General features: G+C 33.8%; 7 protein-coding genes and 1 pseudogene across 20 annotated transcripts in view; 6 read left to right on the forward strand and 2 right to left on the reverse strand.

Moving 5' to 3' along the window:
* The window catches only part of LOC102612272 (uncharacterized), a 4,371-nt gene extending 1,655 nt beyond the window's left edge, over positions 1 to 2,716 (forward strand). For 2 of the 5 annotated variants that reach the window (XR_008053540.1, XR_008053542.1), the window contains exons 5-6: positions 294 to 380; positions 500 to 655. The gene's annotated coding sequence lies outside the window, so the exon portion shown is untranslated. Of the gene's footprint in view, positions 1 to 293; positions 384 to 471; positions 656 to 923 lie in introns of those variants that run through there. The other 3 variants (XM_025098870.2, XM_025098871.2, XR_008053541.1) reach the window with 2 other exon arrangements.
* A 6,301-nt stretch (positions 2,717 to 9,017) lies between these two features.
* LOC102611977 (probable leucine-rich repeat receptor-like serine/threonine-protein kinase At3g14840) lies at positions 9,018 to 21,916 on the forward strand. 2 transcript variants are annotated; one of them, XM_052435653.1, is made up of 24 exons: positions 9,018 to 9,296; positions 9,675 to 9,849; positions 16,389 to 16,460; positions 16,573 to 16,641; positions 16,910 to 16,981; positions 17,077 to 17,148; positions 17,237 to 17,308; positions 17,407 to 17,478; positions 17,576 to 17,647; positions 17,754 to 17,825; positions 17,904 to 17,975; positions 18,070 to 18,138; positions 18,291 to 18,359; positions 18,442 to 18,504; positions 18,595 to 18,630; positions 18,786 to 18,829; positions 19,113 to 19,492; positions 19,641 to 19,839; positions 19,957 to 20,109; positions 20,237 to 20,355; positions 20,481 to 20,691; positions 20,775 to 21,012; positions 21,099 to 21,249; positions 21,358 to 21,521. In XM_052435653.1, exons 1-24 carry the CDS (start codon positions 9,206 to 9,208, stop codon positions 21,370 to 21,372), a joined length of 2,658 nt encoding a protein of 885 aa, XP_052291613.1. In that variant the 5' UTR covers positions 9,018 to 9,205; the 3' UTR covers positions 21,373 to 21,521. The 2 variants fall into 2 exon arrangements, with proteins under 2 accessions (XP_052291613.1, XP_052291612.1); XM_052435652.1 differs by having other exon boundaries at positions 9,023 to 9,296; positions 21,342 to 21,916.
* Positions 21,917 to 26,391: 4,475 nt separating this feature from the next.
* LOC102611483 (RNA-dependent RNA polymerase 1-like) lies at positions 26,392 to 28,260 on the forward strand. Of its 3 annotated transcripts, none has more exons than XM_052439017.1 (3): positions 26,392 to 26,734; positions 26,826 to 27,321; positions 27,540 to 28,260. In XM_052439017.1, exons 2-3 carry the CDS (start codon positions 26,845 to 26,847, stop codon positions 28,152 to 28,154), a joined length of 1,092 nt encoding a protein of 363 aa, XP_052294977.1. In that variant the 5' UTR covers positions 26,392 to 26,734; positions 26,826 to 26,844; the 3' UTR covers positions 28,155 to 28,260. The 3 variants fall into 3 exon arrangements, with proteins under 3 accessions (XP_052294977.1, XP_052294976.1, XP_052294978.1); XM_052439018.1 differs by having other exon boundaries at positions 26,394 to 27,321; positions 27,540 to 27,924; positions 28,032 to 28,260; XM_052439016.1 differs by having other exon boundaries at positions 26,393 to 27,321.
* A 4,337-nt stretch (positions 28,261 to 32,597) lies between these two features.
* On the forward strand, positions 32,598 to 34,253 carry LOC127898658 (RNA-dependent RNA polymerase 1-like). Of its 3 annotated transcripts, none has more exons than XM_052439019.1 (3): positions 32,598 to 32,724; positions 32,903 to 33,440; positions 33,657 to 34,253. In XM_052439019.1, the coding sequence occupies exons 2-3, from the start codon at positions 32,922 to 32,924 to the stop codon at positions 34,041 to 34,043; spliced, it is 906 nt and encodes a 301-aa protein (XP_052294979.1). In that variant the 5' UTR covers positions 32,598 to 32,724; positions 32,903 to 32,921; the 3' UTR covers positions 34,044 to 34,253. The 3 variants fall into 3 exon arrangements, with proteins under 3 accessions (XP_052294979.1, XP_052294980.1, XP_052294981.1); XM_052439020.1 differs by having other exon boundaries at positions 32,601 to 32,724; positions 32,853 to 33,440; XM_052439021.1 differs by having other exon boundaries at positions 32,647 to 32,724; positions 32,886 to 33,440.
* Positions 34,254 to 40,411: 6,158 nt separating this feature from the next.
* Positions 40,412 to 42,865, forward strand: LOC127901514 (RNA-dependent RNA polymerase 1-like). 5 transcript variants are annotated; one of them, XM_052439023.1, is made up of 4 exons: positions 40,413 to 40,886; positions 41,011 to 41,463; positions 41,551 to 42,069; positions 42,270 to 42,865. In XM_052439023.1, the coding sequence occupies exons 3-4, from the start codon at positions 41,570 to 41,572 to the stop codon at positions 42,442 to 42,444; spliced, it is 675 nt and encodes a 224-aa protein (XP_052294983.1). In that variant the 5' UTR covers positions 40,413 to 40,886; positions 41,011 to 41,463; positions 41,551 to 41,569; the 3' UTR covers positions 42,445 to 42,865. The 5 variants fall into 5 exon arrangements, with proteins under 5 accessions (XP_052294985.1, XP_052294983.1, XP_052294982.1 ...); XM_052439025.1 differs by lacking the exon at positions 41,011 to 41,463 and having other exon boundaries at positions 40,412 to 40,886; XM_052439022.1 differs by having other exon boundaries at positions 41,011 to 42,069.
* On the forward strand, positions 42,728 to 51,375 carry LOC102610981 (RNA-dependent RNA polymerase 1-like; annotated as a pseudogene).
* Positions 51,376 to 56,545: 5,170 nt separating this feature from the next.
* On the reverse strand, positions 56,546 to 60,143 carry LOC102610380 (cytochrome P450 CYP72A219-like). The gene is made up of 5 exons (XM_006494951.4): positions 59,839 to 60,143; positions 58,482 to 58,699; positions 58,140 to 58,387; positions 57,336 to 57,723; positions 56,546 to 57,125 (listed from the first exon to the last, which is right to left on the reverse strand). The coding sequence occupies exons 1-5, from the start codon at positions 60,113 to 60,115 to the stop codon at positions 56,700 to 56,702; spliced, it is 1,557 nt and encodes a 518-aa protein (XP_006495014.2). The 5' UTR covers positions 60,116 to 60,143; the 3' UTR covers positions 56,546 to 56,699.
* A 6,763-nt stretch (positions 60,144 to 66,906) lies between these two features.
* LOC102610061 (cytochrome P450 CYP72A219-like) lies at positions 66,907 to 70,045 on the reverse strand. Its single transcript, XM_006494950.3, has 5 exons — positions 69,717 to 70,045; positions 68,657 to 68,874; positions 68,310 to 68,554; positions 67,631 to 68,018; positions 66,907 to 67,420 (listed from the first exon to the last, which is right to left on the reverse strand). The coding sequence occupies exons 1-5, from the start codon at positions 69,991 to 69,993 to the stop codon at positions 66,995 to 66,997; spliced, it is 1,554 nt and encodes a 517-aa protein (XP_006495013.2). The 5' UTR covers positions 69,994 to 70,045; the 3' UTR covers positions 66,907 to 66,994.
* Positions 70,046 to 70,590: the final 545 nt, after the last annotated feature.

The raw sequence follows: 70,590 nt of genomic DNA on the forward strand, positions 1-70,590 counted from the left end.
ATTTCTCATTAAAGATCATAACTTTCATTGGGTTGTGCGAACTCATTTTATAGTCACGTAATAACAGCGTCATCTGCCTATCAGGAAAGTCACAGTTATAACTCCCTATAATCACACTTGTAATGTTGATATTTCATGTTGCAAGAGTAAATGTTCAGCAGTGCCAAATCATAGTTTCTAGTAAATTTCAATCCCATAACATAGCAAAATGTAGAAAATCTGAGGTTTAATTTCAAATTCGTGAGAAGGTCTAGTTACCGAAAGGTAATTTTATTATTTTCGTTTTGTTGCAGTTGTTTCCATACATTTGATTCGGTCTTCTTCAAAGTGGAGGAGAGCATTTTCTTGATATAATAATTTATACAGGAATTCTTCAACCAATTGTCAGCTTCTCTTTCTTCTGCTCTTGATATCCATCAGTTGTATACATTCAATTAAAATTGAACTCTTCTTAATGTTTTGGATTTGCAGGAATTGCTTTCATTGAATTTGAAGAATGATTGCAAGTGTGTCAATTACATAAATACTCATTAAATGCCGCCGTGCTTCTTTTGTTCTTTATACATCAACAGGAAATTTTTATTTTTTATTTTATTTTAGCTCTATGTATTTTCTAACAGGAAATTGTCATTGTTATTCATTATAATTTCCCTCACTTTACAAGATTCTTACATTTTATCTGTTTTGGTGAATTTAAATACGATCAATAGAGAAAAGAAAGATCATAAATTTTACCCAACTTCGCATGGATTGAATTGGGCAAGTGCATGAGAGAGTAATAGTATGATGTAATTATTACAAAAATAAAAATTATGAAAAAATAATAATAATAATGATGATGAGGATAAATCCTAGTAATTTGAAAAATGAAACTGATTGGTAGATGTGACGGAAATTCAAACCCTAATATACAAAGTGAACAAACCGCTCTTAGAATGATAATGACTGGGAAGGTCCCAGAGCGAGGAGGGGCAAGATCGACAATTCAGCTCCGACCCACCCGCCTCCTTATAAAAGGCAACAACAAGAAGCTGCAAATAGCCAGTAGGGCTTCTTCCTTCTTCCTCTGATTGCCGCCCGGGTTCCGTTGGCAGGCGTATATCGAAACATCTCGTAATTCCTTTCTTTTCTTTATAATTTTAGCAAAAACTAAGTTGATTCATTTATTCGTTCTTGTTATAAAGAAATGTCTTTTTGCTTTTTTTTTTAATTTTTTGTTTTGTTTATGGCCGATCCAAATGAGTTCTTGCTTCGATTTTGTCTGTGCGAGTACTCAATTTCACCCGGCCTATATTAATTTCATTTGATTTAACGGGGGCAGCTTCAAGATGTTACATGCTTTTTCAATCATGTTTTAATTCAGGGAAACTGCCCTACATTTTATTTATTTATTTATTTATTTTTAAATCTACCAAATTTTAAATTTTTTTTTTCATTCTGGATGTGTTACGAAAAAATCAAGCATTTTGGGGCTCATCTTAGATTTCTTTGAGCCGCGACGACGTACATTCAGGCACATTTATTTATCTTACAATTTCAGCTTTTAGCCTTTCTATTTTACTACACTATTAATGTTACAGCACTTACCATTACAGACATTTGTTAAAAGGCTGAAGCATATTTCCGTTGTGTAAATCCCAGTTGTGTTCATCATTATACTTAAAAGCACTCTCTAAAGTCTAAATGCAGGAATAATGGTAAGCTAATCACAAGCTTAGCTCTATCTGGCCAATAATTAAGGCGAAACTGTTCGCAATTGGGTGCATCGATAATAACCTTGTCTTCGAAAACTACTTGTAGAAATTTCCGCAGATGGTATTTTCACTGAATAATGGATTTTGTGTTAATTAGTGTGAAGAAGCTGTTGAGCCCAATATGTTTAATTCGAATGATTTCTTGATCAATGATCATGGTCTATGGTTCAAAATCTCGTCTCGTGCGCACTAATTTGTTAATTGGGAATACATAACCTTTAAAGAAACCAAACTAAATGGTTCGATTTTCAATTTTTTTCATTTAGCAAGGATTTTTATAGAAGGCATAACAAAATATTTGTAACAAAAATTCATAACTTCATTGAAAGATAAAAATTGTTGTTGTGATTTTTTTCATTAAAAGTGAGTAAGCCCATTGTTATTTCGAATTCTTGACCATCACCGAGTCTTTTGTTAATTAATCTACTAAAATTTTGAATAACTAATTGAAGAAACATTGTCATCCTTTCATAAACTTGAGAACACAAGTTTCCGAATTCCGAAGCCCTTGGAAGCAGTAGCAATTTGTTCAGAAGTGCCTCCTCATCCTCCAAAGCTTGGCCACAGGGCAGCTGCAGCAAAAGTTGGCTCTCTGCTAGTTTAGATATACAACTTAAAACATGGAGACTCTTGAGATGTGGGAAGCAGATGGAGCTTGGAACATTGACTGAAAGCAAATGACCATGCTCATTGATGATGGCTTACAAAGGATCACTGAAAGCAATGAAGGCTCTCAAGGTAATGGAAGGCAAGTATGATCATATAGTTCTGAGAAACTCGATAGGATTTTGCACAGAATTCTTCCAAGCCTAAATTCATGTTGATTACATTTTTTTGGCATGCCATTTTTTAGCTCAGTCTTCCACTTGGGGTGAAGAAGCTGTTGAGCAAAACATGTTTTACCTTAAGAATTCTTCTTCAATGAACACAATATCAAGGGCTTAACAATATTTAAGGCTTAATGGTGCTTTCGAAAACTTGCATTCCACTATATTGTAGTGCGTTAAAACACTGATCTTATTGCTAACTCATGTTTGACTGCAATTTCAAATTGTATTGCACTGCACTAAAAAGATGGTTAATACAACGAAAGGTAGACAAATAAACTCATATTTAGGCTATATTCATATTCTAAATACAATCATTTAACTTTTATTATTTAATAAATTATAATAAATTTATATTCATTAAATATTAATTTATATTTAAATAAAATTTTATTTAAAATAATAATATAAGATACTATAAACTTAAATGTTCAATAAATAAATGATAATACATTATTTTACTTTCATTATTTATATTATATTATATAATTATATAGTATTATATTTTTACAATATTATATTAAATTATACTTTATAGTAATATGATTAAACTATATTATAATAACCAAAATATAGAAATAAACTATAATATAATATAGTAGTATTAACAATATGACATAATATTGCAATATTTTATTATTTCATGATATTATATTATTAAATTATTTTTATATTTTAAAAGTTAATATATAAAAGTGATTATTTAGTGCTTAACTAAAAAGAATTAATGATAAAATCCTAAAATATTAATAATATTAATTTAATTTTAAAATAAATATAAAATAAAATTATTTTATTTTATATAATACAATCCATATTATACTAAAGATAGTATTGCATTACAACTTAATGCAACACATCAAAACCCAGTATACTATAATACAATATAACTAATACTGTGTAAATATTGTATTCCAATATAGTGTGCCAAAGTCCAAATGTACCCTAGGTCTTCTACTAATGCTAAAAGTAGGTATGGCTTTGGGTCGGTTTCATATTTTACTTTCTATTTTCAAAAACAAAAAACTGTGAAGAATGCGTTTGATTGTACGTTTTGTAAAACATATTTTAAAAAAAGAAAACAACTTTCTTTGAGTTATGAGTCCCCTTTCAATAAGAATCCTTTCATTTTGATAATGTGAGTATCAAATAAAAAATAAAATATTCCAATACATTAGAAAACAAAATACTTACCTTCAAAGGCATGGCTGAGTAGTTTTAAAGCAATTTTATTTTATTAGTAACTTAAATTTGAATCTTGGGCAGATAAGCGAGTGAAAATATAAATTTAGACTTTATCCACCCTTTACCTTTTAAGGAAAAAAAATGACAAAACACACTTTGATTTTTTATTACTTATTTAATGAGTTTTCATATGTACTAATTTAATTGATTTATGACTTAATGAACAAATAATTACTTTTTATATTTTTATTAATAAAATTATTATTACATCCCAATCCAAAAATACACTAAAGTACCAAAGACAGCATAGTAGTAAATATAATTTAGTCAAATTCAATTCTAATTTGTTCAATTCAATTCAGTCCAATCTGATGTATTGAATGCACCCTAATTTTATGTTTGGTTGAAAAAAAAAAATGGATAACAGAGAGGAAATAAAGGGGATGGGGGTATTGGACACTCAGTCCAAGCTCTTTAATCTAAACTTTTTAAACCTATATTTTATATTTTATAAGTTATATATGTAAAATTTTAAATTTATTTTAATAAATTTGAACATGAAATATGAACTTTAAATGTTTAAAATTTTAAATATATGTAATAAATATGTCAAATAAATATAATTATTTAAAATAATATATATTTTATAATTTTTTTTAAAATTTGGGTTTCAGGCTAGATTTAATGCTTATCAAGTGATACCTGAAATCGCCCCAACTTCATCCCAAGCCCATTAATATTTGGCCCGCATCACCCAAGTCTAAGCATTTTGACATTTCTAGGGCTAAGTTTATAAATTTGGACTACAATAAAGGGTAAATTTTAGATTAGCCAATTGTGAATTGAAAATCTTCAAATCACTCTTATTTTTTAATTACCCTCTTAAAACTATCATTTTTAATGATTGACCGCTATTGACTTAATAAAGTACAATAATGGCCCACTAATAACAGAATTCATTAACTTAAACTGTTACAAATCTACTATTTGAAGACATGTTTCCTTTATCCCTTTACAATTTCTAAAATATCCCATCACCCATTTGTTTTCTTAAGTCACACATTTAAGTCCACAAGTATAATAAAAATTAAAAAAATTCTCACTACACCACCTTTGTTTTGCTTTATATTTATTCAACTATCATAAAATTCTTACATGTTCTCTACACCACATTTCTTTTTAAATTTGTATCAATTAGTCACTTTTGCACTAACACCGTTAAATAATTTAAATGAAATGATAATTTTACCCCTAAATAAATTAAAAGACCATTTTATCTTATAAAAGGTTTGAAAAATAAAAAAGTTATAATTATACAAATACCCCTAAATTTGATAAAAAAATTAACTCCCAAATAGAGATGCTCAGCTGATTTTAATTAAATTTAGATTTTGTAAATATTAAATAATTATTTTTATTAAAAAATTACAATTTTGCAAAATTTTAAGAAAAATAACTAATTTATTTATTATAGTTTTATAATTTTACAAAATTTTATTAAAATAACTAAATTTATTTATTAAAAAATAAATCCCAAAATTTTAATAATTTAGGGGATTTTTATTAAATCCCAAAGTTTTGGCATTATTTTTATAATTATAAATTTTTAAATAATTTTTTAAAAAGTAAAAATTCTAATTTTGGGATATATTTTTATTAAATTTAAAGGTATTTTTATAATTATGATTTTTTATTTTTTAAAATTTTTATAAAATAAAATGGTGTTTTAATTTATTTAGGGATAAAAATTTTATTTTATTTAAATTATTTAACGGTGTTAGTGTAAAAAATGGTTAGTTGATACAAATTTTAAAAAAAAATGGTGTAGGGAATATGTTAGAATTTTTGTGGTAATTGAATAAATATAAGGCAAAATAAAAGTGGTGTAGTGATAATTTTCTTAAAAATTAATATTAAAATGAAGCCCAAAAAAAAAAAAATTCTCTTCTTCTTCGTTTCTTTTTCATCTTCCTTACTCTTTCTTTGTCTTTTTCTTCATTTTTTAAATCTTTCCTTTCAAGTACGTGACAACTGTACAACCATTATTCAAATTCAATCCTACATTGAATCCAAACTAAAACTTAATTTACAAAGACTAAAATCCAAAACCCAAAAGTCAGAATCTATAAAATCCGAAACCTAGAACAACCAATTAACTCAGCAATCTCAGGCAAAAGCACTATCATAGCACTGCCGAGAGCTTCATCACTGCTCTTCTTCATCGTCAATCAAGAGCCTCACTGCTGTAATTTGACATTTGGAATTACTTAATTGTGAATTATGAATAATGTTGTCTCTTGAATTAACCATATTATTAATAATAGATTGAATTTACTTTGTTGTTGTTTATTATTTTGGATTTGGTGAATAATCAACGAATTTGAAGAATTCTGGATTGTGTATGATGAAGGTGGTTTTTGGTGAGAAATGTTTTACAACTTTCGATTAAGCCTTTGGTAGTATTTTTCTTTTGTTCTTTAATTATATATATATTGTAGCTTTTTCACACACACACATATACAGTAGTTTTCTAGTCCGTGATCTTAAGGTTTGGAAAAATTTTAAAATCGTGAGATTTAATAGCATTATGAAGCAAAACTATTTTAAAGCTTTTCCAAACTTTCATACACTTTAAAAATTTCAAATTAAATTTTTTTTATGCATATGCACATTTGCAAAATGAAAAAAAAAAGAATAATAATAATAATGAAATATGAAAAAGGTAAAATATTAATCTTTTTTCCATTTATGGCTTTCAATTAATTTTTTTAGTTATTTTTTTAACACAAATTTTTTAAATACAAAAAGGTAAGATTTAATCAGTTAAAAATAGTTATATAGGTGCAAAATAAAAATTTTAGAGTATTTAGTTGTGTATCATAAATATTTAAGATATTTATGTGTATTCTGAAATACATAAGAAGATTTGAATTCATGAAGATTAGCCTACATAGAGGTTTGAGATTTTTCTATTAATTGACTGCTAAGAAAATGTAAAAATATTATTTTATTCTTTTAGCCGTTAGAAATAATAAAAAAATAATAATTTTTGATGAGTTATTTGAAATTTTTGAAAGTAAAAATAATAATATAAAGATAGTCAATTCACATTAAAAAAATCTAAAATTTACCCCACAATTAGTTCTAAGATTTTGGGAAAAAAAAGGGAAATAAATATTAGTAATCTATTTTATCTCAATTTATTGTCATAATAACACGTATCCAAGACCAGCAGTGATAACCGATAAGATGACCATAATTAGAGTGTCGGTGGGAAAGTGGGGATACAAAATAATAATAATACAAAATGTCAATGGCTTGCTTAGAAAATTAGATAGATATTTATTCACTGTAGTTAATGCCCAAAAGACAAGTCTTCGCACTGCCTTTTTCTTCCAACCACTTTTACTTTTCCTGTTTTCCCAAAATCGCTTGACGTTGACTGAGGGTATCTCACGTGCTTTGTTCTCTTTTCATATCTTCAGTTGATATGCATCTAATTTATTTATGATTAGTGTTAAAAACTTTCAAACAGATTTTTTTTAATAGTTACGTCCATTTAATATATTCTTAGAGCAAACAAATTTTTTTTATAAATTTTAACGGCAAAGTTTGATTCGACAATAATTTTTTTTTAAAAAAAAATTGTATGATTTAACAAAAGAAAGTCTGTTAATCGCACTTAGATGTAATTTTTTATTTAAAAAATAAAAAATAATTGAGTAGGGACAAAAATATATTTGTAACTAATTTTAGGGATAGAAATGTTATTTTGTAGCTATTATAAGGGTAGAAACATCATTTTATAATTAATTTTAGGGATAAAAATATTATTTTGTAATTAATTTACTGTTCTCATTAAAGTTAACGAAAAAATTAACGGATTGTCACTTACTTCAGTATTTTTAAAAAATATGTCACCTATTAAAAAATAGTCAAATAAATCTCTTTGCCGCATGTGTATATGCATTTAGAAATTATGAGTAAAAAGAAATTAAAGACAAAGACTTCAAGGTTATACCATCTAAATTTTGAGAATTATATATTTTTGGTAAAAGCTATATTAGGTACTATTTTCAGTTGGAAAAAAAATTAGTTCGAGATTTTGAAAATAGTAATCATAAAAAATTTTGAAATGATTTTTTTTTAAAGTCTAATTGTCTAATTGATAGATCAAAGATGAGAAGGTGAATTCATAATGTTATTCCTAAGTCTTGTAATACTTTGTAGATCCCTATAAAAAAATCAAATTTAAATTTTTTCAATAGTACTATGATAGTAACTAAATTTCCTTTTTATTAATGTGAGTAAGGCTCAAACTCTGATTATATTTTTAGTAATTATATATCTTCTTCTATTTCATATGAGCTAAATTCAAACTACTGACCACTTAATTATGTTTGTTCAAGTCAGTGGCGTTGTCAGAAATTTAATATAATAGAGACTAAGTTCAAATAATAATATTCTACAATTAGGAAAGTAGTCAAAAATTTAATCGAGCTAGACACATTTAAAATATAATAATGAAACAATCAAATAATGTAAACACAACTTGACATTAAATAATCTAATAAAATATATTAATAAACTTAATTAATTTTTTTCCTAATTATTAAAAATTCTATCAAATTCCTTCGAATTAAAACTATTGGGCAAATACTAGATGAGAAAAAGCCTAAAATTTTAATGGAAATGGCAGTTGACTAAACAATGAAGAGAGAGAACTGGATGAGAGGATAGAGTGATTGGGACAAGTTAGAAATTTGAGAATTTTTTTTACTACTTTTTACATAAAGCCATAAAACTTCTTCTTCTTGTTTTTCTCGTAAAAGGACATAAAACATTCTTTTAATATGTGTTTTTCTTTTCTTTTTTTATACTTTCAAAATTCAGAAGAGGATTTTTTAGTGTTTCAAATCAATAATGCTGGCACAACGTGGCGCTGCCTTTGGTTCAAGTCATAGTTTATTTCAGCAACTTTGATATTAACTGCTTAATTACTATGGATTTAAGCTATTTCTACTAGTTCCTTCTCCCCGCCCCCCCCACACCATAATCTCCATTAGGATATATGTCTCAAGCTAGCAACCAATTAAAAATAAGAGCGAATTGTATTCCCTAAATAATCAATTATTTATCAGATTAGTTCCATCTCATTGAAACTACTGTTACATTAGATCTAACGGCAACAGCAGAAGAAGATAAAATGGGGAGTACTGTGCAACAGTTGCAACGTAGCTGGGCTCTTTAAACATTCAATAATTACAATAATGATCTGATTCCGGGCCTATTCTCTTGTCGCGGAAGTCTTTGATTATAATGGTCAACTAAGGTCTTCGTAATGAATGATAAATTGTGCAACCGATTCTCCAAAAAGAAGCAGCTATTGCTAACTTCTCAGCAGAAACAAAAAAGAAGGGGGGAAAAAAAATACAGAATATGTTGCTCCATCATCTTCCTTTTCTTTCACTTGCTGCTTTAGCCTTCATAAGTACCGTTGCTTTTGGAGCCACTTTACCATACGATGAAGGTATATGCTAGCTACAGAGTGAGAAAGGATGTTTCTATTATTATTATTATTATGATGTAAGAAGTAGACATAATGAGGCTTCACTCCTTAAAATAGTTCACAAGTGATTCATATACTTATTATTTTGCACGTAAAGAATTTGTAATCAGATGGGTATAGTGGTTATTTTGTGTTTTTTTTGCCTAATCTTTACTTCTTTCATCTTTTCTACCTTTTGCAAAATCAAATCTTTTGGGTTGTTTTCAAAAACTGGAAAAAAATCCACACAAAAGTTTCTTAAAAATGTTGATCATGGTAATTGGAATCTGGAAACAGTTAGTTTTCAAGTCAATCAGTTAAACTTAAGGGTGTTAATTTGTTGCAATTTGGTCCATGCAGTGCAAGCTTTAAAAGACATAGCCAATACGCTAGGGAAGAGGAACTGGAACTTCAGTGCAGATCCATGCAGTGGAAAAGAAGGATGGGCCGATCAAAATCCAGACAAAGGATTTGAAAATGCTGTCACCTGCAATTGCACCTACGCCGGCGGCACCGTTTGCCATGTTGTTAACATGTACATTCATAAACGCCTATCTCTCTCTCTCTCTCTCACACACACACTGAATACTAAACTATATTAAAACTTTTCGCGGGTAGTAATTTTGTTTCTAAAACTATTAAAATTAATTTTTTCCATTAATATCAATGTAAAATTGGATGAAGGTCCATCGCTCACCGAGTCTTTAAAAAAAAAAAGAAAAAGAAAAAAAAATTCGGTAGATTCAGTTTAACAAAATTTTAGTACATATATACATAATTTTTCAAAAGGCGCCGAGCCTGAGGACGTTGGCTGTTTTGTCACCACCTTGTTGCCCCTGTGTCCATGTATCGTTTTCTTTGAAATAAATATGTCAGCAAATAATAAATTGGCACATGTTGGGAGCTTAATTTGGATCTCAAACATTTTGACAAGCTTTTTATTATTTCAATTATTATTTTGTTTTAAAATAAGAATTGTTTTTTTATTAACCCCGACTGTTCTATCACAATCATATCTTCAATAATATCTTCTGTTTTACAAAATTCCATTATTTGTTTGTTTATCTGTTTATTTATTTTTGATTAAAATGGGCTCAATAAAACGAGCTAAGACAGAACCATACGGGGTTTAGCAACCCCAAATATGTCTTGTAAAATAATTGAATAAATACCCACAGGCGGGCTATCAAAAATATGTAACCCATAAGGGACTGAATGAGCCATATTGGCCATGAAATCTGCAGCTGAATTCGCTTCACGAAAGATGTGAGAAAGCGAAACTTGCCAACTCCTGCTTAGAAGATCCCAAACAGCAACAACTAGAGCATAGAAAACATTAGGCACAACCACCTGCTTAGAAATCATCTGTGACACACACAGGCTATCCACTTCCACCAACAGACGTTTTATGCCAGCATCCCACGCCAGTATTAAACCTTGATATAAACCCCATAGCTCAGCCATAACCACCGGACACTCCCCAATATTCATACAAAATCCCGAAATCCAGTGCCCAACCGAATCACGAATAACACCACCAGCCCCTGCATCCCATGAATTTCTAACGGATGCATCCGTATTTAACTTACACCAAGGCCATGGAGGGGGTTGCCAGCCGATGAGCATCTCTTTTCTCCTCGACTGCTGACTCATGGGAGAAATATTTACTTTATGTATTTCATTAGCTCTGGCCATAACATCCATAGTGATTTTTGAGCTGTCCACCAATTTTCCTTCGACTATGAAGTGGTTTCTCCAAAACTACAGTCTCCAAACGGCCACCCCAAATACGCACTCCCACGGAATGTCAGAACCTAAAATTGTCTTGTTCTGTAGATTAGCTACAAGCCATTCCCGTAGATTAGCGTGAAAAAGGCCTGATAATCACCCCCTGCAAAAAGTCACAGCCAAACCTGTTTAATACAAGGGCAATCTCGTAATGCATGTAGAATGTCTTCGACTGGTGTCCCGCACCTACCACAAGCCATTGATACTGGAATATGACATCGAGCCAGCTCGCCATGCGTCTTTAACTTCCCGTGCATAATCTGCTAAAGAAAAAGACGAACAGATTGGGGTCCCTTCCACATCCATGCTAAGCTCCATGTTTCATCTTTAACGGCAAGGTTGTGACGACAGATGGAATCGTAAGCTGATCTGACAGTAAAAGCACCTCTGGGATCAAGACTCCAGTAGATTTTATCCTTGCCAAGCTGAGACGCGGGAGGCATAACTGATGCTATTTGCAAGAGGATATAACTAGGCAGTAAATGTTCAAAACTCAGCCAGTTCCAGCCCCCATTTTCTGTTACAAACTCACTCACAGAAGCATTAATAATCTCCTGCGATATCGGTTGGAGAGCAAGGTTTATCAAGGGTTCATGCTTCGTTACCCAACAATCAAGCCAAAACCGAGTTCTCACTCCATCACAAACTGACCAGCGGGCTCCAAGCATGGTGTCTTTCCACGTTTTCCTGATAGCCATCCAAATACGGGACCCTTGTTTTTCCGGTAAAGAGAGCTGTAAGTTTCCAGGATCCAGTCCATATTTAGAACAAAACACCTTCACCCACAATTTTCCCGAATTCGAAACAAATTCCCAAGTTAACTTCATCAGCAGCGCATGGTTCATCGCATCTAACTTTTTGAACCCCAACCCCCCATGAGTCTTTGGCATACAAATTCTATCCCAGCCCACCATACTAAGCTTGTGTCTCTTCGATTTCCCGTCCCAAATAAAACGGCGACAAGCCATATCAATTTTCTATCGCACCGGGGAGGGGAGCAATATTGTTTGCATTGCATAAATGGGCATAGCTTGAATCACCGATTGAGCCAACGTTACTCTTCCAGCAAAAGACAAATGAGCCGCATTCCAGCCAGTAAGCCTCATATCTACCTTATCCAAAATAGACTGGTAAGTAACTTTATTTACCCGCGAATGGATTAAAGGCATGCCAAGATAACAACCCAGATCCTTAGTAGCCGAAAATCCCAAGGCATTGCCAATGAGCTGAGCATCTCTAGATAGCACATTTTTTGAGAAAAAAACTTTGGTTTTCGATTTATTAACCTTTGCTTCAGAGCTTCGACAGTAATTCTCTAGGACAGCATCGATGATGTAGGCTTGATCAATTGAGGCTTCCGCAAATAAGAGTAAGTCATCAGCGAAAAAAAGATGCGTTAATGGAGTTCCTCGTTTTACTAAACGGATTGGTTTCCAACAGCCTTCCCTCACAGCTTGGGAAATACCATGACTCAATCGCTTAACACAAAGCACAAAAATATAGGGAGACAGAGGATCTCCCTGCCGAACTCCTCTCCCCGGAGAAAACTCCTCCGTAATCTCTCCATTCCACAAAATGCTCATTGTAACTGTAGTAACACATTCCATGATGAGCCTAGATAATTGAATCGGAATGCCAGCCAGCTGAAGAGTTTCGAAAATAAACGACCAATTGAGCCGATCGTACGCCTTCTCAAGATCGACCTTGATAGCCATAAGCCCTCGTTTACCTGTCTTCCGTCGCATAGAATGAACCACTTCTTGGGCTACAACAATGTTATCTATGATGTGGCGGCCAGGAACAAAACTTGTTTGGTGGGGGCCTATAATATCAGGCAGCAAAGCTTGCAAACGATTAGCAATTATTTTTGTCACAGTTTTATATGCTATTGTACATAAGCTGATAGGTCTAAACATTTTTAAGCTAGTAGGATGCTCCACTTTAGGGATCAATACTAAAAGAGTAGTATTGACCTCTTTAGGAATCTTACCAGAGGTGAAAATGTCAGCAATAAACTTACAGAATGAAGGCCCAACCACTGCCCATTGAGACTGGTAGAAAATAGCATGCAACCCATCCGTGCCTAGAGCCTTTAGCGGTTTCATATTAAAGACGACTTTCTTGATCTCGGCTTCCAGAACTGGGTTAGCGGCACAATCTATATCAAAAGCTTCCGAATTTGGGAAATAATTCGGAACAATATAATTGCGGGAATTTGCAACCTCACTTGTAAATAACGTCGAAAAATACCCCACTGCATGATTTCGGATTTCTTCCTCATTATACAGCCAATTACCTGAATTGTCCTGGATGGCTTCAATTCTATTCCGTTGTCTGCGAACAATAGTTTTTTGATGAAAGAAACTAGTATTCCTGTCCCCATGCATAATCCAATCCTTTCTCGATTTTTGCCACCAAAAGATCTCCTCCTGCCCCATTACCATCTCCAACTCATTCCGCAAACGGGCCTCTAGGCGCATTAACCCCTCGATCTATATTTCTCCAAGGATGCCTGGATCCCGTTAATTCGAGCCATTAAGGTACGTTTTCTCTGAAAAATATTCCCAAACACCTCTCGATTCCAGACTTGAACCTCTTTGACGAAAGTAGAAGCCGCATCACTATAAGAAGCTTGAGGATCCCACATCTGTTTAACAAAATTATTAAAATGATCATTAGTTAACCAAGAAGCCAAAAATCGAAAAGGCTTGTTACCATGATGTCCCCGAACCGCTTTCTTAAACCAAACTAGCACCGGTCTGTGATCCGAAGCAACTTTTGGAAGATGGAGAACTGAATTATCTGAAAACTTTGAAAGCCACGCATTATTACATATAGCTCGGTCTAGCCTTTTAAGGAGGAAACCACGAGACCATGTAAATCGAGGGCCTTTGAACTTTAAATCGAAGATTTGGTGGCCATTAAACCACTGTCGAAACAAGCCACACACTCCTGATTGACCTGCAGCTCCCCCCTATTTTTCTGCCGTGTACAAGATAGAATTGAAGTCCCCACCAATCAGCCAAGGTTCTTGAATAACAAGGGCGAGGCTATCCATATGCTTCCAAAGCTGTTTCCTCAACATAGGATTTGGGCTAGCATAGACAGCCGTTACCAAAGACATAAACATCTTATTCATACTTATCTTGAAATGAATAAATTGTTTGTGATTTATCAGCACCTCCACCTCTATAGCATCCTGCCAAAGCAACCAAATACCTCCTGAAAAGCCTACTGCCTCCACACGATGAGAATTGTCAAATCCACTTTTCTTAATAAAACTATCTGCTTTACACCCACTAATACGAGGTTCCATTAGTACCACCAAAGAGGGATTATAATTCTTGACAAAAGTCTTAAAAGCACGGCGAAACGTGTTCGAAGCCGCCCCTTGAACATTCCAAAACATGATGCTAATTGACATAAAATTTCCGTAGGGGATGAGAGGAACCTTAGTTTTGCTGATCATTAATATCAGCCATCAACGCCAAAGGTGTTTCTTGAACCATCGATTCTTCTTCCTCCAACATTCCAGCCTCCTCTGCTCCACTCATAGACTGCTCCGGGTGAGTATAGGTCTTCTCAACTACATTATCACATGCTGTGTTTCGATCATCTGGCGGGTCGGAGGTATGCTGAGGGTCTGGTCCCTGCCTAGCTCGATGCTCAATGAACGCATCCTTGCCCTCCCTTGGATGGACTGGTTGAGGTGAACAAAATACCACAGTATGCTTCATTGGGTCTAAGGTGGTAGCAATATGAGAGACTTGTTGATGATCTGGTGCAGCTTGTGACGTGACAAACGAGGTGGGGTTACGGTTTGCATGGTACGTGGAATTTACATCCTTCGCGCTTATGGTATGAGCACTTGACGGGAAAGGGTTTTGAAAAGGAATCGTTGAGGTGGCCATTTTCCTCCCTTGTGGTTTTGTAAACACAGCCTTTTTGCGAGGCTTACTCCTTGTTCCGTTCCTTGTTATGGTTTCTTGATGGGCTGTAAACGTAGGGTTCAGGATAGGCATGGGTGGTTGGCGTGAGGTGGAGGGGATATCCTTACCCATTGCAGTAGCAGGTTCCTCATGCTCATCTGTGGCTTGAGCCAGAACGTGGAATCTTGTGTTGCTAGCCCTAAACGGCTCACGGTTCCGGTGAAGGTCACTATTATTCTCCATGCCAGTGTTGGATCTTCTGCCCTTTCTCGTAGCGATCATCCAAGGGCTAAAGGGTTCCCCTTTACTAGCATCATGATAACCAAACTCCTGATGTCCATGATCTTCCTGACGATGCACAGTAGGCTGAGGGCCATTTTCAGTTTCATTCACTGCACCAGCATCCTTACAATTAGAGCTATTATGACCATACCTTCCACACTTAAAGCAAATCACCGGCAATCCTTCATATTCCACCTTCTGGACCTTTCCATCCAGAACAAACTGAGATACCAGCGGCTTCTCCAATGAAATTGTGACTGCAACACGGGCAAATCGTCCCCGTATAGAAGAAGCTGTATTTGCATCGATTTTTATCACCGTCCCCACCAATTGTCCAAGCTTTTGCAGAATTTTTCGATCATAAAGGTGGACAGCAAGACCAGGTAAACGAATCCATACAGTGACTTGATCAAAATCCGTTTTGCTGAAGTCGAAATTGGATGTCCATGGCTGTACCGTTAAGTAATGCCGCATAATGATCCAAGGCCCCTTAGTTAAAGCATCAACAGCATCATTACTTGAACGAAAGCGAATCTAAAAATAATTATTCTCTAAGTCAATCACTGAAAAGCTCATGGTAGTTTTCCACATTACGTTCAGTCTTGTGCAGAGAGTCCTATAGCCGATTGTTCGGCCGAGAAGTTTCACGACTACTGAATTTTTCCACGGTTCACTCAACTTCTCGTGGATTCTAGCCGAGAAAGCTATTGATAGCATGGGTCCATCGTTCTCCTCGATTACATCTCCTTCCTCAAAATCTCAGTCCAAAGTTCCGTCTCCATAACCATTCTCCCCTGCTTGCGAAGAGTTCACCAGTGTTTCTTTGTATGAGACCTGCATGGGGTGATCACCAGCTCCTTCCTCATCACGAAACCGTGCCTTTTTTGTTGTTCTAGCCTCCCTAAACGGCGGCGGAAAAGTACCTCCGAAACTAGGATTTTTTCCACGTCCGATATTTTCGGAGCTTTCATGCATCGTATCTTTTGTGAAAGAGTCTGTTTATTTATTCATTTATGCATACTTAATTTTTTTTTTAATACATAAATAAAATCTCGTACTTTTTCCTGAAGCACAGAATTCTCAAGTCCCAGAATCTCCCAGGACGTCTCCCACCAGAATTGACCAGACTCCCTTTCCTCCAAGAAATGTAAGTACTTTTTACATTCTAATTTTGCCCCTCTTTTATCTCCAATGTTACCCATTTCACATTTTTGGTCATCTTATTTCAATTAACGAACTTAACTGTCTGATGTGAACAGTGATCTCACTCGCAACTACCTTAATGGCACTATCCCTTCAGAATGGGCATCTCTGCCACTCGTCAATGTGTACGCTATCATTTTTCTCTCTTTATTATGCATACATGGCAATTAATGCTATTTACATCCCTAAACCAGGAGGTTGATCATTTTTATTTTTTTAATTTTTGGATGGAGACGAGAAACTTATCTGCTATTGTTATTGGAAAATGGAAAGCACAAGCCAAATTGATGACAAATCAAAGAGCATAGGCTCTTTTACTTTTTTTTTTTCAATTTTTTGTTTTTTCTTTTTTGGGTTGAAATGCATCTAACATATATATGGTTCTTGTTTCAGCTCCCTTTATGGAAACAGGCTAACGGATGCAATCCCAAAAGCTTTTGCAAGCATTTCAACTCTTGCCAATTTGTGAGTTTTTTATGTTTCCAATCTTTTCTTGCCCTTCAATTTTAGAAATCTCGTTTTCAGTGGTTCTGATTTATGTGTGGTAAATGTATATATAGGACCCTCGAATTCAATCAGTTTTCAGGAGATTTGCCTGCAGAGCTTGGAAATCTAATCAACCTCGAAAAACTGTAAGACACTTTCCCTCTCATCCTAAAGAAAAATTGAAATTACATTCATCAGATTGATAAATTGGCTCTTTATTGCTTTTTTTCACAGACATCTTAACTCAAATAATTTTACTGGGAAGTTGCCTGAATCATTTGCTAACCTGACCAGACTGAAGCACTTGTAAGCTTCTGTTTTTTTCTTACCCTTGCATGGTCTTTATTCCTGAACACAGTACTCAAGTTTTATTTAATTTATTATTCTCATGTATGTTGATGCAGTCGGATTAGCGATAACCACTTCACAGGACAGATACCCGATTATATTCAGAACTGGACAAAGCTTGAAAGACTGTGCGAGCTATCTTTGTTCTTTATTATACTATTTAAATCGAGAATTATGTGAATAGTGACTAATGATTAATGAAACAAAAAATATATGTATCAACAGATTCATTGAGGGAAGTGGTTTGGCTGGGCCAATTCCTTCTGGCATTGCTTCTTTGGTAGAATTAACTGACCTGTATGTATGGTTTCTCATTTTAAAAGGTTTTAATTTTTTGTTACATCATGTCTATAATGTATTTGATTCATACTTGGTTTGGTTTTGGTTGAATTTCAATATGCAGGAGAATTAGTGACCTAAATGGACCTGAAGGACCTTTTCCTCGACTTAGTAATCTGAAGAATATGAATTACTTGTAAATACCCAATTGATAGAAATTTTCTGATTCTTTCGGCTATTTGAAAAATCTTACTGTTTAGTTGTGGTATTGCAGGATATTGAGGAGTTGCAATATCATAGGAGAGCTGCCTGAATATCTTGGACAAATGATAGGCTTGAGAGTCTTGTTAGTTTGAACTCACTTTAATTCCTTCTACCCAGGTATACCTAGGGGGAATCATCAGTTTATTAATGATTTTTTGTTATGAATTTTCTCGCAGGGATCTCAGCTTTAACAAATTAAGTGGAGTAATTCCAAGCAACTTTTCTGGTTCTGGTCTAACTTACATGTAAGCGTTTTATTTTCTATCCTATTTTTCTCCAAGGCAAGTTGTTTGACTAAACTTCTATATCATTTTTTTTCTTATCATGTTCATCCAATTCATTATCCTCATCAAGAGACAGACACAACATTATACAGAGTTACTGCAATTTTGTTTAGGTACTTGACTGGAAACTTGCTAACTGGACCTGTACCAGATTGGATTGTCAGGAAACGAAACAAGCACATGTAAGCTTATCTCTTTCGCATGCTTCCTGTTATTTACATTGCATTGGGAGAGATGATGAATCTCATTGAATATCTATTGCAGAGATCTTTCATATAATAATTTCATTGATGGAAGCTCAGATTCAAATTGTGAAAACCAAAGTGTGTAAGAACATTATCAACTTGAACTTATTAGCACTTCCAAAATACAATATCTTCAGTACACCTAACTAGTTCTTTGAACCATTCTCCGTAGGAACTTGTTTGCAAGCTCTTCTGAGGGCAGTAACTCGTAAGTTTTAAATTCCCCTTTCAATAACAAGCATCAAGAATTTGGATATAAGTTTTTTGTGCATTGCCTTGACTTTGTTTTCTTTCATAAATTTATCAATTTTATACTGTTTATTATGTCGTTATAATTCTGACCACCGCTTTGCGTCCTTACAGAACTGGGATTGTCTCATGTTTGAAAAGTTTCACCTGCCCAACAAGTAAGTCAGAAAGTGAAATGTTCTTTCTTAATTTGAGGAACATGGGAGCACTATGAACTAAATAAGGGAGAGAACTTCCATTTTATAATTGACAAGATCATTTCCTTACAGCTCTTACTAATGGTTTCAGAGGGAAAAAAATAAATTAAAAAAAACTCTGCTAATGCTGTTTACATTGCACAACAATGCTATGCCAAAATCAATGGCTTTATTTGTCTTTTAAAAGTTCTTATTCTACAATTTTTCTTGTGCGCTGGTTGCTGACAGTTGTTTCTCGTCCCAGATCACAGCTCTCTTCATATAAACTGCGGTGGGAAGCAAGTGATTGCCAATGGAAGTACAACATTTGAAGACGATTTAGATGCAGCAGGGCCTTCCAGATTTTTCATAAGCAGAACAAACTGGGCATTTAGCACCACTGGTCACTTCATAGATAATAGTACCCGTGAAAACTCTTATATTCAGATAAATACATCTAGATTGTTGATGGATGATTCCCAGTTATACACCGAAGCTCGCATTTCTCCCATTTCTCTAACTTACTATGGGTATTGTATGGTAAATGGGAACTACACAGTCAATCTCCACTTTGCAGAAATATTATTCACTGATGACAAAAGTTACTGCAGTCTAGGAAGACGTATATTTGATGTTTACATACAGGTAATTACTGCATAAGACTTCGCCTCAGTGACAACTATGGTTGATTTTGAATTTTTTTTTTAAATGTTAATCTAGCAAATTGTTTTCAATCTTTACAAATTTCAGTTTCTGTATGAAAAGCTAAGTTAGTTGGGTACCTTTATTTCAGGGGAAGCTTGTGCTGAAGGATTTCAATATTGAGAATGAAGCTGGTGGTGTTGGTAAAGCAATTGTAAAACCATTTTCTGCTGCCGTGACCAACGGGACCATGGAGATCCGCCTCTATTGGGCTGGGAAAGGGACAACTGATATCCCTTATAAAGGAGTTTATGGTCCTCTTATATCAGCTATTTCTCTTTACACTCCTGGTAGGTTTAATACTAACATGAGACGTTTTTCATTGCTAGTTCCATAGATTTTACAAAAGTCCCCTAAGGATATATCTATATGAATTCCTTGTATTAAGTGATTTTTTTTTTAAGCAGATATCGCATCGCCATTAGTAAATGGAAGCAGTAATAGTACAAATGTAGGCATGGTGGTCGGCATTGTGGCAGCAGCTGCATTTATTCTAATCCTGATTGTTAGTATCCTTTGGTGGAAGGGCTGTTTTAAAAGAAAGCATACATTGGAACAAGGTATTTAAAATTAGAATAAATAACAAACTGTTCTTCCAATCAATAGTTCGGTTATTCAAATCTTTGACAGAATCCTCATGTGAAGAAGTCTTGATTTTAAACATTAATCCCGTTACTTCTTCCATAGAGCTGAAGGGCCTAGACTTGCACACTGGTTCCTTTACCCTACGGCAAATTAAAGCTGCCACAAACAACTTTGCTCCTGATAACAAGATTGGTGAAGGCGGTTTTGGCCCTGTTTACAAGGTATATTATGTGTGATAAATAATTCCTTTTGCTTCATAGCATAGGAGATTTATATATAATTACTTTTTAAAAAAAATATTTATCTCTTCAATACAGTAATCTGACTACATTTCTGAAAATTTCAGGGCCTATTGGCAGATGGCAAAGTCATTGCAGTCAAGCAGCTTTCTTCCAAATCAAAGCAAGGAAATCGAGAATTCGTTAATGAGATTGGCATGATTTCTGCTTTGCAACACCCTAATCTTGTAAAGCTCTATGGATGTTGCATTGAAGGAAATCAATTGTTATTGATATATGAGTACATGGAAAACAACAGCCTTGCTCGAGCTTTGTTTGGTAAATTTCAACCACACATGATGAATTACACATAAATATTAGACTCTAAATATTAATTTCTTTTTCCCCCAAATGATTTGAAGGACCTGAAGAGCATCGGTTGAAGTTGGATTGGCCAACAAGGCATAGTATATGCATTGGTCTAGCAAGAGGTTTAGCTTATCTCCATGAAGAATCAAGGTTAAAGATTGTGCACAGAGACATTAAAGCAACCAATGTGCTTCTTGATAAGGACTTAAACCCAAAAATATCAGATTTCGGTTTAGCCAAGCTTGATGAAGAAGATAACACACACATAAGCACCCGAATTGCAGGAACTTTGTGAGCTGCTGTATACCAAATTCTCATCAATGTTTTCTATTTTTCTTATGAAAATCAATGTAATATTCAAATCCATGATTTTGCAGTGGATATATGGCGCCAGAATATGCAATGCGGGGTTATTTAACAGATAAAGCAGATGTCTATAGTTTTGGAATTGTTGCTTTGGAAATTGTCAGCGGGAGAAGCAACGTTATTTGCAGGACAAAGGAGGCTCAATTTTGTCTTCTAGATTGGGTAACTTTGGCTCTTACTGATTTTCGTTTTCCATTGTTCTTGAGTTTATAACTGAACCAAATATAATGTTATTTCTACCTCTTTTTGATTAGGCTCTTGTGTTAAAAGAGCAAGGACACTTGATGGAACTAGTTGATCCACATTTGGGTTCAAATTTTGTCGAAGAACAAGTGATGGTGATGATCAATGTAGCTCTGCTATGCGCCGATGTTTCTCCTACAAATAGGCCCTTGATGTCTTCAGTAGTAAGCATGCTCGAAGGCAGGGTTGCTGTTCCAGATTTTATTCCAGATTCAAGTATCTCAAACATGGATGAAACCAAGTCCCAAGCAATGAGGAAATATTACCAATTCAGCACAGAACAGAGTGGAAGCCATACACAAAGTAAGCCATTTACAGGTTCTTCCACATCTGCAGTTGATAAGCTATTTACAGGTTCTTCTGCATCTGCAGTTGATCTGTATCCCGTCAATTCTGATCGATCATGGGAGTGACACAGATTGTGAAAATATGCTAAAACGTTTTTTGTATATTCTCTTTTCATTTTCCCAAACATTATAGTTTAAGCTTGAAACATTGATGTTTGTGGTGGCAACACTGAGGCTAGTTTGATAATGGTGTAATTTTAAGATAATCATTGTGAGCAATAAGAAAAAGCAGTTAATTGCAATTAGTAAATTCTTTTTAAAGAAATAAATCTTGACTGTTAAAACTTAAAATGTTGTGACACATGATTAAAATGAGTATAATAATGAATAATTATTATAAAAGAAATGATGAATTAATATTATTTTTGTCCTTTTTTTATAGATGGAGTTGGGATTGACTGATCAATGTAAAGATACTTTTAGGATGGAGTGATTCATTACGCCAAAAGTGATTGTTAAAATGGTTATTATTGTTTCACCACTTTAAAAAATTGTAATATACCGCATGATTACAATGAGTATGGTAATTTATCAATTTATTATTATATTTTTTCAAAATTTATTATTTTATTACATTTCCATTAATACCATTAGTTAGCCAATGAGGTAAAAATATCAATTTTACCCTGTAATGAAGTTTTTTATTAAAAAAAAGTAGTTAATATTTTAATTGATGGTTGATACAAATTGTAAACTTAGGTAGAAAATTAAACAAATTTAAATTTTTGTATAGTAAACTTAAGGTATATTTCTAATAATTTTTCTTATACATCAATACATATCTGAATTTGAATAGATTTAAATTAGTCTGAATTCTGAATAAACTTGAATGTCTAAATCTGAATAATATGTTTGTTCTTTTTAGTTGAATATTTGAAAATGAGTATTAAATTGTTTTTTTTTTCAACTTAAAAAACTAAAAACATGTACTTTTACATTTGTATCCTTATTAAATTTGAATGTCAAATAAATACTATATATATATCTCAAAGAACACAAATGCCATAATATTTTATCATCTATAAGCAAAATCATGTTCAAGTGAATATATAATGATTTTGGAATTATAACATATAAAATACCATAAGTTTTAAAATTTATCACAAATTTTGAATAATAATAGTACATAATATAAGAAAAAAACTAATAAGATACTTGAAATGTCGATTTACCCATACAAAATGATGAGGGATTCCATGAAGGCTGAAAAAAACAAAGATGTGATTATTAGTGGGGTAAATGATATGAGTGGGTTTTGGAATAGACATGAAAAATAAACTATAAAATAGGGATATTTTTTACAGTAGAAATTAATTTGCTTATTAAGATTTTTCCATTCAGTGAAAAAAAAAAATTGGCTTATTTTATCAAATCACATTATTTGAAAAGTCCCAGTAAATTATTTTAAAAAAAAATCTATTAACTTAATTAATTAAATTAAGTTATTAAGTTTAAATTTAAGTCACTTTAAGTCATTAAGTTAAAAAAAAAAAAACCCTTTTAGTGACTTAATTGGTTTAATTTCTATCAGTTAAGTCACTAATTCTGTTTGGTCTTTTAACTTAATCAAAATTTTTAGTCATTAAGTTATTAAGCCATTTTTTATCTTTCTACTTAATTTAAAAATTCAAAATGATATCATTAAAAAATTTCTCCAATATCCCTATTTAATTAATTAAATCTTAATCCTCGCCTAATAAAATTTAATAATTAGCATTATTACCCATCTCTATAACTTAGTAGTAAACTATTATTATTTTATCTTTTTATTTTCTTCAAATTAGCATGTTTATTTTCATAATTTTTTATGAATATTTTTCATCAAAAAAATTATTAAACTACAATAAAATTGATTAAAATATACTAATTTAGAATATTAAAAGGTTGTATTCAATAAAATGTGATTTATGAGACAATAATATAATTTGTAAGGGTACAAATGTAAAAATACTAGTTTTAAATTTTTTAATTTAAAAAATAACCTAATATTTATTTTTAACAATTCATATAAAGCAATAAGTATATCATTCAGATTTAGATATTCATCTCTATTTAGAATTCATATTAATTTAGATTTACTTAGATTTTCAAACAAACAAACACCACCTCAATTTGGGGAAAAAAAAAAAGAAATGGGCCTCTTGCCAAGCCCAGCCCGGCAAAGCACAGTCCACGTAAGATTGTGCTGGCCTTCGACACAGAATGTTAGATGTTAGCCATTTCTAAATGCAGGCATCATCTTCATTCAGTTTTTAAGTAGTTTATGAGATCAAATGTAGGACATGTTTGGTATTGAAATGTTGTGGTTTAAAAGTTTTAGCTTGAAGTGGAGGAAAAAAAATGTATACATAAAACAAAAGTTGATAATACATAGTAAATATAACTTTTAAATTAAAATTTTGATAAAAATAGTAAAGTTAATTCATCTTTCTCATCGTATAAATGTGAGATAAAATCAATTAGACTCCAAATTAAAGCAGTAAATGTTGATAAAATATTTTATTACAATTGGCCAACCACAATATTGTTAATAACTTCAAATATAAGCTAATTTTGAGGATTAAATTTGTTTGTCAAAAAATATTTACTGAAAAGAGATTAAAAATATAGTGTCGTTTTCAGGTTTGGACATCCGATTAGATGCGAAATAATTAGCTTTAGGATATAATATGTTTTAGATTTGATGCATGATAGCATTAGCATATTACAGAGCGTGATGGATTTGTTATGGGATCAATATATTTTGAATTTGATGCCTGTTAGCATTATCATGAAAATGATAAAATTATTTTTTGTTAAGAAATGAGATTAAGAAGCATTGTACTTTTTCCCTATAAGTCTATGTTACTTGCCATCCAGGTTACTGCTTCTGCAAATTAACGCTCGTATGCGCTACATTTAAATTAAGAAAAATTAATGCTAAAGATACAGGAGAAAGATCAAAAGAAGATAAAATGAATACGATGTTTAACTGTTAATTAATTATTTTTTCTCTTTCCTTTTACAGGCATGGTGTAATAATTAATTTATCTTCCTTGTATTAAAATTTTTCCGTTTAAATAGCGTTGCTCCGAAATTAATGTGTGTTTTGTTTAATGAAAGTACCCTTAAACAGTTATTCGTAAAATTCTTCCAAGTCCTCGTTTAGCCTAGGCGCAATCTAGGCTCCTTTTGTACCCAAAATATATATATATATATATATATTCCAAGTGCTTAAAACCTCCCTTTTGAGTTTTATTTCTTAAAATACCCCTTGAGTAATATATAAATACAAATTAAAATTAATCATCTACCATCAAATTTTACCCAACAAAAATTCCTTTTAGGTTTCATTTATAAAATATATAAAAATTATTTTATCCCATTATATAGTTTATATCCCCATACTCTAAACTCTTTTATTTTTCTCAAAAAATAAATGATTTTTCAATTAAATTTAAATTATAAATCTTAATCATGAAATGAGGTTGGTCTAAATAAACCCCTCTTAAATTGAAATTACCTACGTAGTCAAAAGGAGTTTTATGAAAAATTTTGAGGGTTCAAAAGTTCTACTCATTGGTAAAGTGGTGCCGTTTCAATGAGATTCAGATAGAGTTTCGAATGATAGGTTTATCCTCCGGAATTACCAACATGATTTTTCGAACAATTTGTTTCATCATTCATCTCTTAAATTGTTTCAACCACCTAGACAAAATCTCATATTTTAGATTATGGTCAAATATCAAGAAATCATAATTCAACTGATCATAAACATCATAAAAGAATTTATTTGTCAATAAAAGTTTAATTAGAAATTAAGAGTATATTTAGTGTTTATTATACACATTGCTTTGATATTGAAAGTTGAAGTGAACATATGTAATCAATTATCTTCTTTTAACCAAAGACTTTTTAAACACAAGTGAAAGATAGAGAATCAAAATAATTTTAATTATGGAGAGAAATTAAGAGGAAAAAGAAGGAAAAAATTAATAATATACTGTGGGACCCATTAATTTTTTAATTTTGGTATTAACAAAATAAAAGTCAACATTTAATTTGATTCATTGATTTGGTTGGTGTTGAAAAACTAAATTTTGTGTAGATTATTGTGTTAAAAAAAAGAAAAGAGAGCTTCAGATCCGATTTCTTATTAAAAATATGCATATATTTAATTTGAATCATGTTGTAGAAATACTTTTGTAAAAAAAAATTGAAAAAATGAAAACAATAACAATAATTTAAAAATATAAAAATTTTGTCATAAATCTTATTGGATAGGTTGGTTAGCTTATTCAATTTCTTAATTAACCGCTATATTATATCTCAGTGTGAATATAATTTACATATGAATTACGAAATGCAAATGTCAAAAAGTGTATGGAATAATGACGACTTTACTCCTATTGGATGTAGCTTTAGCGTCTGTGAACCTGACTGATCACACAGTAGCATTGTCTACTTCTACTTGGCATGCAAGTTTTGTTATTCTTTCCACTTTCAACAACTTTCAATGGTATCTATCTCTATCTCTTTTCATTCACCCTTCTTCAGGCAGCTAAGGTCCCACTCTCCTTCCTCATCGCGCCACTGGGGGCATATATTTTCATTCTCACTTTTTTCCTTTTTGCTAGCATTAAAATATATGTTTCTTGTACGAAAATCAATTGCATGCACACTTCTTCTCTTTTCGAATCATTAAAATAGGGCGGGAATACTCGAGAACTTAGCTAGCTGATCAATAATCTTGTGCCACCACCCAACAGAAAGTATCTTGACACTTTCTAACTCGGTGTGACCCAATGTGCTGAACTAAAACTATTTCACGGGACAAAACTCATGTCAGCCAATGAGATGTCGAAACGTGTCAGTCACATGGGAGTTTGGGCGCTAACTTAGGGAGCTACACTATGAATGGGGCCCAAAGGTCACAGCCAAGTCAGCTTATACGACAAGTTTCCTAGTGTTGAAAACTAAAGACCAAGAACAGGGCACTAATGAGCCCTTCTCTCTATATATACCTTCCTTGATCACCGTTTCTTTCAATTTGCTTCCTGTCCTAATTATTTATTTGTGTATGAGCATGTGTTAATTTTATTGAAATTGATTTCGTAATTTGTCGTTGTATGAGTTGCTAACTTTAATAATGGTCAATTGAAACTGCAGTTGAAATTGTTTAGACGAAATGGCTAAGATGATCACGTTGTCTGGATTTGCTTCACCTGTGTCTCCCAAAGCTTTGAAGGATTTTCTGGAGGAACATACCGGTGAAGGAACTGTTTCCGATGTAGAAGTTGGACAAAATAAGGGTTTAAAAGCACATGCTGTAGTTGAGTTCACAACTGTGGAAGCAGCAGACCTCATCATGTCCTTGGCTGGGAATTCTTATCTGAAAGCTTCCTATGTAAAGAGAAGGACCCCGCACTACAAGTTGGGTGATGATCTGAAGTTGAATTTTGGATGCCAAATTTCCAAGGACAAGTTTTCTGTGTTTTGGTCACCGGAAAATGTTTCTGTGAAACTGTGTTCGGACCTCAGAAAATTTGAGTTCTTTCTGTCATATGAATCTGTGGATTCCAGGTTTGAGCTCTCCGATGAAAGCATTTCGCAGATTGAGCTACACATCCCCAGTGGTCACTCTGTGAAGTATCTTGTCATTCAGGTTTGTATTTGCATTACAACTAATTAATACGAAATCTTCTTTAAGAATCACCCTATGCAATTAATGAACTTCATGTCATGTATCAAGAAATGTTGCCTTTTGTAAATTGATCACTTGCAATAAAGATATGACTTCATTACCATGATGTATGATTGATCAGTTTACTTCTTTCAAAATTTTTAAGCTAAAAACTTGTTTTCTTTATTTTCTGTTGCCAGTTACATGGTCCTCCAATGATTTATAAGAATGATATCCACTGGGTTCGCGAAGTTGATTTTACTCCATCATCAAGCGTTGGAAAATCTTCTGCCATATGTTTGGAACTTCCAACCAGGGCCCATATTCCGAAAGCTCTGAAAGATTTATTTTACTACAAAGAAAGTCCAGTCCAGTTCACTCTAGTACCAGGTTCTGTATTCTCTTGCAACTCTGATCTGGTCCCCATGACTTATGGAAAGAAAAACGACAAGAAAGGGAAAGGAAAAGGAAAGGCATCTCTTAATCAAGTCAATAAGGATGGTGTCAAGTGCTTTTTCTGCAGGAAGAAAGGACACATGAAGAAGGCTTGCCCCAATTACAGGACTTGGCTTGAAAAGAAAAAAGGTAATCCTATATCTCTAGTGTGTTACGAATCTAGTATGGTTCAAGTTTCTCAAAACACTTGGCGGATTGACTCGAGTTCTACAATCCATGTTGCCAATACCATCCAGGGCTTCTTAAACCAAAGCAAACCGATGAACTGCAAACATGCAATCTATTCACGGAATAAAGAGCCTTCACATAAGGAAGTTGTGGGACCTATAGACATGTCCTTAATTCTGGCTTTGTCTTAAACCTTGATTAAACCTTTTAATTCCATCATTTTCTAGAAATATTATCTCTGTTTCAAGACTTTACCTCTTGGTTTTAGTTTTAATTTCATTGGGACATCTTTTCATTTGTTTAAAAACTTCATTATTGCTGGTGGTGAAATTTTAGATGATGGTTTGTTTATACTTTATGGCACAGGATATTAAATCACATCTCCATTGAACAAATAAAAAAGATTAGAAAAGGATGACGTCGTTGAGACTCTTGACTTTACTAAGTTTGGTATTTGTGTGGAATTAAAGGAAATCATAACAATAAAACAAAGAAAGGTGCTAGGAGGAGTTCTAACATATTAGAAATTGTACTCACTGACATTTGTGGCCCATTTCCAGAAGTATGCTTAAATGATTAGAAAAACTTCATCTCTTCCATTGACGATTATTCATGATATACACATCTCTACTTTCTTTATGATAAAGGTGAAGCACTAGATTCTTTTGAAGTATATAAAGTAGAAGAAGAGAAACAATTAAAAAAAAAATTAAATTGTTAGATCGGATAGAGGTGGAGAATATTATCGTCGATACACAGGATCAGGACAAGACTAGTTCCATTTACTAGGTCTCTAAAGGATGAAGGCATTGTTTTCAGTACACAATATGAAGCTCGCCATATTAAAATGGTGTAGTAGAAAGATGAAACCAAATATTAATGGACATGTTCAGAATATGATAAACAACTCTAGCCTCCCATTATCCTTGTGGAGCAAAGCTATAAAAACTGCTGTAAATGTGTTAAATAGGGTTCCATAAGGCTATTCCTAAAACACCTTTTGAATTATGGAAATGTTGGAAACCTAGGTTAAGATATGTGCATGAATGGGGTTGTCTAACTAAGGTTAGAATATGCAACCTATAAGGATGGCAATGGGCTTGGTTGGGCTCGGGAGGCAATTGAAATAAAGGGCCTGAGCCCTAAAAGAAGTCTAGCCCTTTGAAGTGACCCAACCCAAATCACTTGAATCCGATTGTAATTTTTTAAAGATTTTTTTCTTTTGATATTTAAATAATTTAAATTTAAAAGAAAAATGACATAACTCCCCTAATATATTATAATTTAAAAGTTTTAGAACTTGTTTAAAGCAACATAAATATAAAACGATAAAAATATTATACTCAGCGTCTCAACTATATAATTATATAAATAAACATAAATAAAAACCATGTCAAAAACAAACAATGCATTGCCACCAACAGCCGAAGCCTTTTCTAGGGTTGCTGCAATGTTTTTCTAATGTGTTTTTGATATTAAAGTTGTCCCTAGATACCGTTAAGTTTTATGGGGCCTGAAGTTGGGGTATCAAAGCTTGCTAGGATTTTGAATGTTAAGAGACACGGAGGTGCTCACCATGCCAGGTCTAACAGCTTGCTCACATCACAATGAAAATGAGTTTGATGGGTACTTGCATGGAATGGATTCGAGAATTGAGAGAAAGCCTGCAAAGATTATGATGTTACAATATTTGCAACCCTTGATGATTCCTCAGGCAATGCTTGTGCATGCACAATTTCATCATCCTCTTGCTCTAAGTTACTCCGTTCCCAATTGATTTTAAACTAAATATGTATAGTAAAGTTTTGCACAGACTTTTAAAAATTTTTTCTCTGTTTTTATATGATTAACTGCTATTTACATACCTCTTTTTTTTTAGAGTTAGAGTCGAGTCAAATCAGGCTAGGAAGGGCCCGAAACCTGACCTAAATTTAATCTTAAGCCCTAATCTGACCCTTGAACCTTCTCAAAATTTTGGGCTCAGTTAATCGAGCAAAAACTCAGGTCGGGTTTTTTGCCATTCATAACAATCCACAAGAGAAAAAGTTAATTTCAAGGACAGTTAGTGGTTTTTTCCACTGGCTATGTAGAAAGGTATAAGGGATATAGAGTTTATTGTCCATCCCATAATTCTAAAATTATAAAAAAAATGCATGTTTTCTAAGGAAGGGTACAAACAATAAAAGTAGTCAACCGCGAAACTTAGTTTTTGAGTAAGATCTAAATTTAGAACCTACTCTGAAATTTTCAAAAAATTAGTTGTATATTCAAGATAATTATGAAGATTTACAAGATTATTAATAACCAATTCTTGAAGAGGCGCATAATGTAGAAAAACAATTTTGGAGATCCAGTTATTCAAGATTATCCTCAAGAGGATACTGATGTAACATTAAGTAGATCTACAACTATGAGAAAACTTGCAATTAGTTATGATTATATTGTACACCTACAAGAGTGCTGATGATGACCATACAACATTTTACAGCCTGTGAGTTGTAGTAAATCCATGTTGTGGCATAGTGCCATGAAGGATGAGATTCAAAGGTTACTAAGTTTGGGATCTCTCAGAGTTGGTTGAAGGAACAAAAGCCATTGGCTATAAGTGATATTTTTAAACAAAACGAAATTCATCAGGCAATATTGAAAGATGCAAAGCTAAACTTACAGTCAAGGGATTCATTTAGCAATAGGGAATTGATTATCATGAAACTTTCGCTGTAGTCTCTAAGAAAGATTCTTTTCGGGTAATCATGGCATCGGTGACCCATTTTCATATGGAATTACATCAAATAGATGTGAAAACCACTTTTCTCATGGAGATCTAAAAGAAGAGGTTTACATGAAACAACTGGAAGGTTTATCTCAACTAAAAATAATCACTTTGTTTGTAAGGTTAAGAAATCTATATTTGGATTAAAACAAATTTCTCATCAGTGGTATTTAATTCATCTTCTTTCTATTTAATTTTTTCTTTTAAATAGCATTGTTCTTTAATTAATGAGCGTTTTGTTTAATGAAAGTACCCTTAAGTAGTTACTCATAAAGAGGTGGACTTTTAAGACCCTCTAAATCCTTATAACATCCTTTTTGAGTTTTATTTTCTAAAATACCCCTAGTTTAATGCATAAAATACAAATACAAATTAATCATCTTTCCATCAAATCTCACAAAAAAAAAATTCTTTTAAGTTTTATTTATAAAATACATTTAAATCTTAAATTATTTTATTTTATTATGTAGTTTATATCCCCTTAACCCTAAGCTCTTTTACTTTTCTCAAAAAATAAATGCTTTTTTCAATTAAATTTAAAATATAAATATATATCATGAAATGAGGTTGGTCTAAAGTCTCTTAAATTAAAATTACCCAAATAATCAATACGCGTTTTGTGTTTGTGGAGAATTCCGAGGGGTCAAAAGCCCTATTCATTAGTAAAAGTGGTGCCGGTTCAATGAGATTCAAATAAGAGTTCGAACGACAGTTTTGTCTTCCGAATTCTGGCAATTCGCAAAGCAACAAAGCCCAAAACAAAATCCATCATGCAAAATTCCTCCTAATAAGCCCACTTTTACGTTTCAAAGCATAATTATTTTAATTTTTGAAATTTTTAAGAGTAAAATTGAAAAAATTGATTAGTTAATTCCTCAAGTACTCATTTTCTTGAATTTGCGTGGATAATTCTAAAATAGTGATTCGATTTTATTGATAAAAGTTGAGGAGTGGATTATATTTTTTCTTCCTTTTTACCTTGACGAGTAGTTGTTGATTTCCAAGTGATTAATGAAAAAAATTAGAGGAAGAGTAATTTATATATCTACTAAAAATATGTACATACTTAATCTGAATCATGTTGTAGAAGTGTTTTTATTAAAAACAAATATTAAAAAAATTGAAAATAATAACAATTATTTAAAAATATACAAATTCTGTCATAAATCTTATTCGATAGCTTATTTAGCTTATTCAGTATCTTAATTGACTACTACATTATATCTCAATGAAGGGAGACACACTTGCTTAGCACATTTAATTTGCATGTGAATTACGAAATACAAATGTCATAAAGTGTATGGAGGACTTTACTCCTATTGGATATAGCTTAGCTTCTATGAACCTGATTAATCAAACAATAGTGCTTTCTACTTTTACTTGGCATGCAAGCTTGTTTCCACTCTCCTTCCCTATCATGCCATTGGGGGACATATTTCAAAAGTATCTATCCACGTCTCATCATTCTCCCTTCTTGAAGCAGCTAAGGTCTCACTCTCCTTCCCTATCATGCCATTGGGGAGCCGTATATTTTCGTTATTACCTTTTCGTTTTTGCTAGCATTAAAATATATGTTTCCTGTAGAAAGCATCTTGCTGATGTGGATGTTGATTGTTTTGTGCATGAAACTATGGAATCTTATGAAGACACCATAGACACACGATGACTCATTCTAACTCGGTGTGACCCAGTGTGTTGAACTAAAACTAACTATTCCAGGGGAAAAAACTCATGTCAGCCAATGAGATGTCAAAACGTGTCAGTCACATGGGAGTTTGGGTGCTAACTTAAGCAGCTACACTGTCAATGGGGCCCGAAGGTCATAGTCAAGTCAGCTTATATGACAAGTTTCCTAGTATTGAAACTGAAGACCAAGAATGGCGGCATTAATGAGCTTTTCAGTCTATATATTATATACCTTCCTTGATCACCATTTGTTTCTCACGGAGCTAGTTAGTGTTTATTGACATCTCTTGCTGCAAGCTTCTGTGAGTAATCACTCTTTTCTAGTAACTCCTTTGCTTATTTTATATTTGGTTTTGAATTTTTTTTACATCCTAATTATATATTTCTATATGAGCATACGTTGCCTTTTATTGCTAATTGATTTCGTAAGTTGGTGTTGTATGAGTTGCAAACTTCAATAAAGTACAATTGAAACTGCAGTTGAAATTGTTTAGCCGAAATGGCTAAGAAGATCAGTTTGTATGGATTTGCTTCACATGTGTCTGCCAGAGCTGTGAAGGAATTTCTGGAGGGACACACCGGTGAAGGAACTGTTTCCGATGTAGAAGTTGGACAAAATAAAGGTTCAAGAGCACATGCTATAGTCGAGTTCACAACTGTGAAGGCTGCAGAACTCATCAAGTGCTTGGCTAGTGTGCGTCTGTCCTACGGGAATTCTTATCTGAAAGCTTCCGATGCACAGAGAAGGACCCCACATTATGCAAAGAGAGGGATCCCGCATTATCAGTTGGGAGATGATCTGAAGTTGAATTTTGGATGCCATATTTCCAAGGACAAGTTTTCTGTGCTCTGGTCACAGGAAAATGTTTCTGTGAAACTGTGTTCGGACATCAGAAAATTTGAGTTCTTTCTGTCATATGAATCTGTGGATTATAAGCTTGAGCTATCCTATGAAAGCATTTGGCAGATTGAGCTACACCGCCCCCGTGGTCACCCTGCGAAGTATCTTGTCATTCAGGTTTGTATTTTGCATTACAACTAATTAATATGAAGTCGTTTTCTAGAGAAGAGTCACCCTATGCAATTAATGTCATATATAAAGAAAAAATGCCTTTTTGCAAATTGATCACTTACAATAAAGCTATAACTTCAATACGGTGATGTATGATTGATCAGTTTACTTCCTTCAAATGTTAGAAGCTAAAAGCTTCTACTCTTTGTTTTCTGTTCCCAGTTATATGGCGTTCCTATGATTTACGAGAACGAAATCCACCGAGTTCGCGAAGTTGATTTTGCTCCGTCATCAAGCATTGAACAATCTTCTGATATATGTTTGGAACTTCCAAGCAGGGCCCATATTCCGAAAGCTTTGAAAGATTTCTGTTACTACAAAGAAAGTCCAGTCCAGTTCACTCTAGTACCAGGTTCTGTATTCTCTTGCAACTCTGATCTTGTCCCTATGACCCACGGAAAGAAAAAGGACAAGAAGAGGAAAAGAAAACGAAAGGCATCTATTAATAAAGTCAATAAGGATGCTGTTAATTGCTTTTTCTGCAAGAACAAAGGACACATGAAGAAGGCTTGCCCCAAATACAAGACTTGGGTTGTAAAAGAAAGGTAATCCTATATCTCTAGTGTGGTACGAATCTAATATGGTATAAGTTTCTCGAAACACTTGGCGGATTGACTCTGGTTCTAAAATCCATGTTGCTAATGTCATGCGGGGCTTCTAGAACCAATGGAAACTAGTGAACAATGAACGTACAATATATTCAGGGAATAAGATGCCTTCGTATGTAGAAGCTATGAGCACCTACGGACTTGTTCTTAATTCTAGCTTTGTTTAAATTCTGATTAAATATTTTAATTCTATCATTTTCTAGAAACCTTATCACTGTTTCAAAACCTTTACCTCTTGGTTTCAATTTTAATTTCACCGGAACATCTTTTCATTTGTTTAAAGACTCTGTTGTTGTTGGTGGTGGTGGAATTTTAGATGATGGTTTATTTAAACTTTATTTAAATCCTACTTTTGATTATAAACCTATGACTTTGCATGGTAATATTAGTATAAATAGAGGTGTTTTAAACGGGAAATCCTCCATGTTATGGCATAGAAGATTAGACCACATCTTCATTGAACAAATCAAAAGATTAGTAAAGGATGGCATCCTTGAGACTCTTGACTTTACTGATTTTGATATTTGTGCGGATTGCATTATGGGAAAGAATACCAACAAGACAAAAAAAAAGTGCTAAGAGGAGTTTTGACATATTAGAAGTCATACACACCGACATTTATGGCCATTTTCATAAGTGTGCTCAAATGGCCAGAAATGTTTTGTCTCTTTCATTGATTATTATTCATTATATATGTATCTATACTCTCTTTATGATAAAGGTGAAGCACTAGCTGCTTTTATAAAGTAAAAGCAGAGAAATAATTAGGAAAACAAATTAAAATTGTCAGATCAGATAGAGGTGGAGAATATTACAGTCGGTACATGGGATCAGGACAAAGATTATGTTCATTTGCTAGGTTTATAGAGGAAGAAGGTATAATTGCTCAATACACAATGTTAGGCTCGTCATATGAAAATGGTGTAGCAGAAAGACGAAACTAAACATTAATGGACACAGTTCAGATATGATAAGCAACTCTAGTCTCCCATTATCCTTGTGGAGTGAAGCTCTAAAAACTATTTTATATGTATTAAATAGAGTTCCAACAAAGGTTGTTCCTAAAACACCTTTTGAAGTATGGAAGGTTGGAAACCTAAATTACAACATGTGCATGAATAGGGTTGTCCCGCTTAAGTTAGAATATACAATCCATAAGAGAAAAAGCTGGACTGAAAGACAGTTAGTGGTTTTTTCATTGGCTATGCGGAAAGATCTATGAGATATAGATTTTATTATCTATCCCATAATTCTGAAATTATAAAAGTAAAAATGCATGTTTGCTAAAGAATGGTATAGACAATGGAACTAGTCAACTTTGAAACTTAGTTTTTGAGCTAGATCCAAGTTTAAAACCTACTCTTGAATCTTCAGAAAAATTAATTGTAATTCAAGATAATTATCAAGAGTTATAAGATTATCAACAACCAATTCCTGTAGAGCCGCATCATGTAGAAAATAATCTTGAAGATCCAATTATTCAAGATCCACCTCAAGAGGATATTGATGTAACATTAAGAAGATCTACAATGATGAGAAAACCTGAAATTGCTTCTGATTATATTGTATACCTACAAGAATCTGACATTGTCATTGGTGTTGAAGATGACCCTACCACATTTTACTACTTGTGAGTTGTAGTAAATCCATGTTGTGGTATAATGCCATGAAGGATGAGATGGATTCAATGGCTAATAACCAAGTTTGGGATCTAGTAGAGTTGCCTAAAAGATGAAAAGACATTGGCTATAATTGGGTTTCTAAAACCAAAAGAAATTCATCAGGCAATATCGAAAGATGTAAGACTAGACTTGTGGTCAAGAGATTCACTTAGTAAGAAGGAATTGATTATCATGAAACTTTCTCTCAGTTTGTAATAAGGAATTTTTTTTTGGATAATCATGGTATTGTTGGCACATTTCATATAGAATTATATCAAATAGACATGAAAACTGCTTCCCTTAATGGAGATCTAAAGGAAGAGGTAGATCAACTGGAAGGGTTCATCTCAAGTAAAATAATCACTTGGTTTGTAAGCTTAAAAAATCTAAATACGGATTGAACATGCTTCCCGTCGATGGTATTTAATTTGTCTTCTTTTTGTTTAATTTTTTTCTTTTAAATAGCTTTGCTTTTAAATTAATACGAGTTTTTTGTTAATGAAAGTAACCGTAAGCTGTACGGTTAACTCTGGTAGGATCCCTAAAGAGGTCAATACTACTCTTTTAGTGTTGATCCCTAAAGTGGAGCATCCTACTAGTTTAAAAATGTTTAGACCTATCAGCTTATGTACGGTAGCCTATAAAACTGTGACTAAAATAATTGCGAACCGTTTACAAGCTGTACTGCCTGAAATTATAGGCCCACATCAAACCAGTTTTGTTCCTGGCCGCCACATTATCGATAATATTGTTGTTGCCCAAGAAGTAGTTCATTCTATGCGACGGAAGACAGGCAAGCGAGGGCTTATGGCTATCAAGGTCGATCTTGAGAAGGCATATGATCGGCTCAATTGGTCGTTTATCTTCGAAACTCTTCAGCTGGCTGGTTTTCTGATTCAGCTATCTAGGCTCATCATGGAGTGTGTTACTACAGTTAAAATGAGCATTTTGTGGAATGGAGAGGTTACAGAGGAATTCTCCCCGGGGAGAGGAATTCGACAGGGAGATCCTCTATCTCCATACATTTTTGTGCTTTGCATTGAGCGTTTAAGTCATGGTATTTCTAAAGCTGTGAGGGAAGGCTTTTGGAAACCAATCCGGTTGGCCAAACATGGAACTCCCCTAACTCACCTTTTTTTCGCTGATGATTTACTTTTATTTTCAGAAGCCTCAGTTGATCAAGCCTATATAATTGACGAAGTGTTGGAGAATTATTGCCGAAGCTCTGAAGCAAAGGTTAATAAATCGAAAACCAAAGTTTTTTTCTCTAAAAATGTATCAATTAGAGATGGCCAGCTTATTGGTGACGCATTGGGTTTTTCGGCTACTAAGGATTTGGGTTCTTACCTTGGCATGCCTTTAATTCACTCGCGGGTGAATAAAGCTACTTATCAGTCCATTTTGGATAAGGTGAACATGAGGCTTACTGGATGGAATGCCGCGCATTTATCTTTTGCTGGAAGAGTAACTTTGGCGCAATCGGTGGTTCAGGCAATGCCTATCTATGCAATGCAAACAACTTTACTTCCCCCCCCGGTGCGGCAGAAAATTGACACGGCATGTCGCCGGTTTATTTGGGATGGGAATTCGAAGAGGCACAAGCTAAGTATGGTGGGCTGGGACAGAATTTGTAAGCCAAAGACCCACGGAGGTTTGGGATTTAAAAAGTTGGATGTGATGAATCAGGCGTTGTTGATGAAGCTAACGTGGGAAGTTGTTTCGAATTCGGAAAAATTATGGGTAAAGGTGTTTTGTTCTAAATATGGTTTGGATATTGGAAACTTACCGCTTACACTTCCGGAGAAACAAGGGTCTAGGATCTGGATGGCTATCAGGAAAACGTGGGCAGACACCATGCATGGAGCTCGCTGGTCAGTTTGCAACGGGGGGAGAGTCCGGTTCTGGTTTGACTGTTGGGCAACAAAGCACGAACCCTTGATAACGCTTGCCATCCAGCCAATCCCGCACGAGCGTATCAATGATCCGGTGAGTGAGTATGTCACTGAACATGGGGGCTGGAACTGGCCGAGATTTGAGCATTTGCTACCTAACTTTATCCTCATGCAAATTGCATCAGTTATGCCTCCCGCGCCTCAGCTAGGTGTTGATAGAATTTTTTGGAGTTTTGACCACAGAGGCATCTTTACTGTCCGTTCAGCATATGACTCCATCTGCAGCCAAAATCCCGCCATCAAAGAGGAAATGTGGAGCCTTGCATGGTCGTGGAAGGGACCACAGTCGGTTCGGCTTTTCCTCTGGCAGATTATGCATGGTAGCTTAAAAACTCATGGCGAATTAGTTCGACGTCATATTCCTGTGTCAATGGCATGCGATAGGTGTGGGGCTCCGGTTGAAGACATTCTTCACGCTTTGAGAGACTGCCCGTGCATCAAACGGGTATGGTTGTGTCTTGTTTCAGAGGGTGATTATAACTCTTTCTTTCACGCTAATCTCCGGGACTGGATTGTAGTTAATCTTCAGAACAAGTCAAAGCTTGCTTCTCACATTCCTTGGGAGTGTGTTTTTGGGGTGGCCGTTTGGAGGCTATGGTTCTGGAGAAATCATTTCATGGTCGAAGGAAAATTGGTGGATAGCTCAGCAATCATTATGGATGTTATGGCTAGAGCAAATGAAATTCATAGAATTAATTTTTCTCATATGAGTCAGCAACCGAGGAGAAGAGAGATGTTTGTCGGCTGGCAGGTTCCTACATGGCCTTGGTGCAAATTAAATACGGATGGTTCCGTTAGAAATTCATATGAGGCAGGAGCTGGGGGCGTTATTCGTGATTATGTTGGAAATTGGATTTCGGGATTTTGTATGAATATTGGGGAGTGTACGGTGGCTATGGCGGAGCTATGGGGTCTTTATCAAGGGCTAATCTTGGCGTGGGAGGCTGGCATAAAATGGCTATTGGTGGAAGTGGATAGTCTGTATGTTACACAAATGATTTCCAAGCAGGTAGTCGTGCCCAATGTTTCCTATGCTTTAGTGGTTGCAATCCGGGATCTTCTTGATAGGAACTGGCAAGTCTGCCTAACTCACATCTATCGCGAAGCGAATTCAGTTGCAGATTTCATGGCCAATATGGCTCTTTCTCTCCCTAATGGGATGCATTTTTTTACTAGCCCGCCTGTGGGCATTTATTCAGTTATTTTGCAGGACATGATTGGGGTTGCTAAACCCCGTATTGTTCCGATTTAGCTCTTTTTACAGAGCCCTTATTAAACAAAAAAAAAAAAAAGTAACCGTAAGCAATTATTCGTAAAGAGTTGAGCTCTTAAAACCCTTCTAAGTCCTTATAAGTCATAACACCCTTTTTGAGTTTTATTTTCAAAAATACCCCTCGTTTAATATATAAAATACAAATACAAATTAATCATTTTCCATCAAATTTTACCCAAAAAAATTTCTTTTAAGTTTCATTTATGCATCTAAATCTTAAAATATTAAATTATTTCATTCTATTATACAGTTTATATCCCCATGACTCTAAGCTCTTTTACTTTTCTCAAAAAATAAATGATTTTTTCAATTAAATTTAAAATATAAATATATATCATGAAACGAGGTTGGTCTAAAACCTCTTAAATTAAAATTACCTAAATAATCAATAGGGGTTTCATGGAGAGTTTTAAGTGGTCAAAAGTCCTACTTATTGGTAAAAGTGGTGCCGTTTCAATGAGATTCAAATAGAGCCGAATAACAGATTTATTTTCCGGAATTGTCGCGACTCAGCAAAGCAACAAAAGCCATCATACGAAATTGCTCCTAATAAACCGAGCTTTATTTTCGAAGCATAATTATTTTAATTTGAGATTTTTCAGAGTAAAATAAAATTAAAAATTGATTGTATAATTCCTCATGTACTCAATTTCTCAAATTTGCGGAGACAATTCTAAAATAGTGGTTTTCTTATGTTCATTAAACTGCTTCTTTTTTGGCTTGAAGATTAATTGTTGATTTCCAAGAGATTAATGAAAAAAATTAGAGGAAGAGTAATTTATATATCTACTAGAAATATGCACATATTTAATTTAAATCATGTTGTAGAAGTGTTTTTACTGAAAACAAAAATACACACACACATAATTTGAAAAACAATAAGAATCATTTACAAATTACAAATATACAAATTTTGTCAAAAATCTAATTGGATAGCTGAATTAACTTATTCAATAGCTTAATTAGCTTAGGGAATTTAATTTGCAAATGAATTACGAAATGCAAATGTCATAAAGTGTATGGAATAATGAGGACTTTACTCCTATTGGATATAGCTTTAGCTTCTATGATCCTGACTAATCACACAGTGCTGTCTACTTCTACTTGGCATGCAAGTTTTGTTATTGTTTCCACAACTTTATGCAAACCGAAATATTTTTGAAGTATCTCATCATTCTCCCTTCTTCAAGAGGCTAAGGTCCCACTCTCTTTCCATATCATGCCATTTTTGTTTGGCGCCGCGGGGGGGGGGGGTGGGGGGGGGGGGGGGCGCATATATTCTCATTCTCACTTTTCTGCTTTTTCCTAGCATTAAAATATATGTTTCTTGAATGAAAATTAATTTCGTGCAACACTTTTTCTCTTATCAAATCATTAAAATATGGCGGGAACATTCCAGAACTTTGCTAGCTGATCAATAATCTTGTGCCACCACCCAACAGAGAAAGTATCTTGCTGATGAGTATGTAAATGATTGATTGTTTATTGCATGAAACTATGGAGACTGTCGCACTGGAAAAATGCATGAATGATTACTTTAACTGAAGAATCTTACCGAAGACACTATAGAGACAACATGACACTTTCTAACTTGGTCCGACCCAATGAGTTCAATTAAAACTAACCATTTCATGGGACAAAACTCATGCTAGCCTATGAGATGTCGAAACGTGTCAGTCGCTTGGGAATTTGGGTGCTAACTTAGGCAGCTACACAATCAATGTGGCCCGACGATCATACCCAAGTCAGCTTATGCGACAAGTTTACCAGTATTGAAAACTGAAGACCAAGATCAGGGCATTAATGAGCTCTATCTATCTATTTATACCTTCCTTGATCACCATTTGTTTCTCACAAAGCTAGTTCGTGTTTATTGATATCTGTTGCTGCAAGCTTCTGTGAGTAATCACTCTTTTCTAGTAACTCATCCGCTTATTGTATTGGGTTTTGAATTTGCTTTCTGTCGTAATTATATATTTCTGTATGAGCATGTGTGATACGCCACTTTTTGAGCGAGTGCAGGCTCCAATCGATTTGGAAGAGAGATTGAACAGAGAAGAAATGAAGCAGGGGAATTACAGAGAAAAGAAAGGAGGCGAAATTGAGAAGAAGAAGACAAATGATATTTTTCCTTGAATGACCTCACGGGTCCCTTGACAGTACAAATATATTCTTGCCTTCCAAAACATCCAAGCACCCTTAACTAACTAATGGAATAAAATTGATAATAACAACAAAACAATAATTGAAAACAGAACAATATTCGTTACTCTGATATCTCAAGCATTCTCGAACATTCTTCAAACGACAGAGTTTTTGAGCCATCCTTGTTTCTTTCTCGCGCGAGCTGGACCTGTCCTGGGATGCTCTCTAGCTTGAGTCTCATTCAAGGGTTGGGCTTCTTCCATTTCTGCAGGCTGGGTCTCTTCCCTTGCTGTCTCATTGAGCTCGATCTGATTCACAACAATGGGCCAAGTTGTATCAATGTGTTGCTTTTTATTGTTAATTGATTTCGTAATTGTATGAGTTGCTAGCTTCAATAATGTAAAATTGAAACTGCAGTTGAAATTGTTTAGACGAAATGGCTAAGATGATCATGTTGTATGGATTTGCTTCACTTGCGTCTCCCAAAGCCGTGAAGGAATTTCTGGAGGAACACACCGGTGAAGGAACTGTTTCTGGTGTAGAAGTTGGACAAAATAAAGGTTCAAGAGCACATGCGATAGTTGAGTTCACAACTGTGGAAGCTGCAGATTTCATCAAGTGCTTGGCTCGTGAGCGTCTGTCCTACGGGAATTCTTTTCTGAAAGCTTCCTCTGCAAAGAGAAGGACCCCGCATTTTGCAAAGAGGACCCCGCATTACAAGTTGGGTGGAGATCTGAAGTTGAATTTTGGATGCCAAATTTCCAAGGACAAGTTTTCTGTGTTCTGGTCACAGGAAAATGTTTCGGTGAAATTGTGTTCGGACCTCAGAAAGTTTGGGTTCTTTCTGTCATATGAATCTGTGGATTATAAGCTTGAGCTCTCCAATGAAAGCATTTGGCAAATTGAGCTACACCGGCCCAGTGGTCACTCGGTGAGGTACCTTGTCATTCAGGTTTTTGCATTACAACTAATTAATATGTTATCTTTTTTTCAGAATCACCTCATGTCATGTATTAACTTGTAAATTGATCACTTAAAATAAAGCTATAACTGCAATACCGTGATGTATGATTGATCAGTTTACTTCTTGCAAATGTTATAGCTGAAGCCTTGTTTTCTTTGCTTTCTGTTGCCAGTTATATAGATGAAGCTGAACATGAGTCAACTCATCTTGGAGTGCCAGCTGGAATGTTTCTGAATACAAGCCCAGCTGCTCACTTAGGAATTGTGATGAAATCAGCTCGTGCTAATCTGAAACATCCTGGCTGGCAAAACTGTTATGCAGAGCTTCCTCTACCGTTGATCAATTAGCTAGTTAGTTATTAATAGACGGTTGATATTCATTGTATTCCAGATTGTTAATTTAGCTCTTAGAGTTTGTTATTCCAATTGCACTGGCGTGATTACAGTTTGTTGATGAACTAGAAAATTCTAGGAGCTTCCATCCGAGCACTTAAAAAAACTAAGCTCAAACCATTTTGTATTCTGAAATCTCTGCTGAGATAATGAATTGCAATTTTCATCTTCTCTGTTAAAATCTTCAAAATCTAACTGATTTTACTTCATCATCAAGCATTGGACAATCTTCTGCTATATGTTTGGAACTTCCGAGCAGGGCTCTTATTCCGAAAGCTCTGAAAGATTTCTTTCACTACAAAGAAAGTCTAGTCCAGTTCACTCTACTGCCAGGTTTTGTATTCTCTTGCAACTCTGATCTTGTCCCCAATGATCAGTCCACCTCATGGGATTCTTTCGCTTGGTCGATCCAAGTAGAATCAGGATGGAAAACATGCTTTGGAGATGCTGTTTCATCTAAGAGAATGCTGCTATGACCCTGTAAGCTGGCTCAGAGAGCAATATAGGAAGCATGTCTCATCTGGGCAATTTCCTACTTCCCCTGCTGTTGCCTTAGATGGTGGGTTGATTTATGTAAACAAGATTCTGGTAACCCCATCTAAAGTTTATTTCTGTGGTCCAGAGATCAGTCTATCAAATCGTGTGGTACGAAGTTATCCTGATGAAATTGATAATTTTCTTCGTCTTTCTTTTGTTGATGAGGACTTGGGTAAGTTATATTCAACAGTTTTGTCTCCTCAGATATCTTCTACAAATGGAGAAAGGCGTACAAGAATTTATGAAAGAGTACTCTCAACTCTAAGAAATGGGATAGTCATCGGAGATAAGAAGTTTGAAACTCTTGCATTTTCAAATAGTCAAGAGAGAGAAAATACTTTGTGGATGTTTGCTTCCAGGCCTGAGCTTACTGCAGCAGATATTCGAGAAAGAATGGGTGATTTTCGAGAGATAAAGAATGTTACAAAGTATGCTGCTAGACTTGGTCAGTCTTTCGCCTCATCTAGAGAGGCATTGCATGTTGATAGCAGTGATATCGAAATCATTCCTGATGTAGAGGTTGAGAATGATGGGTTTACATATTGTTTCTCGGAGATATAGGGAAAATATCTGCCGAATTAGCTGAAACTGTGGCTAAAAAATGTGGTTACGCGATTTATACTCCATCGGCATTTCAAATTCGATATGGCGGATACAAAGGTATTGTAGCGGTTGATCCAACTTCATCAACAAAGTTACATTGAGAAATAATATGTTCAAGTACAAATCGGAAAGCACAAGTTTAGACATTTTGGCAAATAGCAAGTATCAGAGAGAGGGCGTAGCACGATTACGATTAGATAATGTTTTTGAAAGGAAGCAGAGAGAGGTCGTAGCACGATTAGATGCCATTTTAACAGACTCTTCGAAGGTGCAGGAGGCACTGGAACTGATGTCTTCAGCGGAGAACACAAATGTTCTGAAGGAACTGCTTAACTGTGGTTATAAGCCTGATGCAGAACCGTTTCTATCAATGATGCCACAGACATTTCACGCATCAAATCTGTTGGAGCTGAGAACCAGAGCAAGGATATTTATTCAGAATGGACAAGCAATGATGGGATGTCTTGATGAAAAAGGCACATTAGAATATGGTCAGGTATTTGTTCAATGTTCTGACTCCAGAAGGAGATTTCTTGGACAATTCCTACAACAGCCGGTCAGATGAATTTAATATTGTGGAGGGATTGATGGTTGTTGCTAAAAAACCATGTCTACACCCAGGAGACATGCGTGTGCTAAGAGCTGTGGATGTGCCAGCTTTGCACCACATGGTGGATTGTGTTCTTTTCCCGGCAAAAGGAGAACGGTAAGCTCCCCCTCCAAGGAAGACTTTTGTTAATGCAAATTTCATTAGATTCTGTTGGAATGTTGTTTTATGACTTGTTCTATTTTGATGAATGCTCAGATATATGCCTGTGTAAACTGACAATGGTGACATTTATCTGTTAGACCCCACACAAATGAATGCTCTGGAAGTGATCAGGACGGTGAGATCTACTTTGTCTGCTGGGACCATGATCGTATTCCTCCACTTCAGTTTCAGCCCACGGCTTATACTCCAGCTCCAGAAAAGATTTTGGCTCGTGATGTAACAATCGAGGTAATGCTCAATCTTTAGTAACGTTTTAAGATTTATTTGATTCATAAACATGAATGAACTCTTCTAATTGCTTAGTCATTGCATTCTGTCATTTGTAATTTCTTCAATCCAAATGCACTTTCATCATTTGTTTGTCATTCTTTAGTCTGATTGATCTTTTTCTTTGTCCCTTAACATATTTGCTTCTATGTTGTAGGATGTAGAGGAATACTTTGCCGACTACATAGTCAATGACAGCCTGGGCATAATTTGCAATGCCCACGTCGTGTATGCATATTCAGAACCTGACAAGGCGATGAGTAACCGATGCCCTGATCTTGTGAAGTTATCCTCCATTGTTGGGGACTTCTCCAAAACTGGAGTGGCAGCCACAATACCCAGTCGACTACGCGTCAAGATATATCCAGACTTTATGGAGAAGCAAGACAAAACCTGGTATGAATCACAGCATATCGTTGGGAATCTTTATCGAGAGGTAAACGGCATTGCACCATCAACAACCACCATAAAATCCTTCGCTAAGGAAGGGGCAATGCAGTTTTATGATACTGATATGGAAGTTAATGGCTTTAAGGAAGTGGCAATGCAGTTTGATGGTTTCAAGTACAGAACTGAGTACGATAACAAGTTGGGGAACTTGATGGATTATTATGGGATCAAAACTGAGGCTGAAATGCTAAGTAGGTGCATTATGGAAATGGCAAAATCCTTTGATAAGAAAAGAGACTTGGAAGCAATCAGTTTTTCTGTAAGGTCCTTGAGAAAAGAAGCCAGGGCCTGGTTCAACAAGAAGAAGAATGATTCAGGTTCTAGCCACAAAGATGTTAGGAAATTGGTGGGTGCAGCAAGACCGCAACTAAAATAAAATTGGAAATAAAATAAAGAACAAGCACAATAGAGGACACCGAAAATTACGTGGTTCGGCTTTTAGCCTACATCCACGGCCGAAGACAGAAGGAAATATTTTACTAATGAAATAATGATTACAAGTATTGTAAGATTTTACCTCACTACCCAAAACCCCAATACACCCAATCTCTCACTCACTAGACACGCAAGAGTTTATTAAACTCTTGAAAACTCTCAACACTCAAAGAAAGAAAGATTTCTCTCGATGAAATTGAATACAAAATGAAATGAGGAGCTCTGTCTTTTATAGCCAAAAAATGACTATTAAATTATTATTTTTACCACCGTCTTCATTCTTCTATTTTCTTCTTTCTTCTTTTTTCTTCATTCCAAATTTGCTGCTGCCAAATTCTTCAACATTTTCTTTGGCCGGCTGTCAAAGCCAACTTTGCTTATTCAAGGGTTCTAGATGCAGTAGCTTCTAGATGCAGCCAAATTTGACATTCTCCCACTTGGAGATTAGATTGATAATCAATCAATCTCCACACCATCCTTTCTGTTTCGCCATAATCATGTTGCCTACGTTGCTGTTAGGCCACAAGAGGATCTACTCCATATAAACTTGTCAGCATTTATTGGCTTGGTCAAAACATCTGCTAGGTTCTCCTTCGTATGGATTTTCTGCAAATCCACACTTCCATCTTCCACTACTTCTCGAACGAAGTGATACTGAACTCCTATGTGCTTTGTCCTGGAATGAAAAGCTGGATTCCTTACAATGTGCAAGGCACTCTGACTGTCACAAAACACAAGAATTTTCTGTTGTTTGTGCCCGAGCTCCTTCAATAATCTTTGTATCCAAATAGCTTCCTTGCAAGCTTGTGTAGCTGCCATGTATTCTGCTTCTGTTGTAGATAATGCCACAACGGTCTGCAGTTTCGAAACCCAGCTTACAGCTGCTCCCGCAAGTGCAAACACATAACCAGTAGTGAATTTCCTTTTATCAAGGTCTCCTGCAAAATCTGAATCCACATAGCCCCTGACAGTAAACTCTGATCCTCCATAACATAATGCAACATCTGAGGTTCCTCTGATGTATCTCAGAATCCTCTTCACAGCTATCCAATGCTCTCCGCCAGGATTCGCCATGTATCGACTGACTACTCCCACTGCTTGTGCAATGTCCGGTCTTGTACATATCATAGCGAACATTAAACTTCCCACTGCTGATGCATACGGTACTCGAGACATCTCCTTCCTCTCTGCTTCATTGCTAGGACACATACTTGAGGATAATTTGAAATTAACAGGAAGTGGGGTAGAAATTGACTTACAATCTTGCATGTTGAAGCGTCGCAAGATTTTCTTCAAGTAATTCTTCTGTGAGAGCCAAATCTTCCTGTTATTTCTGTCTCGGTGAAATTGCATCCCTAGAATCTTGTTTGCTGGTCCCAAGTCCTTCATTTCAAACTCCCTAGCCAACTGTGCCTTCAATTCTTGGATTCGATCTTTGTTGGGACCTGCTACCAACATGTCATCCACATACAACAGCAAAATGATGAAATCATTATCTTCAAACCTCTTGTAATATGTACAATGATCTGAACTGAGTCTGTTGTATCTAAGGCTCATGATGAAGGAATCAAATCTCTTATACCAATACCTCGGCGCCTATTTGAGACCGTATAGAGATTTGTTCAACCTGCAAACCAAGTTCTCCTTTCCTTTTTCTGCAAAACCTTCTGGTTGGAGCATATATATTTCTTCGTCAAGTTCTCCATGAAGAAATGCAGTTTTCACATCCAACTGCTCAAGATGTAAGTCAAATGTAGCACACATCGCCAAGACTACTCTGACTGTTGTGAGTCGAACTACCGGAGAAAATATCTCGTTGAAGTCAATACCTTCTTTCTGAGCATATCATTTCACCACCAATCTCGCACGATACCGCTCCACTTGATCATTGCCATCACGTTTGATCTTGTAGACCCATTTGTTCCCAATGGCTTTTCTTCCGTGTGGTAGTGGTATAAGTTCCCATGTCTTGTTCTTGTGTAGAGCTTCAATTTCTTCCTGCATTGCTGTCATCCACAAAGCAACATCTGAGCTGTTTAAAGCTTCATGGAAAGTTGAAGGCTCTCTATCCTCTGTTAGAAGACAGTATGCAACGTTGATCTCTGTGACATACTCCGAGTGCCACGCCGGCGGTCGTCTCTCACGAGTTGACCGACGAACTTTTAGAGCTTCGGACTCGACTGGTTCTTGTTCCTCGTGCTCTGGTGCTGCTTCAGAAGAATCTGAATCTTCTGGATTATTTTCTACATATACCGGCACAATTTCTGACTTTTCTTTTACAGTGCCATCATCTCCATCTTTCATTTGCAGTTGATCTTCTACAAAAATAACATCTCTGCTGATGACGATCTTGTGGGCAGTGGGGTCCCACAGACGATACCCCTTTACTCCATCAGCATACCCTAAGAAGATACATCTTCTAGATTTTAGATCCAACTTTGTTCTTTCTTAGGCATTGTACATCACGTACACAGGACATCCAAATGCATGTAGGTAGGAATAATCAGCTGGCTTTCCAGTCCACATCTCCATCGCCGTCTTCAACCCAATCGCTGTAGATGGTGATCGATTTACTATATAACAGGCAGTTTTGGCTGCTTCTGCCCATAATGAATTGGGTAGACCAGCAGTCCTCAATATAGCTCTTATTCTTTCTGTAAGAGTTCTGTTCATCCGCTCTGCCACTCCATTTTGTTGAGGAGTGAATGCCACCGTGAACTGCCTCTGAATACCTTCTTGCTTACAGAAAGCAAGAAACTCGTCGCCTGTATACTCTCCACCATTATCCGTCCTCAAGCACTTGATCCTTTTACCAGATTCAAGTTCCACCCGCGCTTTGTATTCTTTAAACACAGAAAATACATCTGACTTTTTCTTAATTGGATACACCCAACATCTTCTAGAATAATCATCAATGAAAGTCACTATGTACTTTGCACCTCCCATGGATATATCCGGTGATTCCCAAACATCAGAATGAATCAAGTCTAGAATGCATTTACTTCTAGCAATAGATCTACTGAATTTTAATCTATGCTGCTTACTTATAACACAATGCTCGCAAAATGGTAAACTTACCGATTTGAGCCCCGGAAGCAATTTTCTCTCAAAGAGAATCTTTAAGCCTTGTTCTGACATGTGGCCAAGTTTAAGATGCCACATCATCGTTGACTCTTCTCCATTTGATACGACACACGCATCAGCCTCCTGTAGTGTTTCTCCTTTAAGCATGAATAGATTAGCACCGATCTTTTCTGCCTTCATCAATACAAGCGCTCCTTTAACGATCTTCATAATTCCATTCTCCACATGAGTTTTGCACCCATGACTATCCATTTGTCCCAAAGACAATAGATTTTTCTTCAAGCCATTGACATGTCGTACCTCTCCAATTGTGCGAATTGTACCATCAAACATTTTTATTTTGATAGTACCAATACCAGCGATTTCCAAGGCATGATCATCTCCCATATATACAGATCCTCCTGAGATAGGTTCATATGTGTGGAACCATTCTCTCCTAGAGGTCATGTGCCAGGTAGCTCCTGAGTCTATAAGCCAGACATTAGACAGTCGTTTTCTGCCTTTTGAAACAGTTGTTGCCTCGCTGTAGAGTATTTCGCCATCATCCGAGGTACTTGCTACACACCCCTGAGCATTTGATGACTCAGGTTCTTTGCCCTCTTTTCTCTTCTGGTTACTCCAACACTCTTTCTTGACATGCCCTTTCTTCCCACAGTTGTAGCATTTAACATTCTTATTACTTCTGAATTTTGATCTACCATGACTTTGACTCCCACTAGGGCCACGTTCTGTTGATCTCCCTCTCGTCACCGATAGCGCCTCCGCTTGCTGCGAACTTGCTTGTCTGTTTTCCTTATTTTTTCGCCTGCTCTCCTCATTTAATACGGAGGTTGCAACATCGTCGAAAACTAGACTCTCCACTGGATTGTTGTTCGTCAGGTTGATGATGAGTTGATCATACGAATCTGGTAGACTTTGAAGTAGAAGCTCTGCACGTTCATTCTCCTCTATATTATGACCCAACATTGTGAGTTGTGAAAATAGAGTCTTCAAGGTGTTGATGTGGTAGGTCACCATTGTAGATTCTGCCATTCGAAGAGTATAGAGTTTTCTCTTCAAGAAGATTTTATTGTGTAGTGACTTGGCCTCGTACAATTTTGTGAGAGTATCCCATATTTCCTTCGCTGTATTTTTCTCTGCCACACTGGATAATACTCCATCTGCAAGTGCCAAGTGTAGATCAGAAATGGCGTTGCCGTCTACCTTGTTCCACTTGCCATCAGTTATCTCCATGGGTCTTTCTCCAATTGCTACCAAGCAATTATTTTTCCTTAATACAGCTTTCATCTTCATTTTCCACAACGAAAAATTATTTCCGTTAAACCTCTCAATTTCATACTTTGCCGCCATTTTGTTGATAAATACCGCACACAAGCTAGTGTACCACCTTGAATAGTTGTGAGTATGTGTGAGAATGCACACCAGGAAAGTTCCCAGGAAAGACTGGAGGGGTCACAATGGTCCCACTTAAAACCCAGACTCCTTAAGCTTTTATCGCCTTTGTGATAGAACTTTCCTAGACATGTACAAAATCACACAGTTGCTTTACTCACACCACTATTCCCTGCTTTGCACCGTAAAATTCTTGGATCGCTTCCACCGTTTCACGTGAATAGTGCCGTATACGTGAATAGTACCGTATACGTGAACAAAATCGTATACGTGAACAGTATCGTATACGTGAATAGTATCGTATACGTATACAGTGCCGTATACATGAATAGTACCCCTTACGTGAACAGTTCCTGACTCCAAAAAATACAACCAATAGCTCTGATACCACTGTTAGGAAATTGGTGGGTGAAGCAGACACGCAGCTAAAATAAAATTAGAAGAAAAATAAAGAACAAGCACAATAGAGGACACCGAAAATTACGTGGTTCGGCTTTTAGCCTACATCCACGGGCGAAAACAGAAGGAAATATTTTACTAGTGAAATAAGGATTACAAGTATTGTAAGATTTTAGCTCACTACCCAAAACCCCAATACATCCAATCTCTCACTCACTAGACACGCAAGAGTTTATTAAACTCTTGAAAACTCTTGAAAACTCTCAACACTCAAAGAAAGAAAGATTTCTCTCGATGGAATTGAATACAAAATGAAATGAGGAGCTCTGTCTTTTATAGCCAAAAAATGGCTATTAAATTATTATTTTTACCACCGTCTTCATTCTTCTATTTTCTTCTTTCTTCTTTTTTCTTCATTCCAAATTTGCTGCTGCCAAATTCTTTAACATTTTCTTTGGCCGGCTGTCAAAGCCAACTTTGCTTATTCAAGGGTTCTAGATGCAGTAGCTTCTAGATGCAACCAAATTTGACAAAAGATGTATACGCCAAAGCTTCATATTGGTACCATGTGACTTTCCATCCAAGTTACAGGGGTCGGTATAAAGGAGAAGGAATTAATCGAGACCATTTTCTCAGCTTCCCTTGGTATATCCACGACAAGCTGATTGAGATCAAAAGGGGAAAACAGAGAAACTACAGACCAGGACTTGAAAATTTTCATAGTTAGGGAGTACCATTCCAGCCGGGGATTGTGCTTTTGGTGGAGCCATTTGAGATTAAAACAGTTAACTGTGTGCATTTAGTTTTGAATAAGCAGCTTGTGTGACAGCTTCTTTACCTTCTTGTTATTGTTGCTGTAGCTACTGCCGTTGTTGCTGTTGTTGTGAAATGCAGGTGTGTTGTGATTAGTACTTGAATTTGAAACTTATTTTCAGTTTTTGTAATAAAATAAGTATTTGGTTTGTTGTGCGATAACTTGGAATTCACAGAAGCATGGAAAAATCAAATTACGATTTGGGATAGCCAAACATATTAATGCTGCGTTTACTTTTTGGATTGGAGTGGGAATCCTAAGGAGTGAGAATCCTTGGATTAGGAGTGTGGAGTGGGAGTGAGAGTAGGGTGTTTACTTAGACTAAATGAAAGTATGGATTGTCAATCAGAATCCTAATTATTTGTTTACTTTGTCTTGGATTGGGAGTAAATTGTTTTAAATTACAATTTTATCCTTATGTACAGAATTATAATTTGTAATTAAAAAATATATTTGGAAAATAAAATAAATATTTTATTATATTTATAAATTAATAATAATTACTAATATTCTTAATTATGTAAATCATAATTTTTTATTAATTTTAATTTAAATTATGTGAATAAAAATTATTAATAATAGCAACACAAATGAAATATTATTATTGATAATATAGTACAAAATTAATATTTTTTTAGAATAAAATATTTATTATTATTAAATAAATAAATAATTAATATTTATTAAAATTAATGTTTAATATTATTAATTTAAATATAATATTTATTTATTTTTATTTTATTAAATTTAATAAAATAAATATGATATAATTATTATTTTTAATAAATACGATATTATTTATTTTATTAAATATTATTTATTTTATTAAATATTATTTATTTTATTAAATATTATTTATTTATTTTATTAAATTTTATTTATTTATTTATTTATTTTTATAAGGATAAAATGGGAAGAGGGGGGAGTGGATTCCCACTCCCACCTCCCCCCATGGGAGTGGGAATCCCACTTCCCACTCTAAAATTGAGTGGGACCCACGGATTCCCACTCCCACTCCCTCATTTTTTAAGGTAAGTAAACACTGGAGTGGGAGGAATCCACACTCCACACTCCCACTCTAGAAAGTAAACACTACCTAAAAGTATTATAGGGTGCGGTATACTACAAGAAAATGGTCTTTTCACCACGAAGCAAATTTTCTGGCCTATAATGACATCTAACCAGGAAAATATTGTATTATAACTAAATTTTGTGAGCAAAATTATAAATATTAAAATCATCCATTTGCCACAAATTATTTGTGACTAAATACTATTTTTTAGCCACGAATATAAAGTTCGTTGCTAAAAATTTGCGCGCGGATCAAGAAATTTCACACCTTACAGTTAGCCTCAATATTAACCATGAAAGTTTGTGACTAAAGTTTTGGCCACGAAAGAACTTTGTGGCTATATATATTGGTTTTGGCCACCAATTCAGCTACGAAATCAAATCATGGCTCTATGTGCTGCTTATAGCCACAAAACATTGGTCACAAAAATAAAAATATAGGCAACAAATTTATTCGCGGCGGTACAATGCTTTAACCAAAAAACTTGTAGCCAAAATGTATTTGGTTCACAATTTTAAATTTATTCATGCTTTATTGTTAATATTAAAAATATTTTTTTTAATAACTGCAACAAATTTACTATTAGGAAAGTAGGGTTACAAAAAGTTCCAGAAAAAAATATAATTTTTTGATAGAATAAACATTGTCTAAAATTTTTATATAAATGAATTTCTATATTTTATAAGTTATTTATAACACATTCATAATATATTTCTAATGAATTATTACCTTAGATTGTGTTACTTATATAATACGTTAGGCTAATAAGAAATTATCTTCTATTGTGTTACGTATATAATTAGTTGGACTAATTAATACTAGCATAGTTCAAGAAATTGAATATTAATTGTAAGTTTGGTCTATACACATATCTATATAATAATATACTTAATTTTATACACATACCAATAACACTTGAACTTATAAATGTTGAATTGTGTATTTGTGTTAGTATTTAACATAAAAGAAAGTCATGAATTATTACTTGTCATTGTGTGTGTGCGTGTGTGTCTATATATATATATATATATATAGAAACAGTTGGGAAAGGGATTCATCTGCAAGCAACAATCACTTTTGTACAAATACATATCTCTTGTCAAGTGAACCCAAGAAACAACTTAATTGTAAAAAAGCATTAGCAAAATATTAACACCCACAAATATATACAAAATATCTTGTTACTTGAATAAAATAAATAAATTTAAGTACCAATTCTTAAAAACGACTAATTGTATAAGTTTAAATACAAAATAATTATGGTATTAATAAATAAGAAAAATTATTAAATAGCATAGTGTTATGAAATTACTTTTAGAAAAATACATGTCACTAAAGAAGTAGATGTACTTTCATTAATATAACATTGAGTAAAAGCAGTTTATCAATAGGCACCTAAATAATAAAAGCAGCAATTTATCATGCCAAAACTTAATCCAATTTTTTCAAAACCTAAATTTCACTGAAATTTCTCATGCTGAGTAAATTCTCGTCCCATGTCATGATGAACCCTTTTATCTATCTATGAATCCTCCCTCATCATCTAAAGCCATCACAAATCCTTCTTTTTACCTCGATGTCAATTTCATATCTGCTCCTCATTCCAATTTCAAATCCTAAGTCTTCAAAAATTCGGTAATTTCATTATTTATAAATTCTTCAATTACTTTATTTATTTGGTATTTTCTCTTAGTTCTTGTGACTTTTTATTTGTTATTGCAAGGAATAATAATTACTTGATGGATGCATAGTAATTAAGATATTGTAGGAGTGAAGAAGAAACGGATCTTGTCCAAAATTAATTAAATTAGATGGAATTGGGAAACTCAATCTTAAATTGTGTTTCGTTCTTTAAACTAGATATATCAATTTATACACGTAATGATGTTTTCCTTTTGGTATTGTTGGGTTGTTATTTAATACTGTTGAAACTTCTGTGCATCCCCCTTTAAAAGAAAAGAAGTTTTCTTTGTTGAATTTTTTTAAGTTTCTGACTTTTTTTGTTAATCATTTTTGGGTATGCTAATTTACTAATTTAATATTTAGTTCTCTTAATTCTAAAGTTATTGTTGCTTCTTTCTAGTATATGAGGATATATAGTTAAGGTTTTAGGTTTTAGTAAAGTCAATTTTATACATTGAAACAAATGAATATATAGATAAATAAAAAGTATAGGGAAGTATGTTGGATATACAATATAATTAGCAGAAATCGATCTTCTTAAAAGTCTGAAAGATAAGTTTAAAAGGTGAAAAGGATATAATTTTCTCTTCATTCAAACTTGCAAAGCTTCCCTAATTTATTTCTTTTTACTCACCATCGTGCTAGTAAAAGATAGGTAAATTCTGAGGCACAATCAAGATATGTATACTTTATTTTTTTAAAAGTCAAATATTTTACATTATTTAAATTGTTCATTTTTTTTTGTTATTGTTATTTAAAGGACAAAATGATCCAACTTCTAGAGAAACTTGTTAATGAATGATATGAACCACTTAGCTATGAACAACTATCTCAAGTGGCGTGTGGTAAGAAATCTGGTTATATTTTTAGACTTGGAGTGCATAAAAAATCATGTCATTTACAAGCTTCAACATCTAATAAGAATGATTCAGAATTGTGCAATGAGCTAATGTCGATAAAGATAGAACTTCAAGCAACTAATAATGAGCTTCAAGAAATAAAGGGTGAGCTTCAATCAACTAAGACCACCATAAATGATTTGTCTAATAGGCTTAGCCAATTTGAGACTCTCATAAGCTCTCATATATCAAGTCATCTAATGCTTCAAAGTCAAGATCGGTTCAGCAATCTAGATCATGATTTTCTAGTGCACTTTTGCATGCATTGGACTTAAAACTAATTAGTGTGTTTGTCTTGGAAACTTAATTAATTTGTGTCCTAGGCTTATATTAATTTTTGTTAGTGAATTGAAAAACTAATGTTGGTGATGGCCTTGTCTATTATATCATTAGACATATATGTATTTTGGTTTATGTGCAATGAATATTGTGCTTTGATTTTAAAATGCATAATAGAGTTTAATTTCTAATTTTAATAGCTTTATAGATTCTTAATTATAAAAAGAATTTGATATATAAAAATGTGACAAGTAAAATAATATAATATTAAAATTTTATGTTAAATATTAGTAATAAATTAGCTTAATAATTAAATAGTATATATACACAAATTTATGTGGCTAAAAAATTAGATTTTCGTGGCAAATATAAGCCCAACAAAGCTAATTAGTCACAAATAATTTCATAGCAAATTATTGTCAAATTTGCCACAAATGAATCGTGGCTAATGATCACACAGTTAACCTTCAAACCTGTTATTCATCGCAATGAGTAGTATTGCCAAATAGAGTAACTAGTGACAAAACCAATTGGTGGCCAAAGGTTGGCAAATTCACCACAAACACTTCGTGACTAATGATCTTACATCCAACCAAAAACATGTTATTTAGCCTCAACGATTAGCATTGTCACATAGAGTCATTGGTGACAAAATAACTTCATGGCTAAAGGCTGTCGCATTCACTCACAATAGGTTTCGCGGTTGAATGTTTTACTTTTAGCCACAAACCAACTTTTATCCGTGAAAACCAAGATAAATATTTTGCCCTAAACAATGAGGTCTCTAACTTGTGCAATAGATTTTTACCATGAAAATTCACGGTTGCTATTATTCGTTAAGGCTATGAAATGTGACAAAAAAATTTCTGTGGCAAAAAAAAAAAAAAAAAAGAATAAGACACATAATTTGAGTGTTTTGCCACATAAATTTTGTGCCTAAATGACATTTTTCTTATAGTAATAAATAATATTTAAATTATTATCCTCAGCAGATATATTTATTATTTTAGTTCATGTGAATTTTAAAATTAATTGTATGATGAAAATATTAGTGATAACAATGAAATCCCACAGTTATATATTCTTGCGATTTTGAGGTGATTCAATCCATCGAAGTCAGGTTTCTTGTCACCAAAGACTTGCAAAACCTCTTCTCCTGCACGTGCTTGCCAGCCTTGATTCTTGCCCAAATAGTAGATGGGAGCGTAAAATCTAGATAGATTGTTTAACCTCTTATTATCTTATAAATTCAACTATTTAGAGCAACTTTTATTTTATAAAAGCAGGTAATTATTAATTTATATACTAATTAAATTGGTTATATAGGAAAATAATTTTTTATTATCTTATAAATTTATTGAATTATTAATTAATTTACAACGTTAACCCTAATTCGAGATCATCAAAAACTATTATTCAATCAAAATTATTATTTTATCTAAGTTCGACTTATTATCCTAACTGATGCAATATTTTCTGATCATTACGAATTTTATTTTACAACAACTGAGAGTTTATTAAGCTCTATAATTTCCGTAAAATCAGGTATACTCCATGTTGTGGTTGAAGAAATATAAAAGCATGAGGAGCATGAACGTAGGATGGAGACAACCCGAATAAGAAGTTCTGTAGAATCATTGCCATAGCCATTTTTGCTTCAACCAGGGCAAAGTTTTGTCCAATGCATATCCTAGGACCGCATGAAAATGGGAAATAAGAAACTTGATTTTTTGTTGCCTTTGAAATTCCTTCTGAAAACCTCTCAGGTTTAAACTCTTTTGCATCGTCACCCCAAAGTTTTTTATCATGGTGAACCAAGAGAGTTTGCAATGCGATCACTGATTCAGCTGGTAATATCAAGTCCCCGATTTTCGTTTCCTTTTCAACGTATCGAGAAAGTACAGGCAAAGGTGGGTAAAGCCTGAGTACCTCGTAGAAGATCATTTGAACCTGTAACATTCATACACATGATTAAAATGATTAATACTAGAGACCTCGCCTACAATCTCAGCATTTTAATCTCAACTGCTGTGGCAGCATAGACAATATGAAACTATCACACTATCTGGTTATCGATATTTCTCATTATTTGAATTATTGGGATTAATTGTATGATGAAAATATTGATTACAATGAAATCTCAAAATTATATATACTTACGATTTTGAGGCGATTCAATCCATCGAAGTCAGGTTTCTTATCACCAAGGACTTGCAAAACCTCTTCTCTTGCATGTGCTTGCCAGTCTTGATGCTTGCTCAACAAAACCATTGTCCAAAGAAGCAAAACTGAAGTAGTCTCTTGCCCAGCAAAGTAAAATAGCTTACACTCATCGATAACATCGTCCCTGCTGATCCCTTTAAGTTTGTTGTTTCCATGTTCTTTAATTTCTTTAAGATTGGATTCCATGAGTAAACCTAATAAGTCATCTTTTGCAGCTTCCCCTGTTTTCATTGCTATCTCTCTTTTCCTGATGATATCTGCCAGCGAAACTCGTATTTCCTTGTCAAGCTCCTTCATTCTCCTATTTCTCTTAGTAGGGACATACCTATATATAAGCGGTAAAATTTACTAAAAAGAGATTAACAAGAAACTGTTGTTCTCATGTGGAAATGTCGGTATGTTTATAAAATGGGAGTTGCTACCTTACGTTTAATGTAAGTTACAGCTTTCTCTACAGCAACGGATCCCACTAGGACCCATTTCTCAGTTGTGTGAGAGAGCGTGCCTTACGTTAAATGTAAGGCAGGCAAACCCTTATAAAATATGCAAATTCATCTATTTACAACACTATAAAGTGCTAACGTCTAAAAAAAATTATGAAAATGAAAATAAAAAAGACTAAGGAAATAGGAGACAAGTACTTATTGTTAGCATAGGTAAATTTCAACTTTATGATTAATGAGTTAGTAAATAACTTGGGATATATATGTTTTCAAATTAACTAGAGATTATTTTGTGCACCTCCATCCTGGAATGTAAACCGACTGTAAAGCTTGTAAGGCGAGATCAGCTAGCTCTGTTTGGAGTTGGAAAATCCTTATTCCTTCTTCGTAGTTGCTCCCAAAAGCCGTTCGAGAAATCACATCACTCGTCAACTTTACAAGATAAGGCCATACATCCAATTCACATGATCCTTGATCACCAATCATCAACTTCTCCCACTTGCTAATTATTTCTGTACAACTCTGGTAGAACGCAGGTAACATAAGCTGTAACAAAAGCAAGAAAATGATGGCATTATGCAATCTAATTTTCCATTAGTACACATAAAGATATATATCTAAATAAAGATGAACAAGTAACCTTAAGCTTCTCTTGGTGGAATGCTGGATTGATTATCTTTCTGTGTTTAGCCCACTTCTCACCCTCATGAATTGCTAGTCTAGTCGTTAGTATCTTTCCAAGTGGATTTGTTTTGGGTTTCTGAAAATCATTGATATTGGTGAATACCTCTTTTATTTGATCAGGATCCATGATGTTGATCATGGGTATGGGGCCGATCCACCAATAAGTATTTTTACCTGCATCAATTTTTTGTCAGTCCTGTTGTCAAATTTACTTATTGTGATTCCTCACTCTCTATTTAGGTCATTCAAACATGGAAGACAGCGGGAGTTTGATCAATCCACTATAAATTGTTTGACTAAACAGAAATTACCATTTTTTACAACCCTAAGAATCGTGAAAATTCCAAATATACGTATAACTTTTGAATTCTATCAATATTTTTTTTTTGGCTCAAAATTTCCAAAGGTGCCATTTTTAGCTTTATAGTATACTATTTCGAAGCTGTTGATTAGGGAAACAAAACCCTAAACAAATTTTTGTGAAATCGTATCATTTAGTGCCTCAAAAGTTTGTTGAAATCTTTTTTGGATATTTGGATAATCGTTTTTTAAAATTTGTCATCTTAAGGTGAAAAAATGGTGATTTTCCCTTGATTAAATTCTCAAATAAACAGAGTAGGGCTTTAATGGTCACTTGCCGATACATATTATGATATGATTGGGATATTTGAACCCACTAATTTCATCACTACATCTTTTCTTTTAATTAAAATTTTTATTTTGTAAATATTATTCATTAGATTTGTTATTTGATTATTATCTTTCTCTCTCATCTTCATCTTCTCTAACTAAAATTTTGCCTCCCCGAAATAACTATTGCAATTAATAAGTGAAATTCTTACATAAACTAACAAATTAAGGCCTATTATAATCTAATGCAAAGTGAAAAGAACAATACCCATCATATAGAATTAAAATTAGATATTTTGCATTAGTTTAAATGTATAAGACTTTAAGCCTATAAAATAAATTTCGGTAAAATTTTTAAAACACAAAGTCAAATATGGTAACAGTAGGTAAGAAAGAACGTTCATGATTTACTGAGAAAGGATAAAAAGATTGAAATATGTTATATAAGAAAGAGAAAGTTAGTAATAGTGAAATTTTGGAAGAAAGTGATGAATGAGGGTAATTATGTTATCTTTGAGAATTTTTAAATTAAAAAATATATTTATAATTCATAATTATCTTATTTTTTTAAAAGGGTGTGCCAAGACAAAATTCGTGAACTCCACTCTTATGGAATTGAACAGTTGAAAGGAATTTTTTTTTTTTTTTTGACAATAACAGTTGAAAGGAATTGAAATACTTACCATAAAGCTTTTCTTGTTGATCATAGAGTGGAACGACACGTGGAGCAATATCATCATCTAAACTGATGGGCTTGGATTTTGCTTGCCTTGATAAGATGTCGTGTTCTTTCACGTCTCCAAACAGAAACCTGTATGAATTGCCTCTAAAACCTTGCCGTCTTAGCTGTTTCTCCGGTTTCTTTGGCTTCAGCCATGCCCAGTTCAGAATTTTGCATGCCCATGTTACCACTGTTACAATAACAATGCCGAATGCTATTGATTTCACCGAGAATTCCATTTTTTCTGATATAATTATATGTTTGCTGAAAGTCTTGGTTAACTCCATTATTTATAGAAGCAAAGAATAAATTGATCCACGTAAAGCAAGTCACTATTAGAAAGCACTTTTCTTTTCGCAATATTGTATGCAGCAGTCAAATTCAAACAAATGTAACAGTATAATATTCTAACAAAATAACTGGTGTGGGTGGGATGGCGATGTTTAAAATTTAGGGAGTATTTAACTACTTTTTCTTGTCATATATATGTTTAATCACTATAAAATTTTAATTTTTTATATTTTTTTAATTTATATTAATCAACCACTTTCGTATTAACAAAGTTAGAATTCGTTAAATAATTAAGTAAAATGACTATTTTACCCATAAATCAATTAAAAAACTATTGTCTAATAAAATTTTTAAAAATAAAAAATTATAATTATAAAAATCCCCTAAACTTAATAAAACAAATAAATCTTAAAATTCAAACTGTTAATTTTTGTAATTATAAATTTTAAGTGATAACTTTTTGTAATTATATTTTTTAAATTTTTCAAAATTGAAAGAAAGATTTAAATGTTAATTTAATTTGCATTGTCTAAACTGTTTACTTCTCTTTAAGGCCGTGGTTAAGATTTGCTTAAGCAAAGGTCAGGATGCACACTCTCCAAAAAAGCTCCAGTTAAGATTTGCTCTAGCAAAGGACGTCATGCACACTCTCCTAGAAAAATAGGATTACAAAAATTACAATTAATAATTTATAATTTCAAAAATTAACATTTTAAATTTTGAGATTTATTTATTTTATTAGATTTAGGGGTATTATTGTAAATATAATTTTTTATTCTTAAAAATTTATAAAAATAAAATAATCTTTTAATCTATTTAAGAATAATAATTATTTTATTTTAATTATTTAATTAGATTCTAACTTTGTTAGTGAGTTATTGGTGGATATAAATTTATACATATATTAAAATTTCATTATGGTTAGGGATCCACCTATCCTACAACAGTTATATCGTGCCCTAACTTTTGTCTTTTATGATTCAACTACCGTCAAATTTACTTAAGCAACTTTGTACTCCTTTCATTTACAATTTGTTTATAAATCTTAGAAGGACAAAATTACCCTTCCTGACAAATGTTGAAGAAAATTGATAAGGTCATGTACTTTTGTGCTCATGAAAAGCCGCGGCAACAATGAACTTTGCTTGCTGCAGTTGTTGCTGAAGTAGGGAGAAAGAGATTGGATAATTGGAATTTGATGGGTAGATTTTGGAATAAAGCTAGGTCTTTGGTAGTGCAGCATTTTCTAAGTTGGAAATAATTTATGTTAAGAAGTATGAAGGAGGTTTATTAATGTTAGTTTGAGCCTCAAGATCATGTTTTTTTTTAGGGATTTTTCCTATTTTAGATATAAAAAAAATAGAATAATATCTTCTTTTTCTTCTTAGAGATTTTGTTGATTTTGGATTCGAAAACAAGATATATGGGTTTTGCCGATTTTGGATTTGAAGCAAAATAATATCTTCCTTTTCTTAAAATATGTGGAGATGTAGGTGAAGATGATAATAAGGAGTGATGATGATGGAGACGAAGGTGAGAGGAAAGAGAAATTTGAGGGTATTGTTGTCTTTTTATTTATATTAGTGTTTTTTGTTGATTAATACGTCTTGGATGTAAGTAAATAAATACTTTAATACTCTTCTAAAAAAAATACTTTAATACTTATGAAAAATAATAAATAAAAAGAATGTAAAGTGTTAAATAGAATTTTCTCAGTATATGTGAGTAAAAAATACTATAATATTTCGTAATATCTTATGAATAAAATGGAGTATATGGTGCTCAATAAAATTTAACATTAGTTAAATTAAAAACAAAAAACGGGTATGGTATCACCCCGTTGCAACGCAGGTGAACCCAATGATTAGATGCACGTACTCCGACAGAAAAGAAATGAAAAGAAATTTTCGTACAATTTAAAGTTTATTTAATGCATAGAGCGTAATGTTAAAATGACTAATTCTTTTATAATGACAGCCAGGTGAGTGAGTATTGGACACATTTCACCCGGACACGTGGCCGACTTATATGATTCCATGGAAAAAATGTTGAAAAACTATGTATTTAATTAATTAGATGGTATTCTCAAAAAAAAATCAATTACATGGTATCACGTGGCTATCATTTTAAGACTTATTGCATTGAGTACGACGTTGAGGGATTGTTGGGAAACGTTTTTCACTTGCTGTTTTTCGTTTTCAAGAACAAAAATTAAGAAACTATGTTCGGTAGGTAGGCCACGAACAACCGGAAGGGGTGGGCGGGGGGGGGGGGGGGGGGGGGGGGGGGAGAGAGAGGGGGAAAGGAAAGAGAGATGTATATCAGTTGTTTGTCTTTCTCGGGACACCTACAAATCTCATTTCACGTTCTTTCTTTCCTTTTTCACGAAAATTCCGTCTCTTTCCGTGCGAGCTTCCTAAAAGTATTTTAATGAATAAAAGTAATTTACATAATACGTGCCCAGCTTTTAATTATTAAATTAAAAAATATATAGTGATAATCATAAATTAATTTTATTTAATAAAAAATAAAGAATAAATAAATGTAAAAAAATTGGTCTGTAAGTAGTATGTCGTCTATCTAATAGGATGATGTTCTCTTTTTTTATTTTATCCTTCAATGCTCCAAACAAAAAAACAAAAAAAAAACTAAATGGCTAAACAGAACAGATACGGACACTATGGCTCACAACCTCACATCAACACTCTCCGTGTACTTTCTCTTCTTTCTCACAACTCACACAAACAACTCTCTTTTTTCTCTTCAGTCTTCATTGTCTTCTTTCTCGCAACAACAAAACTACAGATGGTTAGCACAACAGCGGGCCACATGCAGCACACCACTCGACCAGATCTGCTGCACTGACAACAGGATCTGCTTGCTGCTGTATCGACGGTTGCTGCACTTCACTTCAATCGGATCTGCTTTTCCGGTAGGCACCGACAAAACCCGTGAAGCCATGAGCCATCGACGAAACCCATTGCCGCTTGACCCACGCGAAGCGATCCATGGTTGTTCTTCCAACGAGACCGAGACTGAGATTCACGACACCAAATCCTCCAAGCTCACAACTTTTTTCAATTCTATTTCAATTTATATATATTTTTTATGACAGTCACTGAAAAGTGGAAATGGACTAAAATGAACTAATTGCATAAAAGTGATCTTGTAATTATTAAATAATTATTAAACAACCCCAAAATTAACACAAATGACTCTTTTTTGTCCTTAACCCGAATTGACCCGAAATTGATCCGAATTTTAGATCTGATCCGACCCGACCCGATCTAAAATTCGGGTTGAGTTCGGATGAGTTCCTCTCCAACCCGATCAACCTGAAATCCGATCGAGTTGATCCGAACCCGATCCGAACTCGATTTTGCCCACCCCTAATAATAATAGACAAAATAAAAAAAGAATACTATTTGTATTGAATGATGAATAGTTAGAAAATGTCTTTTATTGAACGTTATATCAAACGAATTCTCATTACTTTTTATATTTTTAGACAAACAACTAAATGCGTTTTTACTACTTTTCAATTTCATATACTCTTTTAAAACAAGCTACCAAATGTTTTTTTAAATTTAAAAAATTTCACATAAAAAACATTATTTTCCTTCTCTAAAACAAGCATAAAAAATGCAAATTTGGGTTTGATTCTATTTTAATTTCCTTCAATTAGGGCTAGCTCTGTGAAGAATTATATGCCAGTTTGGTGATGGACCGATGGGTTCATTTTGATTTTTGGATTGCTTTCGGTTTACTCTTGTGGTAGCTTGGTGAAGAAGAGCTTTACCTTTTAGTTGTCTAAAAGGTTACGCTCTTTTAATGGAAGGTGTTTGATGACATGGGAAGGAGAGTTGTTGGATCCTTAATCCAATGTTGGGCTTATATGTGAATGATTATTTATTACGAACTGTCATATAAGGTTAAACCATAATTAATAATAATCTATTAAGGTTTTTGGTAATTTAGACTTTAATGTATCTAATGTGGTATGAGTCTTTAATGTGTAAAGACTTAATGTAATTTCCATTTCTATAACAGGCTGAAATAGAAATACCTAAAGATAATAAAAAAAAGTTATTAATATAAGTAGTTGTAGTCCCCAAGTCACATGTACATTCTATTATTTTCAAACATCCCATTATCAGAAAGAATATACAAAGAAATTTAAAGGATTCTCTATGGAAAACGTGTTGATCTGAAGGCAAATCACACGACTCTAAAGAACAATTAATCATTATAGATTTAAATACACTTCTGCATATTCAATTATTGATTTTTAGTGATACAACATGAATGTTCCTGTAATTTAGGTGACAATTTTGGCCAAAACTTGATTATTTTCTAACAAACGGTATCAGAATCTCTTCATGTTAAATCATTGAAAACAATTGATGCTTGTCTTCTGATATTAAGAAAATTAAATCAAGAAACTCAGTAAAATAATATTAAAAAATTTGGAATTTTATTTTTTTTCCTTTTTTGTTTCAAGTTTTTGTGCCCAGTAGCTGCCGCTCAGGCAAGGCACGGCCACGCCACAATAGTAGTTAGAGAAAAAGTAGCGTCAGGAACACAAAAAAAGGGAGAACGGAATCCGACTAGGCTGGTTTAGTCGGATTTGGATTCCAATGAAGTTGACCAACTTTATCCAATCTCGACCAGTTAATGGGGAATAGTCAACAATTGATCGTTGACCATTGACTTTAACTTTGACCTAAATTTTTTTCTTAATAGTAATTTTTGTTTCAATTTTAAATTTAGATATTGGTATATGTATTTATAATTTGAGATGAATTAATTGAAGGAACATGTTATCAAAGTGACGTCTCTTGTGGAAATTAATTTGTTGTGTATGTTTAATTTTCTGAATATCAATCAACCCAAAGGAATGTCCATATTTAACAGAATCACATATCAAAGTGACGTCTTTCGTGGAAATTAATTTGTTTTGGAATATAAATAGTTGTATATGTGTAATTTTTGTGAACATCGATCGACCCAAAGGAAGGTTCATATTTAACATTATTACATATGCACCTGTAGTAATAAACATGTAATGATTATTCAGTTTTATATGTGAACAATAAATCGCCTCAAAGGAAGATTTATTATTGGGCATGTTCTTATTATCAATGTTTGATTACTGCAGTAAGATATCACTTACAAGTTAATATATTTGTCCAAAGATAAAATATTAATAAAGTGTCTAATATCTTAAGAAGGGGTTTACCTTTATTTAAATTTATTTTTGTTTTGAAACTTATATGAGTTTGTTTTATTGGTATGTTATACTATGTTCAGTGATGACTCTTGCTAATATCACTGCCAACATCAATTCTATTCCTACGCTGAATGATTTTAATTTCAAGTCATGACAAAAGAATCTTTTAATAGTTCTCACAGTCATGGATCTAGACTTTGCGCTAGAGGTTGATTCTCCCCCACCTCTTACGCATGAGAGTACTTTTAATGATAAAAAAAGATTTGAAAAGTTGGGAGAATCAAATCGTGTGTGTATAATTATCACAAAGAAAAACATTCTAAATGTATTTAGGGGCTCTATGTTTGAAAAGATAACTATGGCTGCAGAGTTCTTTGCGAACATTAAAAATAGGTTTGTCAAAAGTGAAAAAAAAAAAAACAGCAATAGATACACTCTTACAAGTTTAATTTCAATAAGGTATATGGGCAAGGGAAAGAAAAAAAAACATCTCAAAAAAAAAAAAAAATAACTAATCTAAAAAGTACTCATTGTTTCTCTCTCTGGAGCTGAAGGGCATAAGAAAAAACATTTTTTATTTGGTTTGTTCTAAGGTTAATTTAACTTTAGTACCTACTCATACATGGTGGATATATTCTAGTGCAAAACTCACATAAGTTTGTCTATATAGTGTTGCCGGAATTGTTAAAAGCTCAGTGATGGTGAAAGATATATCTATGTAGGTAATGACAAGACGGTTGAAGTTGAAGCAATTGAAAAATGTAGATAATTATTAAAGACTGGATTTTATTTGGATTTTGATGAAACATTCATGGTACCTTCTTTTATATGAAACTTGATTTTTATTCTTACTTTGGACAAATTTGATTTTTCTCATTCATTTGGGAATAGAAAATTCAGCTTGTTGCATAACTCAAAATTGGTTGGTTTCGGTTCTTTCTCAGGTCATGACAATCTTTATTTGACTGACACAATTGCTTTATTCAATGAATACCTGTAAGTAAGTACACGAGGTATAAAAAGAAAATTAACTAATGAGAATTCAGCTATGTTAAGGCACAAAGAGATTAGATTATATCTCCAGATGGAGAATAAAAGACCTGGGTCAGATGAAATTCTTTACTCCTTAGATTTTACAGATTTTAATGCTTATGTTGATTGTATAAAAGGGAAACAAGCTAATAAAAGGAGATTTAATGCCAACAAGACTTTGGACATGTTAGAACTCATTCATACGGATATCTATGGGCTACTCCTTATGATTGCTTAGAATAATTAACAATATTTTATGACGTTCATATAAAATTTCTCTTCATATAACTACACATACCTCCTCTATTAATTTATATAATACATGTGTCTTATAAGAAAATAATTTTTTTAAAAATTTTATTATCTTATAATTTATCAAATGATTAATTTACTACATTAGCCCAACTTAGGATTGAACTCAAGTTGGGATCCAAAAAATTATTATTTAATCAAAATTATCAATTTATCAAGTATTAATTTATCAAATTTATACTATATTATCATAACTGATACATTGTTTTCCGATCATAAGAATTTTATTTTGCAACTGAGAGTTTATAAAGCTCTATAATTTCCGTAAAATCAGGTGAGCTCCATGTTGTGGCTGGAGGAATATAAACGCATGAGGAGCATGAACATAGGATGGAGACAACTCGAATGAGAAGTTCTGTAGAATCATTGCCATAGCCATTTTTGCTTCAACCAGGGCAAAGTTTTGTCCAATGCATATCCTAGGACCCCATGAAAATGGGAAATAAGAAACTTGATTTTTTGTTGCCTTTGAAATTCCTTCTGAAAACCTCTCAGGTTTAAACTCTTTTGCATCGTCACCCCAAAGTTTTTTATCATGGTGAACCAAGAGAGTTTGCAATGCGATCACTGATTCAGCTGGTAATATCAAGTCCCCGATTTTCGTTTCCTTTTCAACGTATCGAGAAAGTACAGGCAAAGGTGGGTAAAGCCTGAGTACCTCGTAGAAGATCATTTGAACCTGTAACATTCATACACATGATTAAAATGATTAATACTAGAGACCTCGCCTACAATCTCAGCATTTTAATCTCAACTGCTGTGGCAGCATAGACAATATGAAACTATCACATTATTTAGTTGTCGATATTTCTCATTATTTGAATTATTAAGATTAATTGTATGATGAAAATATTGATCACAATGAAATCCCAAAATTATATATACTTACGATTTTGAGGCGATTCAATCCATTGAAGTCAGGTTTCTTATCACCAAAGACTTGCAAAACCTCTTCTCTTGCATGTGCTTGCCAGTCTTGATGCTTGCTCAACAAAACCATTGTCCAAAGAAGCAAAACTGAAGTAGTCTCTTGCCCAGCAAAGTAAAATAGCTTACACTCATCGATAACATCGTCTCTGCTGATCCCTTTAAGTTTGTTGTTTCCATGTTCTTTAATTTCTTTGAGATTGGATTCCATAAGTAAACCCAATAAGTCATCTTTTGCAGCTTCCCCTGTTTTCATTGCTATCTCTCTTTTCCTGATGATATCTGCCAGCCGAACTCGTATTTCCTTGTCAAGCTCCTTCATTCTTCTATTTCTCTTAGTAGGGACATACCTATATATAAGCAGCAAAAATTTACTAAAAATAGATTAACAAGGTACTGTTGTTCTTAGGTGGAAATGTCCGTATGTTATAAAATATGCAAATTCACCTATTTACAACACTATAAACTATAAAGTGCTAACGTCTAAAATAAATTATGAAAATGAAAACAAAAAAGACTAAGGAAATAGAAGACAAATACTTATTATTAGCATAGGTAAATTTTCAACTTTATGATTAATGAGTTAGTAAATAACTTGTGATATATATGTTTTCAAATTAACTAGAGATTATTTTGTGCACCTCCATCCTGGAATGTAAACCGATTGTAAAGCTTGTAAGGCGAGATCAGCTAGCTCTGTTTGGAGTTGGAAAATCCTTATTCCTTCTTCATAGTTGCTCCCAAAAGCCGTTCGAGAAATCACATCACTCGTCAAATTTACAATATAAGGCCATACATCCAACTCATATGATCCTTCAGTAGACATCAAATTCTCCCACTTGCTAATTATTTCACTACAACTTTGGTAAAACGCAGGCAACATAAGCTGTAACAAAAGCAATAAAATGATGGCATTATGGAATTTAATATTTCATTTGTACAAATACACACACACACACACATATTCAAGCACAGATGAATAAAAAACCTTGAGCTTTTCTTGGTGGAATGCTGGGTTGATAATCTTTCTATGTTTAGCCCACTTTTCACCCTCATGGCTTGCCAGTCCAGTTGTCAGTATCTTTCCTAGTGGATTAGATTTGGGTTTCTGAAAATCATTGACCTTCGTAAATACCTCTTTCAGTTGATCAGGATCCATGATGTTGATCATGGGTATTGGGCCAATCCACCAATAACAAATTGTACCTGCATTTTCAAATATGTCCTGGGTGAGCGGTAGATAAAGCGTCCAACGGGTTTTATAACAGTCGGTTTCTTCTTTGTCCAAATGGTTGTAAAGACATATTTATAGAAATCTCTTGTCTACATTATTTTTTTATTACCAAAAGAACAGTAATAATTATAATTCTCATTTGAAATTCAACTTTATACAAATCTTGCTTCCATGAATGTATGTTGCTCAAATAAGGCCACAAAGATCTAGTGCCGGCAGATTGTTTTTAAGGGAGGCTAAAATCTAGATAGATTTTCTAGCTTCTTATTTTTCTCGTTATTCAAACTCGGATGGTCAGTGGAAGAAACAAAGAATTTGTAACAAATAAAAGAATATTACAAAATAATTATGAACTATGAAAACAATAAAAGTTATTGCAAGCCTTAAGCATGCTTTTCACATCTTAGGCTATTGCCCGTCTTTATTTGTGTCGTCTGTATGCCTAAAAATCTAGATCCAACCCAGCTCCATTATCTCTAATTATGAGATTCTGTCATTTGTAATTTGTCTTTACTATTGTATACACCTAAGCCGAAAGGAAAAAGCAGAGTAGATAAAATAAAAATTCAAGAGAAAATTTATAAAATAAGTGAAATTGTAAACTTGAAAGATTAAGACACAAAGTTGAGAATTAGAGGCTATTATCCAGATCATAAAGACCTTTAGTTGGGCGTTGAGTTTGATCAATTGACTGTAAGAGTGTTTGATTAAAATCCTAAACAAGCACAAAGCAAGAATGGGGACCTTAATGGTTACTTTCCGATTGACATAAAAGTAATTGAAGAGTTGAAATTAGGAACCGAAAATTACTTACCATAAAGCTTTACCAGTTGATCATAAAGTGGAACAACACGAGGAGCAATATCATCTTCAAAACTGATGGGCTTGGATTTTGCTTGATTTGACAACACGGCGTGTTCCCTCACATCTCCGAACAGAAACCTGTAGGAATTGCCTTTAAAACCTTGCTTTCTTAGCTGTTTCTCCACTCTCTTTGGCTTCAGCCATGCCCAGTTCAGAATTTTCCATGCCCATGTTACCACTGTTATAGTGACAATGGAAACTGCTATTGATTTCGCTGAGAATTCCATTTTCCTCGCATCAATGCTTGTCGTGGAAACTGCAAAGCCGTTGTTGACTCCATTTATTATATATAATTAAGGCATCGTCCTTTGTCCCAAAAGCAAAGTCATTGTTCAAGTAAATTTATTTGTGGGTCCTTTTATTTTACATGTATATAAGATATATTTCTTTCACATGAATAATACGTGGATCTCACACATGCATTATTCATGTGAGGAAAATGTATCTTACATACATGTAAGGTTTACCTTTATTTGTTTATTTATTAACAGTACTGTTGAAGCAGTTAACGTCAAATAAAGTGCAGCAGTAAATGACCAAATTGCCAGTCGGTGTGAAGTGACTTGCTGAGTAGTGCACTGATCATTTTAGCCATCCATATATAAATACATAATTATCCAATATGAACATCCAAGAGTAAACATACATATTTAATTTTTATTATAAATCACTATACATTTTATAATATGAAAAACTAATTAATGTGTTTTACATAAAAAATTTATATTTTTTTATTTAATTTCCTAAAATAATTAATATTAAAAGGTAATTAAAATGATTTTTAATATGGAAACAAAATAATAAAATAAAATTGTTACTCTTAG

This window comes from Citrus sinensis, chromosome 3 (genome assembly GCF_022201045.2).
Source record: "Citrus sinensis cultivar Valencia sweet orange chromosome 3, DVS_A1.0, whole genome shotgun sequence".
Lineage (NCBI taxonomy): Eukaryota > Viridiplantae > Streptophyta > Magnoliopsida > Sapindales > Rutaceae > Citrus > Citrus sinensis.

Bases quoted from the DNA above. Each gene is read 5' to 3' on its own strand.
- LOC102611977 (XM_052435652.1), top strand. From the start codon at position 9,206: ATGTTGCTCCATCATCTTCCTTTTCTTTCACTTGCTGCTTTAGCCTTC. The intron at 17,826-17,903 runs GTAAATACCCAA...GTGGTATTGCAG, and splicing joins CTGAAGAATATGAATTACTT to GATATTGAGGAGTTGCAATA. The intron at 18,139-18,290 runs GTAAGCGTTTTA...AATTTTGTTTAG, and splicing joins GGTTCTGGTCTAACTTACAT to GTACTTGACTGGAAACTTGC.
- LOC102611483 (XM_052439017.1), top strand. From the start codon at position 26,845: ATGGCTAAGATGATCACGTTGTCTGGATTTGCTTCACCTGTGTCTCCC. The intron at 27,322-27,539 runs GTTTGTATTTGC...TTCTGTTGCCAG, and splicing joins TGAAGTATCTTGTCATTCAG to TTACATGGTCCTCCAATGAT.
- LOC127898658 (XM_052439019.1), top strand. From the start codon at position 32,922: ATGGCTAAGAAGATCAGTTTGTATGGATTTGCTTCACATGTGTCTGCC. The intron at 33,441-33,656 runs GTTTGTATTTTG...TTCTGTTCCCAG, and splicing joins CGAAGTATCTTGTCATTCAG to TTATATGGCGTTCCTATGAT.
- LOC127901514 (XM_052439025.1), top strand. From the start codon at position 41,570: ATGGCTAAGATGATCATGTTGTATGGATTTGCTTCACTTGCGTCTCCC. The intron at 42,070-42,269 runs GTACCTTGTCAT...TTCTGTTGCCAG, and splicing joins CCCAGTGGTCACTCGGTGAG to TTATATAGATGAAGCTGAAC.
- LOC102610380 (XM_006494951.4), bottom strand. From the start codon at position 60,115: ATGGAATTCTCGGTGAAATCAATAGCATTCGGCATTGTTATTGTAACA. The intron at 58,700-59,838 runs GTAAGTATTTCA...AAATTGATGCAG, and splicing joins TCAACAAGAAAAGCTTTATG to GTAAAAATACTTATTGGTGG. The intron at 58,388-58,481 runs GTTACTTGTTCA...CTTTTGTTACAG, and splicing joins TCCACCAAGAGAAGCTTAAG to CTTATGTTACCTGCGTTCTA.
- LOC102610061 (XM_006494950.3), bottom strand. From the start codon at position 69,993: ATGGAATTCTCAGCGAAATCAATAGCAGTTTCCATTGTCACTATAACA. The intron at 68,875-69,716 runs GTAAGTAATTTT...TTGAAAATGCAG, and splicing joins TCAACTGGTAAAGCTTTATG to GTACAATTTGTTATTGGTGG. The intron at 68,555-68,656 runs GTTTTTTATTCA...CTTTTGTTACAG, and splicing joins TCCACCAAGAAAAGCTCAAG to CTTATGTTGCCTGCGTTTTA.